This window comes from Felis catus, chromosome D1, assembly GCF_018350175.1.
Source record: "Felis catus isolate Fca126 chromosome D1, F.catus_Fca126_mat1.0, whole genome shotgun sequence".
NCBI lineage: Eukaryota > Metazoa > Chordata > Mammalia > Carnivora > Felidae > Felis > Felis catus.
In genome coordinates, this window is record NC_058377.1 from 106,211,719 (window position 1) to 106,276,180 (window position 64,462).

Here is a 64,462-nt window from a genome sequence, read left to right on the forward strand (position 1 = left end):
TCCTATGCATTCATCAATAGCCCCCAAAATGGCCAGTCTGTCTAGCTTAAGCTTCAGCTCTTCCACTTACTGGCTGTATACTCTTCTTATCCTCCCTATGCCTGCTTCCTCCTTGGGAAATGAGAATGGTAACAGTACAACTACCTCCTAGGGTGTTGTGAAAATTGAAACCAGGGAATATGTTCACTGATCCTAAATGTTGGGATTCACGAGTGAATGGTCAAGAAAGAATTCTTGAGACATCTTCGATGCTAAAAAGGGAACAGGACCTGTGGGCAAAAAGAGCTGCTATTGGTTTGTACGGAGGCGCTGATTATAAACTTTCAGGTTGGGGAGGGGGTTAGGAAGAGCATTAGGTCTCTAAGGAATTTGGAAGAGAGGTTTCTAGGATCTTGAGGGGCTCGCTGTTGTTAGAAAAAGATCATTTACTACAACCTAGTAAACTCTCAGTGTGAGCCCCCTTAAATGTGTATCAGTGGGTCATGTGTTTAGGCAATGATTGCTAACATGTATCTTGGGCAGGTAGAGATAAAGGAAGTTTCCAAAGGAATTTATTACAGGATCCTGGAGGTCCCACTAATGTCACCCTAAGGTTGTCTTTTGCCTCTTGCAACATATTAACATTGAGGCAGCTAAGCTTCCAGAGGAAGGCCACTCTGCTTGTCTCAAGTACTTGTCAATAGGCTATAAGTTGTAAGGAAGTTTATTTTTTTTTCCTTTTGTCTTTGTTCTCCCTATCATATACTACCTACTAGCAAGATCTGTTCTAGAACAATAAATATTTCTGCTCCTAACACTGTCTCCAACTGGGAGCCAATACTTACCATCTGAGAGCCTCAACTTATGATCTGTAAAAGGAGATTTTTGGGGTGCCTGGGTGGCTCAGTCCATTGAGCGTCCAACATCGGCTCAGGTCATGATCTCACGCTTTGTGGGTTCAAGCCCTGCCTTGGGCTCTGTGCTGACAGCTTGCTCAGAGCCTAGAGCCTGCTTTGGATTCTGTGTCTCCTTCTCTCTCTGCCCCTCCCCTGCTCACACCCTGTCTCACTATCTCTCAAAAATAAATAAATGTAAAAAAAAAAAAAATGTAAGGAGACTTTTGAAACATGTAAGTTCTCCAGGAATAAGACTATTATGTGGTCCTTGCTCTTAAGGATTTCATAATCCAAAGGTGCCTGTTTTGGTGTTGGACAGATCTAGATTCATGTCTGCAATTTATCAGCAGTGTAACCCTGAGCAATTGACCCAACTGTTTGAAGCCCATTTCCTTATCTGTAAAATGCGTATGTCTCCTATCTGACGGATTTTTGCAAACATCACTTAAGATCACTTATTAAAGGGCGCCTGGGTGGCTCAGCCAGTTAAGTGTCTGACTTCAGCTCAGGTCACCATCTCACAGCTCCTGAGTTAAAGACCTGCTTCCAGTTCTGTGCTGACAGTTCAGAGCCTGGAGCATGCTTCAGATTCCATGTCTCCCTCTCTCTCTGCCCCTCCCCTGCTCACACTCTGACTCCCTCTGTCAAAAATAAAAAAAGATTGGGGCGCCTGGGTGGCGCAGTTGGTTAAGCGTCCAACTTCAGCCAGGTCACGATCTCGCGGTCCGTGAGTTCGAGCCCCGCATCGGGCTCTGGGCTGATGGCTCAGAGCCTGGAGCCTGTTTCCGATTCTGTGTCTCCCTCTCTCTCTGCCCCTCCCCCGTTCATGCTCTCTCTCTGTCCCAAAAATAAATTAAAAAAACGTTGAAAAAATAAATAAATAAATAAATAAATAAATAAAAATTAAAAAAGATTTAAAATAATTTTTTTAATTAAAAAAAGAAGATGGGGCACCTGGGTGGCTCAGTCAGTTAAGCGTCCAACTTCAGCTCAGGTCATGATCTTGTGGTTCACGAGTTTGAGCCCCTCATGAAGCTCTGTCAGCTCAGAGCCTGGAGTCTGCCTCAGATTCTATGTCTCCCTCCCTCTCTGCCCTTCCCCCACTCAGGCTCTGTCTCCCTCTCTCTCTCTCTCTCTCTCTGTCTCAAAATATTAACAATGTCTTTCCTGAGGCACCTGGCTGGCTCAGTCAGTAGAGTGTGTAACACTTAGTCTCAGGGTCATGAGTTCAAGCCCCATATTGGATGTAGAGCCTACTTCAAAAAAACATAAATTAAAAAAAAAATGTCTTTCCTTCTCCTTCCTATTGCCTCCCCTCCTCTCTTTACTGCATCTGAATACATTTTCAAACAACCGCTTTTCCTTTCTGTGTTCAAACTGGACATAATTCTGTTTCCCTGGAAAATTGGCTGATCCCAGTCTTAGGCCAGGGGAAGCAGCAGGTGAGCTTGGAACAGATCATCATGTCAGAAAACAAGGAAGTGCTCAAATACTGATGGTGTTGTGTCAAAAGGACACAGAGACCACCTTGAAAAGGCTCCTGTTGGCCAAATTTTGGCCATGACTTCAAGCCTGTAAAAGCAATAGTCACAGATTATGACACACTGAGAAACAATCAGAATCCATAGTGATATTTTTATAGAGGAAGGGGTTTTCTTTACAGAATATATCACATGAATAATATCAGTGACTGAAGGCTAAAATTAGAAAATTACCATTTTGTGCAGTAAGTTATTAGGTAAAGATTATCATGGGTGCTAAAATCACGGGGTGAAAGGATTTTGGGGAATAGGGTATTCATGCAATCTCAAAGTAGCAGCCCCAAAGGTTACTTATGAATTACAAAGGGAAAGTATACTTTAACAATGGAGAAATCTGACAGACACCCACTTAACCAAGTTTCTACACTTAGAAGCACTAATCGTGAGACAAATTGATGTAAGCGACGGGAAATGGATTATTCCTAAATAGATAAATAAAATTACACTGGGCTCTTCAAAAATGTCAAGTTTACCTAAAATAGGTAGAAGTGCTGTGGAGTGAGGGGCACCCGGGTGGCTCAATTGTTTGAGCGTCCAACTTCTGCTCAGGTCACGATCTTGTGGTTCATGAGTTCAAGCCCCACATCGGGCTTGCTACTGTCAGTGAAGAGCCTACTTCTGATCCTCTGTCCCCTTTTCTATGCCCCACCCCCACTTGCGCTCTCTCAAAAATAAACATTTAAAAAAAAAGCACTGTTGAATGAGACAAAAGAGATAGGACAATTAAATGAAGTACATGATCCCTGATTAACTCCTGGATTGAGGGGGAAAACAGCTATAAAAATATTATAAAATATAAAAAATAAAAAAATATTTAAAAATATATAAAATTAAAAATATATAAAATATATAAAAATATTATTGGAGGGGCTCCTAGTTGGCTCAGTAGGCTGAGGTCCCACTTTTCATTTCCACTCAGGTTGTAGTCACAGGGTTGTGGGATTGGGCTGTGTTGAGCCTCACTGAGTATGGCGTCCTAGATTCTCTCTCTCTCCCTCTGCCCCTCTCCCCTGCTCACGCTCCCTCTCTCTCAACAACAACAACAACAAAAGGATATTATTGGAACAATTAAGGAAATTCAAATATGAAAAAGTCAGTATTAGCTAATGTTAAGTGTCTTAGGTGTGATAAGAGTATTTTGGCTATATAAAATAATGTTCTGGGCCACCTGGGTGGCTCAGTCAGTTCAGCGGCCAGTTCTTGATTTTGATTTCCTCTCAGGTCACGATCTCACAGTTGGTGAGTTTGAGTCCCAAGTGGGACTCCTTACTGACAGTGCAAAGCCTGCTTGGGATTCTCTCTCTCCTCTCTGCTTCTTCCCCTGCTGGCTCTCTCTCAAAAAAACCACAAAACACAACACTAACACAACACAACACAACAAAAAAACCTTAAAAAAAAAAAAAAAAAGAAGAAGGAATGTTCTCTGGGGTAAAAATCTCATCTGCAGTTGACTTTCCAATGAGTCAACAAAGACACATGCATACATATTTGCAAGTGCATACAGATAAAACAACTGTTGGAAAATGCTAAAAATTGGCAAATTTAAGTAGAGTGCATTTATGAAGGTTCACTGTACAGATTCTTTACTGAATTTGAAATTCAAAATATGTAGTTGGCAGAGGGGTGAGGTGGGATGGGCTGTGGCAGGGAGAAAGGAGGTGCAACGCTGGACCCAAACCCTCCCTCTTCCAAAGAAGCTTACACAGATAAAACAGGACAGAGAGATGTTTTTTCCCCCCTGTTGAACACACCTCCACACAGGCAGCTTTTCACTTTAATTAAACACCCCCAGTCCTCTCATCCGACAGAAGTTCTGAATGTTAAATGGGAAAAATAATGCTCGGTCTTCACTTTATTAAAAATATAATCCTCAGCGGCTGGCTGGCTGAGTCGGTAGAGCACGCAAGTCTTGATCTCAAGGTCATGAGTTCAAGCCCTGCGTAGAACTTACTTTAAAACAAGAATTTATTTTTATTTACTTCAAGCAAATTTTTTTTAATGTTAATTTATTTTTGAGAGGGAGAGAGAGAGGGAGAGACAGAGAGAGAGAGAGAGAACAGGGGAGGGGCCAAGAGAGGTAGACACGGAATCTGAAGCAGGCTCCAGGTTCCGAGATGTCCGCACAGAGCCCACGGGGCTTGAACTCACAAACTGTGAGTCAGATGCTTAACCGACTGAGCCACCCAAGTGCCCCCCCCCCAAAATTTTTTTTAAATAACAGTGGATTTTTTTTTTAAGTTTACTTATTTATTTTGAGAGAGAAAGCACGAGTGATGGAGACAGAGAGAGGGAGAGAGAATTCCAAGCAGGCTCCACACTGTCAGTACAAAGCCCGATGTGGGGCTCAAACTCATAAAGGTGATATCGTGAGCTGGGCTGAAGTCAGATGCTTAACCAACTGAGCTACCTAGGTGCCTCTGACTTTTTTTTTTTTTTTTTTTTAAGTAATCTCTACACCCAATTGGGGTTCGTACTCACAACCTGAGATCTAGAGTCGCATGTTCTACTGACTGAGCCAGCCAGGCACAGAGGCTGGCTTCTCGTTGCCTTTGCTCAAGTAAGCTCCGTGGGTCCTATTTCCTGTCTTGTTTCCCCACTCACAGACCCCGCCCGTTCCTACATTTAATCACACACATCTCAGTGAGAAGTCTAGGGCTTTATTACAAATTGAGCTGACTGTTAAGGACCCCCGTCTCCCAACTTCCTTCTCCACTCTCTTCCTCTCGATGCATTCCTACAGGGCAGCTCCCTAGGCCATTAAGGAAAAGGAATCTGAGAAGAGTGAAAAGGGGCAATGCCTTCTCCAAAGTCCTCCGAAATAACCAGAGTCCTCCTGGCTCCAGCTGAGAATCTTCCAGTGGGAGGCGTGGGGATTTAGCTCTTATCTTCAAGGTCCTCCATGTCTACATCTTGGGGGGCTTTTGTCTTCTTTTGCCGTTTGGGCTGCAGTTCACTAGTCCTGGCTTGCCTCGTGGGGGCTTCCACTGAGCAAAAGGAAAGAGGAAGCATGAAAGACCCCCAGTGAATCCAGGCTGCCCCCTCACCTCGCCTCTTTGCCCCAGCCTCACCTTCCATGGCTGCTTTCTCTTTCTGGGCCAGCCGGATCTGCTGGAGGAGTTTTCTGCGCTTCTTCCCAGAGAGAGTAATGTTGGCACGTGCACTGGACCTGAAGGGTTGGTAAGAGCAAAGATGTCCAGGTTAACCGGAACCACCGCAGGCTGGTTCTGGCTATTGAAAACGCCCTTGGGCGCCTGGGTGGCTCAGTAGGGTAAGCATCTGACTTCGGCTCAGGTCATGATCTCACAGTCTGTGAGTTCCAGCCCCACGTCGGGCTCTGTGCTGACAGCTCAGAGCCTGGAGCCTGCTTCGGATTCTGTGTCTCCCTCTCTCTCTGCCCCTCCCCTGCTCTCTCTCTCTCTGTAAAATAAATAAAACATGAAAAACTAAAAAAAAAAAGAAAAGAAAATGTCTTTGGACTCAAGTAGAAAGACCTTGAAAATCTAGGCTCTGAGTTAAATCTTTCCAACATTTAGCCATTAACATGCTTAACACTACTCCCATACATATATAGAGAGTACTTAACATTAAGTGTTAAAACTTGGTATATAGCAAGAATTTGTAAGGGAAAACTATTTTTCCTTCTATCTTCAATACTTTTTAATTTAATTTTATTTTATTTTAAGTAGTCTCCATGCACAATGTGGGGCTTGAACTCATGAACTGCAAGGATCAAGAATGGCACACCCTACCAAGTGAGCCAGCCAGGCGCCCCTATTTTCAATATTTCTGACACCCAGTTGGTTGAGTGTCTGACTCTTGGTTTTGACTCAGTTCACCATACCAGGATCGTGGGATGGAGCCCTGTGTGGAGCTCTGCGCTGAGCATGGAGCCTGTTTGGGATTCTCTTTCCCTCTGCCCCTCTCCTCCACTCACACTCTCTCTCTCAGAAATAAAAATATTTAGGGGCAGCTGGGTGGCTCAGTTGGTTAAGCTTCCGACTTGGGCTCAGGTCATGATCTCACAGTTCGTGGGTTTGAGCCCCGCATCCGGCTCTGTGCTGACAGCTCAGAGCCTGGAGCCTGCTTCGGATTCTGTGTGTGTCTCTCTCTCTGCCCCTTCCCTGCTCATGCTGTCTCTCAAAAATAAATTTAAAATGTTAAAAAAAATTTTTAATAAAAAAATTTAAGTTTACTTATAAAAATTTATGTGAAGGTACAATGTTATCTGGGGAGGTGGGTGAGTCGACAGTTCTTAGATTCTTAGTCGGGTCCAAGACCCAAAGAGGTTGTGAGCTACCAGTGTTGTCCGCACGCTAGCAGGGTGTAGGCACAAACACAGCTGACAAACGTGCCTTGTATAAAGTCAGTGCACAAGAAAAGCGGAGGTGATACCTGCTGTGGAGATCGACACGGAGGAGAAAGGGGACTCGGGGCGGGAGGGGGCAGGGCAAAGGGAAGAGAGTCTGGCACTCACGCCCGCTTCTTGAGGTGGTGCCGCGTAATCAGGCCTTCGTCCATTACAGCTCCCACCACCCGGTGCTTCAGTCGCCTCTCCCGGTTCAACACCCGCCGTCTCTTGAACAGCTTCTTCTTCAGTTCCTGAAGGGGAGGAAGATGCTAATCAGACGGAAGCCGCGCACCGCGACCCAGGACCCCGCACCCGGCGACTCCGGCCCATAGATCTCATCTCTGGCGAGATTAGAGGGCTCCAAGACGCGTGGGGAAACGAAGTCGGGGCTCCCACACAATCACCGTTCGGGGCCGGTTGATCTTTCCCCCGGGAGCCCCCATGGCTGCGCAACGACTGTGGTTCGCGGCCGGCGTTTTGGCTCTGCGCAGAGTCAGCGTAGGCCCCGCCCCTCGGCCTCCGCGAGCCAATCGCAGCCCAGGGGCGGGTACTGAGGGTATATAAAGCAGCTCGGCGGCGTCCTAGTTCTCTCCCCGGACGGCGAAAAAGTAGGTGCGTAGGTAGGTTTCGGAGCTACGAGGCCCGGCGGGGGTTCTGGGCGGGGCCTGCGCACCCTCCTTTTCTTGGCGGGGGCCGGGTGTAAGGTCCCGGCCCCCGTAATGTACGGAGGCAGAGGGAAAGGGCTCTGGCCCCTCGGCGTCATGTCTTCGGTGCCCGCGGCTTCCGGTCCGCGGGTTCTATCCTCAACCGCCGGGACACCGGCTCCAAGGAGCCCAGCGGAACCGAGGTTCTGCAGGCTCCTCCTTGGGGTGCTCACGACTTCTCCTTTTATTTCAGGTTTGGGGAGCCGCCCCTGGAACCGGAGCTGTCGTGTCCCCCTCCTCTTTTAATTTACCGTTGCCAACAATAAAGGCCTTTCCTGCCGTAGTAAGTGTGTGTCCGCGTTTTTTCCATGGTTGTCATTAGGCTGTTCGCGTTATCCCACAAAGCGGAATTTGCAACCTTTGTCTTGGACCTCAGGCTCCTTCGGGAGTGCGGGCGACATTTCGCAGAAGGTTCTCTGGCCGACCTTGCCGGGATCTCCAGATGGCCGCGCTGCGAGCAACTCTCCACGTGGCGACCCTGGCGGCTGGGGCGCGCCGAGCTTTGTTGGGTAGGGAAGGTAGGCAGAGTGGGAGGGCAAGGCGGGTTCTTAGTGACCCTAATCCCTGAAATTGTGATTCTTCAAACCCCAGGGTATATTGCGCCGGTTTTTTTTTTTTGTTTTGTTTTGTTTTGTTTGTTTGTTTGTTTGTTTTGCAGCAATCTGATGAAACTTGGGCGCTGGGTGACACATGTGCCCCACTCGTGTCCACAGGCTCCCTGGCTGGTAACTGCCTGGCCCACCGTCGCCTCTGGGATAAGCTCCACAGCGGTCCCCGAGTCGGCAGCGTCCCCACGTTCGACTGGTTCTTTGGGTATGAGGAAGCCCAGGGGTTCCTACTGCCGCTGCTGCAGGAGGCACGGGCTGCCTATCCACTGCGGGTGTTGGACGTGGGCTGTGGGACCTCCAGCCTATGTACAGGTCTCTACACCAAGTGTCCAGTTCCCGTGGATGTGCTGGGGGTGGACTTCTCTCCTGTGGCCGTGGCCCACATGAACAGCCTCCTGGAAGGTGGCCAAGACCAAATACCCCTGTACCCTGGGCACCCTGCCTCTCGACTACAGTTCATACAGGCTGATGCCCAGAACCTGGAGCCCGTGGCTCCCTCAGGCTCCTTCCAGCTAGTGCTGGATAAGGGCACCTGGGATGCTGTTGCCCGGGGTGGTCTGCCTGGGGCTTACCAGCTTCTGTCAGAATGCCTAAGGGTCCTAAGCCCCCGGGGGACCCTGATTCAGTTCTCCGATGAGGACCCTGATGTGCGGCTACCCTGCCTGGAGCAAGGGTCCCAAGGCTGGACTGTGACTGTGCAGGAGCTAGGCCCTTTCAGGGGCATCCCCTACTTTGCTTACTTGGTTCAAGTCTCTCATTAAAGACTTTAGTTCTAACTCTCATTTTTCTGTTGGGTGAGGAAAGAGGTGAAGAGAATTTTTTTCTTCTTTGTATGATGGCTGGGAAGTGAGGATCTTAGGGCTGGCCTCCATATTTTCTAGCCGCGTGCACATATTTGAATGTCTCCATGCCCCAGTTTACACCTCGGCAAGGTAGAAATAATAATAGGTGGAGTTGGGATTACATACAATGTCAGGTGAAACATTTAGCACTTAGCAATGCCAGGCACAAGATGAGTGCTAACTAGAGAAGGCTTCTAACCCCTACTAACTGGAATACCTATGGGCACAGATAGAGTTTCTGGGGGTTTTTTGTTTAAAGAGAGGAGTTCTTAATCCAAATCCCAGCACTGACTGACTGATGTGAGCCAGTGGCCCAACCTCTAAGCCTCAGTGTCCTCTACCTGTGAAAAGGGGAAGATTGATAGGACAGCCAGAAGGGCCTCCTAACAAACTTCACTGAAATGTTGAAGGAGAGAGAACAGATACTTACCCTCAAAGCTCCTGGGAGGCAGGAGGTGTGAATATTCCACAAAGCAGCTTCTACACACATGGGAGCCTGTTGCTGGGTTCCAGAGAGGACAGGGGTTGGAGGCTTCCTGATACTCTGTGTCCTCAGGAATCCAGGAGACCTCTTGTTCTACCTGTTCCTGTCCCCAGCTGAGTTCTGGGTTAAAGGTTCTTAAGGGAGATCTGGGGTCCAGTGGGCTCCAAGTCCAGCCTGGGGGAGAGGAGAGTTGAAGAGCCCATTAAAAGTGAAAAGTATTCCTGGGGGCGTTTGGGTGGCTTAGTCGGTTAAGTGTCCTACTTCGCCTCAGGTCATGATATCAGGTCCTTGAGTTTGACCCTCACTTCAGCTCTGTGCTGACAGCTCAGAGCCCGGATCCTGCTTCAGATTGTGTCTCCCTCTCTGCCCCTCCCATGCTCACACTCTGTCTCTCTCTCTAAAAAATAAACATTAAATTAAAAAAAGTGAAAAGTATTCCTGATACATTACTGACTTTTTGAAAGATGAAGCAAATTAGTTTGATGTTTTTTTCTTTTGCTTATAAAAAAGTAATACAGCAATTGTAATTAAGAGCCTAATTTCATGGCCTCAGTTTTCTCATGAGGATAAAAGGGTCTCCCCCACTGAGTTCTGAAAATCATGGGATAAAAGTGTTTAGCACAGTTCCTGGCACACTGTAAGTCCTAATAAATAAGCTTTTATAACAGTATCAGACATGGGGAAAATTCTGGAAGAAAAGGCACCCAAAATACAACTTCCCTCTGGGTAGTCGATTTGGGATGATTTTATTACATTCCACACACACACACAACAAATGACGTAAATATTTTAAAACATTGTTTTAGAATATTTTAAAAACAATGTATTTTAAAATATTAAGTATATTTTAAAAATAATTAAAAGGCATCACCCATCTGACATTACAACTTCCCTCTAACGTTCAACTTTGCCAAACACTTTGACTTTTCTCTCCACCTCTGTTATTCTTCACTACATGAACTAAGCACCTGCTGTGTGCCTGGTACTGCTTAATGCAGGGGACACAACTGAGTTTTCCATCTGGGCCCTGCCCAGAAGAATATCCAGGTCGCAACGGCCCCACTGAAGCAGCCGCCTCCCTCACCTGCCTCTTCACTTTGGTCCTGGAAGAAGACCTCAGCCTCCTCTTCCTCATCAGTGAGCAGCAGCAGCTCCTCTTGTGGCCAACCCAGCTCCCCGCTCTCTTCACTCCCCTCAGAAGCTTCCACCACAATGGAGGGCAGGCGAGTCTTTTGAGAGACCACCTGAATCAGGATAAGCAGGGTGCTTGGACCAAACTGGAAGATGAGTCCGCAGCAAGACACAGGGTAGGGGAGTACTAACCTGAACATCCTGGTGACCTTCAACCCTGCCAATTTCTCCTCTGTCCATCCACAGGGGGCTGGTCAGCCTAGGACTTTCTGGGTGCTGGGAGGAGCCTGGGCTATCTCTAGGCCAAGGCCCATCCTCGCTGCTCCCTGGCACAAGGGCCATGGGTTCTAATTCTTAGAGGGCAGAGTGGTTGAACTCAAAGTGGAGTACCCCTACTCAGACACTCCACAGACTGCTCCTTTAATCCTTGGAGCCTGGCCCCTAATCACTTCTGAGAAGAGAATGACAAGCTAGGAGATTATGGGCCTTCCAGGGGAGGGGAAAATCCCAAGAGATGGGATAGGAGCTTTATGTCTCACTCCCCAGTGTCACTGGGAAAGGCAGGAGGGTAGGAGTCAACAAGGGCATCTGGATTAAAGCCCTGGGAGTGAAGAGCTTTGCAAACAAACTTGGAATTTCCTGATTCCTTTGCTCACTGGGTCTCCCAATTTGACAAGTTTCTTTGTGTCTTAATGAATATTTATAGGGTGTTTACTATTTACCAGTAACTGTTTTTAAATGCTTTATATATCAACTCATTTAATTATCCTAAAACTATGAGAAAGATACGGTCATTAGCCCTATTTTCTGATGCAGAAGCCGAGGCACAAAGAACTTAAATGATTTGCCCAGAGTCACACAACTAAAAGGTGCTTTCTTCTCCAAACTAGAACTCGGTATGTTACTCCAAACCCAGAGTTTTCATGCCAGGGGTGGGGTGGGGGAGCCAAGGGTTTCCCATGATGAAAACAAAACAAAACAAATTTACGTTCAATACGTTAACTTAACGAGTAAAATAAAGAAAAATAATAACATATGTATACCTTTCCCCCCACCCAGTACATTTGGCTTTGAGTTTTTGTTCAGAAGTTGAGATTTGGAGTGGATCAATAGACTGATGTTAAGTATCCGGATGTCCGGTTTGTGCTGTACTACTGAAAAACCACAAGTTATTGTAGGAAACTACAGAGCACAGCCCTAGCCCTGTATCGACCAGGAAATTTCGGAACTGGGCAGCCGTAAAACCCACAGCAACCATGAAGACACGCACTCCGACACGCACGCTCCCTTTAGCAATCCCACTCTGGACTTCATGGCAATGGGTCCGGTGCTCGGCCCTCAAGTCCAACGCTTTTGGACGCGCTCAAGCTTCTCAGTTAAAACCAGGCTTTTAAGACCCAGGTGCTCTAGATTCGAACGTTTCGCTGATCAGGCCCTCTAGCCCGGCCCCATCTCTATGGTTTTCTCCGTGGGCCGCTCTAGCCTGCGCGGGGAGCAGTGAGACGTCGTGGCTCGCCTTCTAGGCTGCGGGAGGCCCCGGAGAGCGCCTCGCCGGTCGCGCGGTCGGCCATGGAGACCTTGCGCAAAGCGCTAATCGTGGGTGCCCTTCTGGGCGCCGGGGCTGGCGTGGGCTCCGCGCTCTTTGTCCTCGTGGCTCCGGGAGAGCAGCGGAAGCAGGAGATGCTGAAGGTGGGGGCGACTGGAAGTCCGACGTGGGGTGGGCGGGCGGAGAGCCCCCGGGCTGGGGGTCAGGACTGCGAACCTCCCTTCCCGCCCGCAGGAGATGCCCGAGCAAGACCCGCGGCGCAGGGAGGAGGCGGTCAGGACCAAAGAGTTAGTGCTAGCCACTCTGCAGGAGGCAGCGGCCACGCAAGAGAACGTGGCCTGGAGGAAGAACTGGATGGGCGGCGGCGGCGGGAAGTCAGCGTGAGCTGGAACTTCCATCGTGGGCACTGGGACCTTGCTCCCGCGCAAGAGTCGGAGGCGGCCTTTCTCCTCCGTACGCCCAGCGGGGAGACCCGATTGAGGATGCCGCGCCCAGGCCTCCCTGAGGCCCTGGGAGCCGCTGCAGGGTGAGCACGTCCCCTATCAAAAGATGCACTGACTGCACTTTAACATCCTACGTCGCGGGCGGGGGCGTCGGATATGGTGAACCCGAAGGAACCAATAAATCACGTTCCTCCGTCCAGTCTGTGAGCCCTGCAGTCTGGCGCCTCTAAATGTCTAGAGTGTTCTGGGGGGCCCGTGCTGGGGAAGCGGATGACTGTGGCTCCCATGTGCCCCGCAGCGACCAAAACACAATGTCATGTGGTTGTTCAAGTGTACTTTTGATAACCAAGTGACATTCTCGAAATCAGAACTAATGCTGGAAAATCCTGTAGCAATTGGTGCCCATGGAGGACACTTTGGGTTTCCTGTCCTGTGAGGTTGGAGAGGGGCTTCTAGCATTTAACATACGCTATGATGCTTTCTGGGGCTATTGAACCTTTGGAGGTCAATCTGCTAGGAGTGAAAGGAGCATGCGTTCAGTAAGACAGATCTTGATGAAAGTCCTGCATGTTACAAAACCTCTTGGAGCCTCAGTCCTGTTACATAAAAGGTGGTAATTATCTTGAGGGTTGTTGGGAAAAAATTAACTTAGAAATGTAAAGTGCAGTGCTTGGCACAGAGCAGCCTTTGATATAGGTAGTGGGGTTTTTCCCCTTCCAGGTTTTCACTGTAGTAGTCTGTAATCCCCGAATCCAGTCATGGGATTTCTTGGGAATCTCTGAAGGAGCGAGATAATTTCCCTGTGGTCTGCCTCACATCCGGTGGTTCCAAAGAAGATAGCAATTGAAGGGGAGGGGGGAAAGCTTGCTTTTATTTATTATTTATGAGAGTGTGTTATTTATTTTTGAGAGAGAGAGATACGGAGTGCAAGTGGGGGAAGGGCAGAGAGAGAGGGAGACACAGAATCCAAAGCAGGCTCCAGGCTCCGAGCTGACGGCACAGAGCCCAATGCAGGGATCAAACCCACGAACTGCGAGATCATGACCTGAGCCGAAGTCAGACACTTAACCAACTGAGTCACCCAGGCTTCCTCAAGAGAGAGAGAATCGTAAGCAGCTTCCACGCTCAGCATGGAGCCCCACACAGGTTTCAAGCCCAAGAACCTGGGATCATGACCTGAGCTGAAATCAAGAGTGGGATGCTCAACGGACTGAGCCACCCAGGTACCCCTGCTTTTATTTAAATAAAGCCAGGACAATAAATAAAGCTTGGTTAACACTGAGGTGTAAACCCAGATGGTGCACTGGTGCTGTTTTCACCCGATGGATGAAGTCCCAAGCCAAATGCACTTGTTATGTGTGATCTTTGGTTTAACCGTGGCCTCTTTCTAGCAGGGGAATGAGAGGGAAAAGGTCAGCAGCTGTTTGAGGGAGTACGAGGATGAGAGCGGCAGTGAGAGGCTACGATGAAGGAACTTGGGAGGTTCAGAGCCTGAGCCCTAGAGTCAAGCTCCTCAGGTGGGTTGGTTTCCGTAAGTCACATGCTTTGGTGTCCCAGTCTCTAAAATGGGATAATTGGGGGCACCTGGCAGGCTTGGCAGGCAGAAAGAGACCACGACATTCAGTCTCAGGGTTGTGAGTTCAAGCCTCACACTGGGTGCAGAGATTAAATAAAAACTTTTATACAAATAAAGATGGCATGACTGTACCAACCCCAGATAACTGCCTTCGTATCTCTGTTAACACATATATTTATTTTGAGAGCGAGCGAGCAAGCACGAGTTGAGGAGATGCAGAGGGGGAGAGAATCCCAAGCAGGTTCCATGCTGTCTGCACAGAGCCTGATGTGGGGCCTGAACCCATGAACCGTGAGATCATGACCTGAGCTGAAGTCAGACGCTTAACTGACTGAGCCACCCAGGTGCCCCCAAAATTACTCTTTAATAGCTAATACTTACTGGGAACTTATTAAGTGCCAGGGAGCTACACTAAAGCACCTGTATCAGCGTTATGTAATACCCATAACAATGAATTAACAGGTACTATCATCCTTATTTTACAGGAAGCAACTAGGCTGGCTTCAAGAAGTCGGGGGAGGGGGGGGTGCCAAAAAAAAAAAAAAAGGCAGGCACACAAGTAAGGATCTCAGGCTTATGCACTACCTTACCCATAGGAGCAAATTGTGCTGCTCGTCGTACTCTACCCCCAACACTTCTCTTAACTTCCCAAAAAGAAAGATCCAGAGATTGTAATCAAGTTTCTGTATGGAAACTGAAGATGAAAAATAAGGTCTGTTTTAAATGCCTTCCCTGTAACTTCTCCCTCTGCCTCAGTTTTGTCCCTCCCAGCCACTCAGGAAGGAGTCAGGCACATACAGAACTCAGAGGGTCTATTTATTAGGAAGGAGATGTCAGTGCTCTATCAAACATGAAGATGTCAGAGAGGGATGGTGGGATAAAGGCCTCTCAGCTGGGACATTTCTTGGCCACAATGAGGACAGCAGAAGGCACAAGTCCTAAAGATGGGAGAAAACAGCTTTGACCTCAAAGATCCTTGCTCTTTGCCCCCCAAAATTTCTGGCTTCATACCATCTCCACAAAGTCTCTTCCCCTGGCATTCCTTCCTTTCTCAGGCATCCCCTCCCCTCCCCCAAGTCCTGTTTCTGATCGCACGTGTCATACCCAGCTCCTGCAGAGGCCGTTCCATGTCAGCCTCTGAGAAGGCCCGCCGGGGGAAGCCACTGAGCAACTGCACGGGGTCCTGGTCCCCTCCAGGCTCTTCTCCACGGTGGAGCTCCACATAGAGCCTCACAGCTGCCAGCTGTTCCCGTGCCCGGAACGTCTGGGTCAGTGAGGTCCCATCTGGCAGCCTGACCTAGAGGGCAAGCGTGAAACACAGTATTGTGAGCGTCAGAACTGAGTGAGGTGCTCAAGTAAGGAAAAGAAGAGTTGCAAAGTTGGCTCCTGCTTCCTGTTAGACTGGACCGGTGTAATTACTCTTCAAAGCACCTCATGAACAACCACTTATGCTGTGGTTTACTAAGCACTGAAGAAAGGCTCCCAGCTTCCTCACATTTTAACAAAGACAAGACCATCCAAAAACCTCTAGATAAACACCACGTCATGCAGGTTGCTGTGTAATAAACGAAATGAAAACACGATCAACTAAAAAGGTAATTGCTGAGTAAGACGGAAGTATGGATTTAAATAAGACTGGAGCAAGTGAAATGCGATATCTTTCCTAAGAGTAGAGGAGGTAGGATTTCAAAAGTCACTTACAAAGAAGGGAGAGGTTTGGCAAAGGGAACATAACTGAAAAAAGCTCTGAGCCAGGTGGACAAAGGGATCCCAGAAGCAAGACAGGAATTAGAATCAGTACCTGTATGCGACACTGGTCATATTCCCGCTTGGTGGGAGGCTCCTGGCTGGGAGAGGAGGGAACAGGGCCTGGCTCTGTTGGTGGTGACGGCCGAGAACCCACGCTACCACCATACTGGAGGACAAAGGAAAACACTGATCAGGCTCACCCACTCTTAAGAGAAACACACTACGCCCATCCTTTTCCTCTGAAGCTACAAAAGGGTTTCTACTAGCCTACCTACTTCATGACCCCAGTGTCTTCCCAATCACCTACCTTCTTGGCTCTCTCTGCTTTGTCTCTTTCAATCTTTTCTCGGACTCTTTGTCTGGAATGCAGACAAGAAGAAAGTAGGTCGGACACTGACAAAGCAAATCTAGATTCCTTTCTCCTCTCGTATCCAATATCCCCATCACCCAGACCTGGCTGCTAACTCTTCAGCCTTTTCCCTCCTCCGCTCTTCAGCAGCCCGCCGCATCTCATCTTCCTGTAGCCGCTGCCGGGCAGCTGATAACTCTTGCCCTTGTTTCCTGCGCTGCCGTTCCCGTTCTAATGCCTCTCGCTCCTCTCTTTCTTCCCGCTCCCGCTGCTTCTGGGCCACCAGCTCCAACATCCTGTGTGGCAGAAAGGAAAGAGCTCAAGAGAAACGGACACAGATTGGGAAGGTGAGTTCATAACGGATTCAAAATGAAATCAGGGAACACGCGTCCCAAAAGAGGTGAGAGAAACAAAGAGGAAGCCGCCAAGTAAGGATGGAGGGAACACGGGAAGTTCCAGGTTCTTTGATCAGACTTGTGCATCATGGAAAAGTGGAAGGTGACCCTCAGAAATGTGACACTGTTCGTGACTATACCTTTTAGTCTGTTCCTGTCTCTCCTCTTCACTCAAAACGGGTTTGCCTTCTCCGGCGTTAGAGCTGGTTCCTACAAACAAGCAATCAGTGTTACTGGCCGTTCATGCTCCTCGAGCTCTCGTGAATAATCACACTGTGTCCCTCAGTCAGGACCTTCAGGGCCGCCTGGCTCCGAGGAGGTGGGTTCCCGTCCCAGGACGTGTCCAAGGGGGGTCGGTAGAGGCTCGTCTACATCGGGGTCGTCTTCGTGCTCCATCAACCTGGCAAGGGAAGTCGGGAGGGACGTTAACAATGAGGCTGCCCCTTCCAGCAGTCCCCAGTCCCCTGCCACCCGGTCTGAGCGCTCACCAGTCCATTGCAGCCTCGATGCCCTGGTTCCCCGTGAGGGCCAGAGCCTTCTCCCTGGGGGCAGAAACACCGTGAATAGCGCCCGCGAGCCATGGTGTGGGTCAGGCTGGGGCGTGGAGCCTGAGACCAGGCTGGGGGAAAGGCGCAGACAGGTCCGCGATCCCCGCGGGCCAGGGTTAGGGGACTCCCTTACGCGCGTCCCCTAGGGAAGCCCATCTCGATGAGACTCTCCAGAGCCGTCAGCTCCGCCATGGCGCCACCACCGCCGCTTCCGCGGGGACCTGGAGGAGGGCGAGAAGGAGGGCGCAGGAAGGTCAGCGCTGGGGCGCCCCCGAGCCGCCGCACGGTGCCGCCCCCCGACGTCCCAGCCGGGCGTTCTCTTACTTACCCGGCTCTAGACCCGCCGCGGACACTGACGAGAAGAAAGCCGAGGGGAAGCGGAAGTGCCCGGATCTGTTTGGGTCACGTGGGGGCGGACGTGGACGGGTGCCGCCGAGAGCCAGAAAACACAGGCCCGGCCCGGCTGCCCGGGCCCCGTGAGGGCGGGGAAGGGCGGCGCATCCGAGGACGCTGACGGGGGAGGCGATACCCCCTCCCCCCCCCAAGACTGGGACGCCGGCAGCGGTGGGGAAGAAGGGTGGTGCGGCTTTGAAACCCAAGGGCGGAATGAGGCAAGCTCTGAGCGCAACCAATTGGAAAGTTACTTGGCTTGTTGATCGGGAGCCATAGACATGTTCCTACTCTTTGACCCACTCATCCTCTCCGGGGAATTGAGCCATCCTCCGCTCGCCTGCCAGAGGGATCTTTTGCAAAACATAACTCCGTGATCCTGTCATCACCTCCCTGCTTAAATGTTCTCCATGACAACTCCAGTCACTTAGAACGAAACAAGTGCTTAGTAGTCTGGCTTCCTCCGTTTTTTGTTCTTGTTGTTGTTTGTTTAGAGGCCTCTGTAAAGTGAGAACAACAACAATAAGCCCTTCCCTTAGGTACCTGGCAGGAGTGCGCTGTGTAAATGTTGGTAGTGCGCAGCGTCATCTCCCACCACTTGCTGGTAATTTGTGCAGATTGCAAAACAGGCCGTCTTGCTTTTCCAGGCGCCTGCACCTACGAGTCCCTCCGCCTGGGATGTCCTGCCTCTTTGGTGGGACTGGTTAATTCCCAATTTTCAGACTGGACCCTAGGTTTGCTTTCTAAGGGAATCCTGCTTTGAGCAACCCCCATCCACCTCCCAGCTCCAGCATTTACCCCCTTAAGCATTTATTCCCCTGTGTAGTCCTCGTTGATTACTTAGCCCTACACCGCTAGGCCCAGGCTGTTAGATCCCTTAAGGTAAACTCACTTTGAATGTTTATAAGGAGGCAGAGTCATACTAAGTTACTAACATTGATAGTATATGCCCTGGACTTTTATAGAATTAATGTATATTTAATCATCACAACAATCTATATGATCATACTACTACTAGTCACAGGGAACACACACAGAAAAAATGTCATAAAGCTGGTAAATAGCTAAGCTAGGATCCAAACCCATGCAGTACGCATTCACTACACCACTATGCTATGTTGCCTCTCCATAGTGGAGGGAACATCAGCTTTGGAGCTGGGCATCCTAACTCCTTACCTGTAGCCTCAAACCGTTTAGAACCTCAAATTTCTCATCTCCTCAAAGGGGACACTGTCTTTTGTAATAATTGCGGTGAAGAGTAAATAAGAATGCTTGCAAAGCACGTCTTGAATAAGGAGAGAGTGGGTCCTCGTTATTTGTAAATGAATAAATGCTGAGGAAATACAGGAAGCAAATTTAAAAAGGGACAAAGTATTCACTACAGTGTGGCAAGTGCATTATAGATAACAAATGTATTCTAAATTTATCCTAGAGGTCCAGTAATTTTTTTTTAATCCATAATTATATAGGACTGTGTTCTTTCATCTACTTCCAGGTCAGTACCCTATAGAAATGCAAACATATGAGGATACACAGAGACATCACAACAAACACTGAAGACAAATGTTCCATTAAAGGGCGACAACTTCTGTCAGTTAAGGAGCATCGTCCTATGGAAAGTTATGCAGCCTTTGACATAACTAAGGAGGTTACAATTTGCCACAAATCATGGAACATTGTGGAACATTATCCGTCATCCCTTTAGTGAATAAAGAAAACATTTGCACTGAACAAAGCACTGCTCTGCTAGGGGGTGATTACCTCCCGAGAAAAAGGGGAACTTTCCTTTATATTCTTCAGTAGTGCTTGAAACTCACAGAAATGTTATTTCTATAATTAAAAGTTATAAGACCAGCAAAAACGAGGATTATACTCTGTAGCCATCCCAGACTTTTCTACATCCAGTTAAGTGAAAGAGAAATTCGAAAATACACACTACTCTGGGGGGAAAAAGGACACACGACGCTGAAAAATAGGTGTGTGGACAGGGAAATGAAAAGGATCATGAAAAATGCAAATGTCTTCCTTTAACATATCCTTTAATGTTGGTACATGGATGTGCAATAAACACAAATTGAGGGGAAGTGGGGGACATCCCTGGGATTTGGGGGTCCCAGACAACAGCTCAGGCAGGTCCCTCTTTCCATCCCGTATCAGCCATTCATTTTCACCCACTTCAGACACAGGTGAATTCTGACCCCGGTGTGCCCATCTTTGATATCTAAACAAAAGGCAACAGCGGGAACAGCCTTGCCCCAAACTCCCATCCTGCAGCAGCTTGTTCTCAAAATCCCATTGAGGCCACCAATGCGCCAGAGCCCTTTTGAGGGTGTATGACAGGGGTTGCGATTGGCTAACTACAGCCAACGGGTCTAATGTGGCTGGGGCCTGATTCCTCAGACCCATGAGCTAAGAATGGTTTCTCCATTTTTACACTGTCGCACGGCTAAGGAAGTACCTATGCAATACCTTTGCTTTGGTCCTCTGGACCTGCAAAGCCTAAATCATTTACTATCTGGTCCTTTAAGTAAAAAGTTCCCAATGCCTTCTGCTCCGTTCCAAACCTCGGCCTGGAGCAGGACAGAAAGTCTGGGACCTGAACAAGCTCTCAGGTTGAGCACTGAGACTCAGCTGGGGCCCGAGTGCCTGGCCACCCTGACTCTGCTGTCCAGGCTGCTCAGGGCAGCAGTGGGAACCGCCTCCTCCCAGGGAGTCCAGGCCGAGCTCTGCTCCCTAAGCCCGGGCTCCGCTGGGCCTGAGAGGCCCCCAGGCTGCTTCAGAGCCCTGCTGTGGGTCGGGAGGCCACCCGGCGGCGGGGGCAGCCCCAGCGCTCTCGCAGCCAGAAATGCCAGACCAGAGCAGAGCAGCTCAGCAGGGCCAGCGCTGTGCCCACCCCGATAGCCACGTGGACCAGGGTAAGCGGTCTGGGGGGCACGGCCAGCCTCCTGCAGGGCCCGAAGGGAGGGCCACCCACCTCCTCGAGGCCCTCCCCCCCTGCCTGCGGCACGCTGCTTTCTCCAGCCCCATTTGCAGCCACCACGCAAACGACGTAAGCGCCCCCGGACTTCAGGCCCTTCAGTTCCGCTCTGCGGACAGTAGAGTTGAGGGGGGGACCCTTCTGGGGAGCCTCGTTGCCCTCCCATAGCAGCAGCCAGTATTGGTGGACCGGAGAGAAGGGGGCGCACCAGTGCACCGCGGCGCTGCCATCCTCGGCCACCACGTGCACCTCTCCCAGGCGCGGAGGGTCAGGCGGCTGCGTGGGGCTGGAGAGCCCAGGGCACAGGCAGGCCGTGGGTCCAGCCCTCTGCAGCTCCTTGCACGGCACCTGCAGGTGACGGCAATGGTCATAGTCACAGGGGACGGCCCGCAAAGGAGGCTGTGGCCGGGGTGTCTCATCTTTGTCCTCTTCCTTAAGGTCTTGAGGGGCCAAGGACTGCGTTCCGGGAACCAAGGAGAGGGTGACAGCCAGGAGCCACAGAAGACAGGGAGAGCCCAGCATGGGGCCTGCAAGGGAAGGAGGTGGATAGGTCAAGACTGCCCAGACGCCATGCCTTCTAGGGCCCTTCCCTCAACAAAATCTCCGGGGACGGGGAACACAGCTGAGGGCCAGGAGGAGACCAAGAGAGAGGAGGAAAGGAGACTGACACTCTTAATTTGTCAACCAACTTCTGAATAGGCGATATGTACTTGGTTTGGGGCAAAAAAAACACAACAAAACAAAAACAAAAACCACCCCAAATGTAGTCTGACACATGGGTGTGTGACCAGCCATGTGTGAAGTACCAGAAACAGTTAATGAATAAGCAAAGTGCTGGAGGGGAAAAGAAGAGGAAATGATTTATTCAGCCTGGGGAAGAAAGGTGGAATATTTCCCAGCTGCCACCCAGAGAAAAGATCTGAGTAAAACAATCATCGGTGGGAGACAGACACAAAAACCCAAAAGGAGACCGAAATGAGAGAGGAGAGGGAACAGAAGGGGAAACCAAGGACCTTGGAACCCTCTCCACCTGTCAAGGGAGTTCCAGTCCCTGCCTGCTCCCCCCCTCCCCACCTCCCACCACTCTTCCCTGGCCCCCAGCAGCCCCTCACCAGTGGGTGGGTCTTGCGGCAGCTCAAATCTTCAAGCAGATGTCTTTGGGTCTGAGGCTGAGCCCCCAGGCGCACAGGCTGCGCAGTCAGGTTTTGTCAGTGTCTTCTCTTCAATTTCAATTCTCTTTTGGCTCGAAGCTTTTATACCCTTCAACTATGATGTCACCACGTAGCCCCCCTCCCCCGGCCCCCCCTCTATCCCCGTGAATGCCAAGAAGCGGGCTGGTCCCTTCAGAGGGCCTGAGTCACGGGGCCAGGGAAGGGGGTGGGGGGGGGGGAGCCACATGCAGCTGTTTCATCTGGAGGCCGGGATGCCTGGGTTCTGAAAGGGGATTGGAATGTGGAAAGCAGCCAGGAGCTGAGAATCAAAAGGCTGAAGTTATGTGGAGGGGTGAGGAGGGGAGCATGAAACAGAGGGCCACCTGGCTGGAATCAGAGAGGAAAACAGCTGTGGGCAGCATGGGGCCTGGGCTACAAAATGCTGTTTCGGTAAAAATCATACCACATCCATGGCAGTCATTTCCTGTCTTCTGCCTCCCAATGGACGGAGAAAGGGAGGGGTGCACAGGCCAGAATGATGTAGCCCAGCTCTCCAGACCCGCCCTACACGATCCCCCTCCCCAGAGGGAGATGAAAGAATCACGTGGATGGAGTGGGCAGGATAGGTTTTCTCTCCTTGGACTTCCTAGGTTTGTGAACGGGAACAGCTGTACCCAAAACAGTCCACGGTCCGGAGGCCTTTCCCACCGGCAGCCCCCAACAAGACAACCTCCTCCAATTCGGGGTGGCAAGGAGGATGCCTGGGGAACACAGCATTTCCAATGGCCTTGAATCCATTTCGAGGAGTCAGAGAAGCAGCTGGCATGAAAATAGTTTATTGGGGGGAAGACACAGGAAAGGGAAGGGAGTCAGGTGGGAAAGGGCTGGAATGTGGGGACTCTGCCTCGTTCTCTTCAGGAACTAGAGCAGGTGGGCCGCTGTCGGAGATTGCCCACAGAGGGTTCAGAGCTGCCCAGAGTCTCCGGGGCAGGGGCAGGGGCAGGGGCAGAGGCAGAGGCAGAGGCAGAGGCAGAGGCAGGGGCAGGCAGGTTGGCCTCCGTCAGCAAAGCTGCATCTTCCCAAGAGCCTGAACCTGGGCCAGGGGAGGGAGAAACAAAGTTAAATCGGAAATTAACCAACCAGGGGCCCTTCTCCCCCAACCAATATAATGTCCCCCCTACCCACATGCCACCCCACTCCGCCTGGGCCCCTGTGCCGAGTGCCCCTCACCATCACTGGCCTCTGGCTCCAGCTCCTCCTCTCCAGTCAAGGGCTGCTGATCGGGTTTCTCCTCCTCCAAGAGCTGACCCTCTGCAGCCACAAGGGGAATGCAGAGGTCAGACTGGAAGAGGCTGAAGGGGACACCTGAGGAGGTGTTAGGAAGGAGGATGGGAGAGCTGCGGCACCATACCTGCCCCTGGGGGGTCTTCGGGGCTCTCACCAACGTCCTCTGTGATGTCTGACAGCTGCGTTGACTCCTCCTGGCCTTGGGGCCCTGTGCCTCCAGAGTGGGGAGAGGGCAGGGGAGGGCTAGGGTGGCTGCACCCAGGCGACGCCTCCTCCAGCCTGTCCTCTGACCCTCAGCCCAGCTGTGGAGGGCCTAAAGCTTCACACTGGATAACACGGGAGTCCCCTCTCACCCAGCTCCCCAACCGTCATGCCCACCTGGAGGGTGGGCAGAGATTCTTCGCTGCACTGCCTTCCGGGAACTGTCTCTTTTCCGGACGTTTGCCTGTGGAGGAGAAATTAGTGAGCAGCAAGGGTGTGCTTCCCACGCAGTGATCTGGGCCCTAACGCCCGAGCCCCATGACACGCCCCAGCCCGTCCCTCAGTTAAAGAAGGATCATGAAGTTGGGGGGCGGGGGAGGGGGGAGAGGAGGTCCTTTGTGACCTGCAGAGACAAGCGGTGGCGGGGCCAGATGCCCCCCCACACCCACTGCATGTAGCTGAAGAGCACGATGACGCTGAGGAACGTGAAGTTGCTGGCGATGCCGATGAAGGCACAGGTCATCGGGAAGTTGTACAGCAAGTACCTGAGGCAGGAAGTGGGCAGCGGTTACTGGAAAGCACCAGCCTCCCCACTTCCCAGAAATCATTTCTGGGGAAGTTCAAGGCAGTTTCCCTTCAAGACAGCCCCCAGGGGAGCTGCGGACGCCCCACTCGAGCGGCTCCTCACCTGAGCCCGGTGAAGTGGGCGTGGATGCGGAGGTAGGCTCCGTACATCTGGACGCGCTTGCTGTGGATCTCGATGATCGCGCCGGTGGTCGGCACATACTGCGGAGGGCGGGGCAGCGAGCGTCAGGCCAGGGTCCTGCTGCTGTCACTCTTCCCAGCCCCATCTGAGCCCCACTTGCAGCGTCTGTGGCCGCCCCTGCTGATGGAGCCCAGAGGCTCCTCAGGTAGCACTCTGAGCTCCTGGGGAGAGCAGTCTCTAGTCTTCCTTCGCCCCCCTTACCGAGTTCTCTCTGTATTCCGGGTAGAGCTCCACCTCCAGGAGCTGCTTCTGCTCTGCAAAGCCAAACAGCAGGAGGCTAGAGAAGACCAGTGTGTCAAGCATCTGGAGCAGGTTTGAGCGGTAATGCAACATCACCTGCCGGAGCCAGGGCGAGGAGGGGAGAGGTTGGGGATGGGTACCCCCAGACTGCCGCCGCCCTACCAACCCCTCAACCTTCCTCGGGTCCCCTGCTCCCTCATTTTCACTTCCTACCATGCCTCCACGCCCCAAACAAGCCTTGGCCCAATCATTCCAACTGCCTAAGTAACATCCCTCCTCTCCTCAATCCACGTCTCCATTCCAGCGCAACAAAGGTCCCTCTTCTAAGAACTTCATGGGTTAAGCCCAACCCTGTCTCTGATCTTTCCCCCACGCAGTTCTACGATCCAGCATAGACCCTAAGTTCCAGCGCTCCAGCTGAAGCATTTTTCCCCGTGTAGACATTCAGAGATACGCTTCATCACGTGGCTCTGTTGACAATTCATGTAAGAATGGAGTCTTGGGGCCTGGGTGGCTCAGTCGGTTAAGCAGCCGACTTCAGCTCAGGTCATGATATCACGGTTCATGAGTTCGAGCCTCGTGTCGGGCTCTGTGCTGACAGCTCAGAGCCTGGAGCCTAATTTGGAGTCTGTGTCTCCCTTTCTCTCTGCCCCTCCCCCACTTGCTCTCTCTCTCTCTCTCAAAACTAAACATTAAAAAAAAAAAAAAAAGAATGGAGTCTAATATTTATTGCATGCCCACCATGTGCTAACAAGCATGGTACATTTCTTTAGCGGACCCTAACTGGTCTCGCTATGGGACCATTACTTTCATACCCAGTTAATAAGGCTTTGTAACCAAGGAGTTAAAGAAGTAGTCTCTCAGCTAGTAGGTTTCTGAGACAGAATGCCAGCAGACATCCGCCGGGCTCTAAAGAAGCCCATTTCGGCTCCCCTCTTCAGGCTTTGCCCCAAAGCTGGACGTGCTCATCAGATACCTGGGGTGTCTGTCTGGCTTGGTAAACTGACTCCTCTTCCCGATCCTGATGTGTCTGTGACCTCCAGAGCTAGGATGTTTTCTCCTGGAACCCTACCCAGATATTCTGCCATCCGTTGTCATCACCACACCCTCCCAGATAGGCCACGGACACTTACGGAGCGTGAAGAAGTGGAGATGATTCGGCCACCTCTGGTGTAGCATGAAATGGTGACTAAGAACATGCCCAAGTCTTGATTCACAGGGGACTCTGGCAGCTCAAGCTCTAAGGTGACGCGGTACGGCTGTCCATACATCAGCACCTGCCCAAGGTAGCCCCCATCTCTCTTCAAAAAAATTTGTTTTTAATTGTACGGTCTCTGTTCCACCTCCCCCCATCCCTCCGAATAGGGCCACAATCTCCCTGGTTAGCAGAGCAGGCCTCTCAGGGCTCTCATCCCAGGAGGGTGCTGCCCCCTTGTGGTGGCCAGGTCCCTCCTACTTCGGAGAGCTTCGGCATCTTATGCTTTGGCTAAACCGCTCTCTGCTGTTCTGAGAAAGGCTGCGTCACACATTTCTTTTCCAAAAGTGAACCATCCTGTTGCCAACTGGGCCATCTGTGACTCAGGCCTCTGTCCCCGTGAGGCCATCCCCCTGGGCCCAGCCCGCCTTCACTTATATTATTAATTAACCAAGCACCAACTCCCGAACCACCTCTCAGTCTCTGTCACTCCAGATCATCTTTGTGTCACTCTGGGTCCTTACCTGGCTTCTTTTGGTAGAACCCTGAGACTCACAGTGGGAAGGCGTCTTCATTGGGATTAACCTCAAAAAGCTAAAGATTTGCCACCAAACATACCCTAGTTTTTCCTGACCATTCCTGTACTCTTCTAACCCTTTATTCAGCTCTCATCTGTAGCATGACCTCAGGGTGCATATACAAGAATCACAGGGGCAAGAGTAAAGTGTCTGTATTTAAGGGAACGGATTTTTTTTTTTTTTTTTGAGAGAGAGAGAGCACGGGGGAGGGGCAGAAAGAGAGAGAGGATCTGAAGCAGGCTCTGTGCTGACAGCAGACAGCCTGATGTGGGGCTTGAACTCACAAACCGTGAGACTATGACCTGAGCCGAAGTCGCACACTTAACCGACTGAGCCATCCAGGGGCCCCCAAAGGGAATGAATTTAAAAAAACCAAAACCAAAACCCAACCCATAGTGAATCACCTCCAAAATCCAGATATGATTGAGGGTGTGTTGAGCACTATCACTAAGGTAAAACGTGGAAAACTACTTCTCAAAGTCCTTTTTTATACAGATTCTGCTTTTCAGAATGAAGTACTATCTGTTGGAAAAAAAAAAATGGATTCCATGACATTCCTAGCCCCCCAGAAGAGGCCTGATGAAGCCAGCTGCTTCACTGAATTCTTTGCAACATTATAGTACGTAGTTCTCAGGGTGGGTTGGAGGGAAATAGAGTGACTCCTAGCTTATGGGTAGGAGTTTCTTTTTGGGGTGATTAAAATGCTCTAAAATTGTGCTGGTTGCTTAAAGTCTGCATACACTAGAAACGATAGAACTATAGATTTTAAATGGGTGAACTGTATAGTATGTGAGTTATACCTCAATAAAGCTGTTTCATATATGTTATTTTTTATTATTTTTTTAAAGCTTATTTATTTTTGAGAGAAAGAGACACACAGAGTGTGAATGGGGGAGGGTCAGAGAGAGAGGGAGACATAGAACCCGAAGCAGGCTCCAGGCTCTGAGCTGTCAGCACAGAGCCCGACGTGGGGCCTGAACTCACAAACGGTGAGATCAGACCCGAGCTGAAGTCAGACGCCTAACCGACTGAGCCACCCAGGAGTCCCATATAGATGTTTTTAAACTAGTAATTCCATCTAAATAAACATCATCTCCTCCAATGGGATCGATCCACGGAATTGAATGTTAGAATCTTGAGAATGACTCCACACCTTTGTTCACATCTGTCTGTCTGATGGGCAGATTCCCCTCCTGTTCCTCCTTTCCCACCCAACATTCACCCTTCCTTAAAAGGTATACTTTGAGCCTCTCCCTCCAATCCTTCACAACTTCTTCTGAAATGCAGAATCTGCATCTTACACTCTGCTACTTTATATAATGAACGAAACGATCAACCCGCTTTAATTACCAGGGACTTACCCTGATTGGAGTCCCTGATATTGACATCCCCTCACCCTTCATCTTTCCCTTCCTTCCTCATCCAGCAGCCTTACACACAATTGTTTTAGGCCGTCTGAGCCACCATGCAGATCTCCACAATGGACAGCCACACAACTGTATGCACCATTTCAGGTGCAGATGTTCTGTGGCTTTGTTTCTAATTCCTTCTCAATGTATTCCATTTATTATTATTTTGAGCCACAAAAGCACACTGAATCAATGCCTTCACAGACGACTCTGTCATGATCTCCAAACTCCTTTCCTGGCAGGATTAAAATGAGAAATCTCTGCCTTGCAATATCCAACATTCTACCTCACTACTTTGAAATCTTCCATTTGGGACCCACTCACCTGGGACCCAAGGTAAGTGTTCTTGATAGTGTATGGCTACCTGGGGGGTTGACTGGAAGGAGGGAAAGGATATGCAATCTCCCAGGTTATTGTATTGTCAAACAAGTCCAGGCTAAACACCAATCTCAGGGGACCCCAGATGCTAATGCTTACACTCCTCCCTTCAGAGTGACCATTTATTTCTATCCTGTGTAAGTCAGTGTCCTCTCAAGAACCACTTTTGAAAGACACTTTCCAGGGGCACCTGGGTGGCTCAGTCAATCAGGCACGCAGTTGATTCTTGATTTTGGCTCAGGTCATGATTTCACGGTTCATGAGATTGAGCCCTGGGTTGGGCTCCGTGCTGAGCGTGGAGCCTGCTTGGGATTCATATTCATTCTTTCTCTTTCTCTCTCTCTCTCTCTCTCTCTCTCTCCGGATTCATATATTCTCTCTCCTCCTCCTCCCTCCCTCCCTCCTTCCCTTTCTGTCCCTCCCTGGCTTGCTCTCTCAAAATAAATAAACATTAAATAAAGTTCTTATTAACTTTGACCACTGATTATTACTAATTATGTTGCTAACGACTCAAAACACTCTGGTCATCAAAAACAATGTTGATGCTCCAAAGGTCCTTTTGAAGTGTTCAGGGATCCTACCCTTTCCAGAGCCTCCACCAGCTTGCCTAATAGAAATAGATGGGCCCCCATTCTGCATTTCCCAGGGATTCTGGGTTTGTTGGAGTCATACTGGCATGTGGCCCATCTCCTGGCACAGTACCCTTTGTAATGGCAGGTTACACATATTTGTCAACAGTTTCATAATCTCACATACAGGCTTTCAAAACGCTTGGGTGGTTTCCATCCCAGTCCAGTGACATAGCTGATTGGTTGATTCACATTCACTGAGGTCTAAAACACCTCTAATAGCTATAGCTTGTCTGAAATAACCTGAGAGAGCATCGCTAACATCTGCAGCAGGAAAATCCACACGCTTCAGATTTTACTTTTTCTTTAACCTCCTTTTCCTTGAGAGCCTTCCTCTTAGTCTCCATTACTCCATCCCTGCTCACCAGGTCTTTCTCAAGCCCTCCGATTTCAAGTCTTCAGAGCTCTAATGAAACCTCTCTTCAGCTCCCATACTCACCCGATCACGTCCACCCTTAGCCAGCGAGACATTGGCAACAGGGAAGGAGCAGAGTAAGGAGGTGGAGGAATCACAGTCAGTCCTAGATGAGAATGGGGATGATACTCTGCTAAGTTAAGAGGGTCTGCCTTACCTGTCTGTACACTTCCTTGGGCCCCTAGGGCTCCCTCTTGTCCCCCATCCCTTCTTCCAGAACAGGCACCCTTCTCTCTGTCAGAGAGAGATGGAGAAGAAATGCAGCCAGGAGATTCAAGACACCCGAATGATTCTTTCATTCGCTTCCTGCCACCTCAGCTCATCTCCTCTCATTGGAGTGGAAATTCTTAAGCAGGACTCCATGGGCACTTCGTTGAATAGTTTCAGACTCAAATGTTTCTAAAGACTCACTTGGCGAGCTTCATAAAAATGCGGATTCCTGGGTCCTAGCCCCAGAGTCTGATTTAGTAGTTCTGGTCTGGGGCCCAGTTTGAGGAAAGTCCTCCCAAGGAATCCACAGATGGTCTTAAAGAGGCTGACACACCTCTCCAACTTGTAAGCAAAATTATACATGGGTGTGCGTATGTATATATACATGTATATACACACACACATATACACATATGTGTATGCGCATATATATATACATATACATACATATATATATATATGTATATATGTATATATATATATACAGATGTCTGTATAAGCTTTAAGTAAGTTCTACACCCAACATGAGGCTTGAATTCGTGACCCTGAGATCAAGGGTCACATGCCCTCCCGACTGAGCCAGACAGATACTCCCTTGCATACATGTTTTCATAGCAGAAAGGGCCATAGCTTTCATGAGATCCATGCCTCCTAAAAGTTTAAGCAGCTCTGACTTAGAAACTGCAGTTCATGATCAGGGACTCAAGACGGGGGAGGGGGAAAATGACTTTGGACCACTGATAACAATGTCCTCGTCAGCATCTCTAGATTAGTCCTATGGCCCGTGTTAAGAGAAGGGGAGAGAATTTGGTTAAGGCCCGTAAAATCAGAAGGAACTGAAGTCCCAGGCAAGAAGCAGGACTCTGGGACTTTAGGTACCTAGTCACTTTGTGTTTGCATAATCTCTACTGTGCAGGATTATCAGGAGTGGGAGGCAGGCAACTTGTTGCTTTCCTAATACGTTCTTTACTGAGGGCTAGCTTAGTTCTGAGATGACTCGAGGGATGCGGTTGGCTAAGAGGTCTAGAGCGGCCCTGAGAGAGGTCTGATCCAACCCAAACAGAACAGACCCACACAGTGACAGCCTAAAAGAGGGATTTTTTTTTTCCCTTCTTTTTAATCAAAGATTTCAGTAACCAGAGGTAGAGCTAGGACCTCAGAGCGCTACCAACCCAGAGCTCCCTCAGCCTTGGCCTGTGGAAGGTAAGAAATCATATAAACACACTGGGCTCCAATGTTCTCCTCTGTAAATGAGGGGGTTGAACTGAATAAGCTCTACGGGCCCTAACAGCAATTCTCTCAAAGGATGACTCCCCTTCAGGAGAAGACCCCTCTCACCTGTAGTAGAAATGCACAGGGCTGAGGTGGCTGACTGTCGGCATGTAGGAATAGTAGAAAGAGCCGTAGAGGAAGACAGACACCCAGAGCAGGAGCAGGATGGTACAGAAGAGCACCCCAAACTGCAGCAGCAGCTTGCGGGCACGACCCGCCAAGACGTGGCCCACCTCCTGGGCCCACAGCAAGGCGGGTACTGGTGGGTCATTGACCATGGCAGGGAGTGCGGAGTGTCTGGCCCCAGGTTCAGGCTTTGAGTTCTTAGCTGCTCGGTCACTTGGACGCCACCCCTGGCCATGGGATGAAGAAGCTGGTGGTTCCTGGAAAAAGACAGAGAGGGGGGAAAAATGGCTCTTTCCCCAGGGATGGTGGAGACAACAAGGACAAGTTTACTGGACTGGCTTTGAGGAACCAGAGATAGCTGGACACAGCATAGACTTTGTTTCATATGGCTTTTCTCCAAATGGCTACGCTTCCCAACCAATCATCCCTTCCCTTTCTTTCACTGTGCTTTCTTCGCCCCCCCCAGTGCCAGAACAACTTCGCTGAATTTGTCCCCTGGACACCTGATTCTGGGACAGGCTACCTTGACACTCATCCATAGCAATATATAATATACATAAAACGAGCACCTTAAAAGGCTTTTACACACGTGATGACACGGAGTCCACACTGCGAGGTGGCTGCACGGAGAGACTGCGCGACTTGCCTAAGGTCGTACAGCCGCACTGAGAGCCAGCTGCCTAAGTGCCGTCAGAACTGTCTCCCGAGTCTCTCCTCTCCCGGGCGCACAACTGCGCTCGCTCCCGGACAGGGCCGCCCTCCACGCCGGGCCGGGAGTCCTGCAGCCAACGGCCGCTCCCCGCCAGCACCCCTTCCGGCTGGCAGTGGGCGCGGCGCCCGGAGCCCCCACCTAACCGCGCCCCCAGGGAAACCAGCCCGTCCGCCGCCGCAGCTCTGCAGACTCACCAGCTCGCCGGCTGCCGGGGCAACGGCGACCAGAGACTTCCGCCTCCCGTGGCAGCCCCGCCCCCTCCCGCTGGCCCCGGGAGGCGGGACCTCACTCAGGGGAGGAGCCCGGCGCAAGGGGCGGGGTCTGCCGGGCGGCGGGTTTCCCACCTCGCGCTCCGCGCGGAGTCCCTCCCTGCGGTCGGTTACCCAAACCAAAGAGGACAAGCGCCTTCCTTCAGGCCTCAAGATTTGCCCCCACGGCATGCTATGAGTCAGCAGCATCCCCCCTCAGGCCGGCCCTCCGCCCACCTTCACCGCCGGCCATTTAAACCCCGCAAAGGGGGAAAGAGGCGTTTATCCAGCTGGCGCTGATTTTTGTCGCCCACAGCTCCTGGCACCTGTAGGCGTCCTAGGCGGAGGGCACTGCCGGCCGGCCCCTATTCACAGCTGTGATAGTATTTCAGCTCCGTGTTTTGTCTCCAGCATTTGGGATCGACCTCCTCTGACCCTAACTAGACTCCCTCAGAGTCCCCACAGCGCACCAATCTCGACTAGATCTTGGCAGACGGTACCTTCTATTTTGTACATGACTCTTCATCCCGAATAACATCCCTCAGAGGGTAAGGTCAGTGTAGGTCTTTGCATTCCACACAGCACCAAGCACAGCTCTGCAGGTCTGGGAAGTATTCTATCAAACCAATTCCCCCCACCCAAAACCCACCCAGGAAGCCCATCTGTTTCAATAAACACCCAATGACTCTCCCCACAATTCCCCCTACCTCTTCTTTGTCCGATTCTTTGATCTGGTATCTGCACACCTCTTTCCCCCCAGCTTCTTGTTCTTTAGGCATCTTCCTGACGTCCCTTGTCGCCCCTGGATCTTCCATTCGAATCACTTGTGGCTAGAATATGAACTGGTTGGTGATCTAGAAGCTGGTTACCTGTAGCTCATCACATTTTCCTGGGCATAGGGAATGGAGGGTCCCTGGGAAAGACAAGAAGATTCAGGTACTACATGCTATGTCAGAGCGGAGGGAGGAGGGAGGAGGGGAGGGCGACTGCCCAGCTGATGTCAGATTTTCAAATGAGCAGGGTCCCCCGCAGCCAGTACTGACTCCACTGCAGGGGATGTCACAGGTCCAGACCACCCCATTTAAAGGGGGGGGGGGGGGGGAAGAGAGTCGGCCTGGGCCTCAGCTCCTTCCAGCTCCTTCGTAGCCCAGACTCAGAATGCCTGCAATGGGGGAAGGGCAGCTAAGAGAGACCGTTAACAGTGGGGGTGTGCGTAGGGGCTGCAGTCAGCAGCCAGGCTCCCCCATTGGCCGGGCAGTTGGTATGCTCCAGTATCCGAGCAGCTCCTTCTAGCATCCTTCATCCTTAAGGTACCAGCGTCTGGGCAGTGCTTGAGCTTCAGGAACTGGGTCCAGCCCTCGACGGACCTCTGCCCTGACCCTCCCCAGTGGCCTTCTTTGTGTCAGCTGCTTCGGCTGCTGCAGCAGATACTTTCAGCGGCAACTCCCTGCAAGGTGGGGCACCCATCTCAGGCAGGTTTTGTGCACCCCACTGACTACTCCCCAGGGCTGCCACACTGCCTGTGGCTTCAGGTGAGTAGGGAGCATCCTGCTTTTCTCCCGTTGGGGCTCAAGGGGGCAGGTGGGGGTTATGTGCCCTCCTCAACAGGGCGGGGCTCTTTCTGGTTGAGGCTTCCAGAGCTGCGAACACATGGCTGGAAGAGCCAAAAAGCCTTAAATCGTTTGTATGTTTAATGATCTGTGGCCCAGGTCGTGTGGGAATTTGGGGGGGTATCTCATCCCACCTTCTCCATTTCCTTAGTCTGGGAAGACAGGGATGGGAAAGGCCCCTGGAGGATGGAGATACGAGAAACAAAATACTGGGCCACATGACCCCAGCCTTGTAAAGACAGATGAAAAATGAACATGGGGGGGGGTGGTCTTCAGATAAGATTAGGCAGCACCCACCCACCTTCATTATGCTCCGAGCTATCCCACTCTTTTCTCCAGGATGAAAGGGGAGACCCCTGTGAACAGCACTATGAGTATTGGGCAAGCCCGCAAGATGGTGGAACAGCTTAAGATTGAAGCCAGCTTGTGCCGGATAAAGGTGGGTGGACCCTGGATCCTATTAGTTGGCCCACTTGTGCTGTAGGTCCCCAAACCTCAGGTTAAGAGATGTTTTCTTTCCTTGACTCCCTGCCATCAGGGGAGGAGTCTCCGGTTCTGTAAGGGCAGCCGTCCCCTGGCCGCTGCCAGGGATGAGGGAAGAGAAGACTGTCTTAAGGAGCCCTAGAGATGGCAAAAGATAACCCATTTGGGGAGGGAGGCTGCAGCCCCTCTCAGGGGATCTGGCTAACCATTCCCCTCCTGGCTGTGTCCCAGGTGTCCAAGGCAGCAGCGGACTTGATGACTTACTGTGATGCCCACGCCTGCGAGGATCCCCTCATCACCCCTGTGCCCACTTCGGAGAACCCCTTCCGGGAGAAGAAGTTCTTCTGTGCCCTCCTCTGAGTCGCCCCGTCCCTCCCCACAAGCTCTTCACCTTTCCTCCTCCTAGGCCCTTCCTTAGGTCAGTAACTGTCGTGAGCCCCTGAGGGTCCCTGCATCCCATCCCTAGCCCTTGTCCAACCCTGTGAGGTTATCTGAAGCACAAGGCTCTCCGTCACCTATCTGTGGACCCCATTTCCTCGCCCACTTCGGCCGACCCCAAGTACCCCCTGACTAGGGGAGCCCCCTTAGCTCCGTCCCCAGAAGGGCCGTCCGACTGCCAGCGTCCTGCCGGCTTCTCTCTGTGATCCGCTCAGACAATGGAGAGAGGGATGGGCCGGGTGCTTGCTCTCAGTCTCACCTGGAGCTATCAGAAGGGTAAAGCCATTTGAAGAATAAAGTCATCCAGAGTCTCAGAGGACAAGCTCCTGTGTTAGCGTTCTTGGGGAGAGGATCATCAATCTGTAGATCTGGGGCTGTGTACGGCAGGTGAGAGGCTTGCCATACCCAAGGAATAGGGTTAGTCAAATCAGTTTAGACACTGTCTAGGATCGGGGACCGCCTGGATTGGGGGGATGGCGGGCGCAAGAGAGCGTCTCGAGTGGAAGGATTTTAGTTGCAACAGACACTCAGGGGGCCACGGAAAGCATTCACACCCCCGCGCGCGCGCGAAAGCACTGAACGCAAGTGAAAATGAAAACAGACCGAACAGGGCGGCTCTTAGGAAGGGATCTTGAGGGCAGTCGCAGACAGCAGGAACTCAGTAACGGAGGGGAGGAGCTCGGCCCCAGTTCCTGCGAAGGGGCAGGTTTTGCTCCTAAGATGGCCGCGCCCACAGTGGGCCCCTTTCCAAGATGGCCACCGCCATGGGATCCGCGCCAATATGGCGGCCCCACGTCACTGAGTTTCACCGTACAGGGCTTCCGAGCTATCCCCATACTTAAAATGGCGGCCCCAGGCATCTAGAGTTCTCAATATGGTCCCTTCTGTGTTCATCTGGTCTCAAAATGGCTGCCCCTGCCCTCGTCAACTCGATGCCCATTCCTACCCACCCCGGAGTCTCGAAGTCGACGTCCCCCCAATCCAGGTGAAGGCACACGGGTGACTATAAGCAAAGATCGTGGGACAAGGGGACCCCGGCAAGCACAGCGTAGCAGGCGCTGGGAGCGTGGATCTTGCGAGGGAATCTCGTTTCTACTGCTTGCCAAGCAGAGGATGTCTTTGGAGTGTAAACAGAAGTGTGAGGTCAATGCCCGGCGCCGTTCCTCTCAGGCGCCCTTCCTTGGTTGCCTCCTGGTGTCCCTAGGAGCTGGATAAGCCCGAAACGGTTTCAGTTTGGGCTTCCTGGTAGAGCTTACTATGTTCCCCTTTCCCTCTCAGACCCATTCGGTCACATCCGCTAGAAACAACGTCCCCGCCCCTCGTGTGCCTACCAGCCTTCGTAGTGGTCCCAGCATGCTGTCTGGCCAGATGCCAAAACTAAGGCTTAAGGTCTCACGAGCGCCTCCCAGATTCAAACTTGGTGGAGGTTTAGAAGCCCAGAATGCTCTTCTAGAAAAAAGCCTTTTCCTTCCAAGGGCGAACATATGGAGGTGGGACCAGGGCCAAGGCAGGTAAGGTAACAGTCCGAGGGTGTCTGCTTCTTATGCACTATCAACATCCCCCAAATTCAGGAATACATCCTAACCGTAGGAAGCCTAGGTCATGTTTCTTGCTGGAATACACTTTCCGGGGGTGGGGTGGGGAGTGCCGAAGGGAGGAGCCACCCTGAAGTAACAGAAGGGTGACCTGTTTTAGGGATAGCCATCACCCCCAGCTTCCCCACACCCCCACTTCCTTCACGCAGTAAGACAGTAAGCTGTACAGGAATGCAGAGAGGAAACCAAGGGAATAAAGGGCATTCTACCGGAACCGAACTGAGTCTCCTACGGGTGTATCCACAGGTCCAGGGGCACCGGATGAACTTGGGGCACCTTCAGGAACAGCAGCTTTCCAGCTGCTGCTGAATTTCTGAGCCCTAACAGGCCCTGGAGGTAATCTAATTCATTACCTCATCCTACAGTGGGGACCCTACCCTCATTCTGTTCAGGAGTCCGCTTTAGTTTCTTCTTGGGTGTTTCATGAAAACTCCTGAAAGGATCAAGTCTATTTTAATCCCTGCATCCTGAAAGAGTCTGGCACATAGCTGGCACTCAAATATTTAATGAGTGATTGTACTATATACGCTTAAGTAGCAAGCAATGCAGAGCAGTCACTAAGAAGAACCTTGCTCTTTTTCTACTGCATCAAAGTGTTGGGCAAACTCCACAAGAGTAAGTGAAAATTTCCACATAAGTTCAGAATTGGTAAAAAGCCAGAAGTGCTCAATAAAGGTAGTCTTGATAGGAGTTGTGTGTGTGTTGTTTTAAGCCTCTGCTTAATTTTTCTGCACAACTTTCATACTCCTCAGATTGGGGGTGATGGCTGTAGCCCTAGCTGGGGAAAAAGGGGGTTTAAGAGGTTACCAGAGACCAGACGTTAACTATAATTAACCACTAAAACTTACTAATTAGCTCGAACACTGAAATCAGTAGGTCCCTGGGGTCTGAACATCTGTCTCGTACAGAGGGAGGAGACAGAGCAGGACCTATATCTATTACAGCACAACCATTTCCAAACTGGGGTTGTGAGCCTGTAGGCATCTCAGCCTTAATGAGTCCTTGAACATGTATTAGAATTACAATTAGGATCAGTTAGTGCTAGTAATGCAGTGGTGCTTTTGTTAATTCAAGTGACATTCTTATTCCCCAAAATAAGCCCTATCTGACATCTTCCATGGTATAGGAAGGCTTTTCCTCCTAAGTGGCAACTAATCATTAATAAACTTACTTGGCTCCCAAACGGAACTGGCTTTACCTTGAACCTTAAGCATTTGAGTGGTTTTAGTACAGGCCAAATGGATCATGATTTATCATGTATTTTCTTCTACTCCAGTGGCCCAGGCGCTCAGAAGCAGGCGCTAAGGAGGCTAACAATCATCAAGTGAATAGTAGAATCAGAAGGGAGTAAGAGCCACGCAAGAGGAAAGCCAGCCTTGGTTGGACCCAGTACGACTTGAGGAAGCAGCACCAGAAATTGGTCAATCCACCCCCCCCCCCCATGACACACTCCACCCCAGTCAGTGCAGCCACAGGAGATAGGGTGAATTCAATCCAAATGGTTATTTATTCTAAAACTGGAAGCTACGGTGCCTACATTTTTGCCAGGATGTAATGAGAACAGGGGAGGAAAAAGTTACAGATGTAAACAATGACACAGTTACATTTTTTTTTAAACGGTAAAACCCTTTTTTACTGGCCACTTCCAAGAATGCTTTACAGGTTGTGCAAAAACATTTACAGGCTCCATGTGGTGTTTGTTTTTCTCACAAGCATTTCCATCTACAACAACTACAAAAGACGTCTGATAAAACACTAAACAAGTCTTCTAAGGAAAACAAGGCTAGGGATCCCTCTTGGTAAATCCACATTTTCCCCGTAACATTTTTTTTTTTTTTTTTTTCACAATAAAAAGACAGAAACAAAACCCAGACATCTACAGTTGCTGCAAGGGATCTCTTGGGCTAAACCAACAAGGATGTGGCAGTTTCACTCTCCATCCATCAGAAAAACAGCGTTTTTGTTTTTTTTTTTTTAAAGGTGACTTTCTGGTGTCAAAAATTAACAGCAAGTACCTTCCCCTGACTCCCCCAACCCCCCCAATCGGCTTAAGCTCTTTGCCCCCCACCCCGGCCCTGAGGGCCTAGCACCCCCAAACCATGTGACTCTAAAAAGATACTATTCGCTGGAGGACTGAACATTTGAAAAGGGATGGCAACTTCTGCCTCAAAATTCAACTTACTGTTGTGATATAATCTGGCCCTAAGGGAATTTCTTTGGGCTCCAGTTTTTGCCTCCTTGCCTTGACACTACGAGCAAAGCTCTCTCAAACTCCCTTAACGATAAAAAGTGAGCGGGTTACAGAAAGGTTCAGGCAATCACTTCACTCACTGCCTCACACAGATCCATGATGGCACCACAAGGAAGCAGGCGCCAAGAGAAAGGACATTGTTAGGAGCAAGCAAACTTCCTTCGTGCCAGCACCCCTCTTCCAGCCTCAGGGTCAGAGGTACTTGTAGGGCAGAAGGGTGTATCGGGCAGGGGGTGACCAGAGGACCAGATGTGGGCCTGCCTGCCTAGGGAAGGGCTGCATGGAGGTATCAGTGGAGGGAGGGAAAGGTCAAATCTCAGCACAGAATTTTCGGCAGAGAACTGCCCAGGGGAGGAAATGGACACATCGTCTGGTAAGTAACACAACGCTACCCTGGGTCTTCCCTCACTAGCAAGTGCTGCAATACATGGTGTGTGCAGAGTAAGTTCTAGGCTGACAGAATGCTGAGCAGGAAGATGAATGAAAACTGAAGCTGAATGTCGAAAGAGCATTCTCATGTCCCACCCATATTCTCGAGCCCAGCAACCCGAAGCTGTTCATCAAGAACTGGGAGGGGGTTGGTAAAGTTACAAACAAACACTATCCCAATAGAAGTCTCTCGGCGAGAGGCCTCTGTGGGGACATGCAGGGACAGCACCCCCAGACAAATCCTGTTTCAAGATGCTGGGAGGGGGCGCTCCCTCTCATGCACACATTACACGCACTCACATTCTCGCTCTTCCCCAAGTTCAGCAGCCCCACTCCGAGCTGCCTCCCCCCCCCCCGCCCCGCCCCCCTCCCTCCCCTTTCCTATTCACTCTCTACCTGTGTATCAAAAAAACCAGTAGGGCTCATGCCCTCCACACTGTATAAAATAGTTGCTATTCTCAGCACCTGGGCCTGGTAGCCCACACCACAGGATTCACCTATATACATCTCCTGCTGCAGTGAAAAGAATCCTGCTTCGTTTCTGTGTGAGCTGAAACCCTGAGAAACGCTCCTTCTCTTGCACTATAAGAGGACAGATGCTCTAACAGAGATGATTTCAGGGACTTCCCGCCTGTCTCAAGTTTGGAAGACAGAGTAGAGACTGGCAAGTCACAATCTTCAGGCTGAGGGCTTCGATGCCCTTCTCCCCCAGGAGTCTATGGAAACTCATTAACGGGTACATGGAGAGCGCCGGCTATTCTGCCCTGCAATCACGAACGGTCCCCGTGCCTCCTTGGCCTGGGAAGCCTCCAGAACGGAGCCGCCCGACGGGTGGTCTTCCAAGCCTCAGCCAAACAGCACAAGGCACGGGAAAGGGGAGACAGGGACGCTTTGGCCTCCCAGCCCACCAGACCGGATATCCCAAGAGGGAAAGGTCAGTAAAGAAAATACAAACGGTTAGTTGGTGCAAGTGATTGAGAAGAGCCAATCGTTTATTTTCACTGCCCCGGTCACAAGTGCTCCCTCTGTCCCCACTCCTGCCTGCTCCGGGGAGAGCGCCCTCATGGGCGTCCCCGCCCTCTCCGCACCACCTCCTCCGCTCTCCCTTCCTTGGCTGCCAGTCCAGCTGCCTTAGAATGTCAGAAGGGTGACATTTTTAGTTCTTTTCCTGTCCAACCGCAGGATACAGGACAGGCAGCCCTAAGTGCCGCTTTCTGCACAAATGTTTTTTGATTACAAATATCTAACTAGGTTTGAAATGTTTTATAGAATAAGACAATATTCTTTTCAACAAACTTTTAAAAAAAATGTACAGTTTTGTCGTTTCCACCTCCCCCCTCCCCTGCCCCTGCTTGCGCACCCTCCCCCCCACCGCCCCTCCCCGGCAGCTCAGCCCCACCCGAACAGCCCCTGTTTTCCTTGGTTGTGTTTTGGGGGGGTGCCTGGCACCCCTAGAGATTCAGCTTCATGGCTGACAGGCGAGCATGACAGGGGCTTCACCGATACCCTTGGTAACCGTAGTAGTTCCTGTAGTATCGGTCTCTGTCCTGGGGGTGGTAGTAGTAATTCTGCCACTAGAAGAGAGGGGAAACCCCATCACTCAGAGCCACAGCTGGCCAAGCACGGAGAGGCAGGACACTCATTCCTCTAGTCCTGCCGCCCCCGCCCCCATCCCCAGAGGATACTCACATCCCGATTGTACTGTCTGTAATAGTCTCTGTATCTGTTGTACTCATAATCCCGCCCGTAGAATCGATCATAGTCTCCCCTGTATCGATCGTAGAAATTACGGTAACCCTGAGAAAGGAGAAGTGAAGACTGGTGGGCTTTGGGCGTCAGGATCCACTGCCATCCCGTTTTGAGTGAGACACACATCAGAGCTTGACATTATCAACAGGCTTAATCTTCCCAGAATAAATTCTTCCAGAGGAACACATTAAATGGGCAAAACCCTAAGCCCTGAGAAAACAGCCCAAACCACTCTGCTCCCCCAAGCCAGTAGGAATGGCCATCACAACCCAGAGGGAGGAGCAGAAGGAGAGCTGCACTCACCCCTCTGTTTCCAGACTGCCCCCAGTACTGCTGCCCGTAGGCCCGGTTGTCGTAGCCTCGGCGCTGCCCGCCCACTGGAAGAGAAATGGAGAGCGCGCTCACACAGCTGGCATGGGGTCCTGGCTCCACGTCTGAGTGGAAATCAAAAAGTCGGAGCCAAAGGCAATTCTGGGGGAATAGGAAGCCTGTTTCTGTCAGGCTCACACGGTGGTAATTAAGGCACCAGCCAGGAGCTTTTTAAAGAATCTGAAGGGGGGGGGGGTGGGCAGAGAAATAGAGACACAAGAAAACCAAGCCACCTTGCTTTGGAACCTGCCCAATTCCTGCAAAACATTTAAGATGGCAAAAGGATACATGGCAGAGTTAGAAACAGGAGTAAAAACTGCCATTCGTAGAATCACGGACTTTCAGTCTTGGAAGGGACCCCAGCTATCCTGTACCCCAGACCCGTTATTTTATGCGAATGAAAAACAAAGTCTAAATAACAAGCTCCTTAGGGCAGAAACCTGGTATTCCCAGTGCCTGGCACACGGCAGACACTCAGAAGCTTTGTTGACTTACACACACACACACACACACACACACACACACACACATTTTTAAGGTCAAGTGAATGCACACTGTGGGGTTAACTGACAAACTAGATAGACATGCAGGAGAGAAGTGAATTCTACTACTAGCTTAACTTACTTTGGAACCCCCCCAAATTACTGAATAATGCATTCACTTTCTGGTCTGCACAGCGGGCTTGATCCAACAGACAAAAGCAGCAAGAAAATTCAGGTTGGGAACCTAACCTCACTGCGTGAGTCCTGAGGACATACTGGAAAAGCGAAGCATGAGGTAAAGTGTGGGGCTCGTATTTAAGAATGAAAAAACACCTGCACGGGAAGCTTGCGCAAACGCTTTTCGAGGACACAAACATTTTTGTTGAAAAGTAACTCCCTTTTGCTGAAGGATTATGGAAGAAGTGCAAGAAGGTGGTTGGTGGGGGGGGGGGGGGAAGGACACAGGAAGCATATGCTCCTATAATATAGAAGGTACTTCCTCATTGTCTGGGACTGGACTTGGTTTCCTTAGCCTTTCCTTGTGGCTCCTGCCGTGCGCAGCACAAAGAACAGACTGAGGCAGGGGGCTGGCAGGTCCCCGGGACTCACCATAGCCTTGGCCTCGGCTTCGGTTCTGCCGGTTGCGCTTGTTTCGGTTGTTTCGGCGGTTTGTCCGCTTCTCGGAGGGGGGCAGCAGCTTCCTTGCCTCCTCCTTGTACTTAGTGACAATGGGCTGAGCTTCCTCCTTCTCCAGCTCCCCGTAGGTCACCTCATCCATATAGTCGCATTTTTCAGGCAGAGAGAAGTTGGCTGCAAGAGGAAGGGAGAAGCTTGTGGGAGCTGAAAAGCGCATACACATGCAAGATCTCACCCCGAAAACCGAAAACCCCGCTGTAGGAAGAATGGGATTTTCTATGCACATGAAGGTGCTGGGTTCATACCCACTGGCTTATCAGAAGTTTCCCCTGAACTGTAACAGTCCCAAGCAAAGGGCTACTTGCAAATTAGATTTACCAGTTCTCAAGTGATCCATAATAAATTAACAGTGAATTGGGTGAAAGTTTCTTATCAGGACAGATGAAGATAGCTAGAGGCTAAAAATAACCGAGGAAATTTTGGTGTCGGTTAGATAACATGCTAAGAGAGACTCCATGAGAAGTGACCCAAACCAAAAAGCATTTACTCATCTATATGAGGAGAGCACAGGAGACAAGAGTACAAGCGGCCTCATTTACTACTTGTGCATGACGGGCCAGCACATTAGCCAGTCTCTAGACATCAAGTTCTGAGGGTGAGTCTCAGTGGAATTCAGCTCTATGGGGCTCTCTTGACCCTTAGATGAATCCAGTCAGCCCTCAGTTTTATAAAACTGAACTAAATTCCTCCAAGGACCTGAATTAGTTATGGACTGGCATGGTTCATCCTGAGTCAACTTGGAGAATCCAGCTCTTAGATGTGTAACTAGCTCCCATGCCTGGGCATTATCAGAAGTTAAAGAGCCAGTAGCCGAGCAGACAGGTGGGATGACAGAAGCTAAAGGCAGCAAAGGGGGAAAAAAATCACACTCTAGAGGGAACAAGGGAACAGCAGGAAGTGGGATCAATCAAGATGGTTAATTCTGCCTCATGGAAATGCTGCTATAAGGCTTTGTATTATATTAAAAACTTCAGGCACACACCAAAAACCGAAACAAACAAGCCTAACGTGGTATTAGAAATCAAGACATATTGGTAAGATTGTTCACTCCAAACCCCCCCCCCCCCTTAAGATATAAATTCAATGAAGACAAAGCTTCATTTAATTCACTATTCCCCTATGCCTAAAAGAGTACTGGACAAACAGTGAACACCCTTGAAACTTTTACTAAATGAATAATGGAATCAACAAAGCCTCAGCTTTGAGTTTTAATCACCCTGTGGTCAGTCCCTACCTCACTTTTTGTATCTTCTCTGGAATGAATCAAGGAGTTACTGCTGGGGCGCCTGGGTGGCTCAGTCGGTTGAGTGTCCGACTTCGGCTCAGGTCATGATCTCACAGCTCATGAGTTCGAGCCCCGTGTCAGGCTCTGTACTAATAGCTCAGAGCCTGGAGACTGCTTCTGCATCTCCCTCTCTCTCTGCCCCTAACCCACTCGCATTCTGTCTCTGTCAAAAATAAATAAACATTAAAAAAAAAAATTAAAAAAAAAAGAGTTACTGCTTCTCCAGTTACTCTCCTCATTCATTTACCTACAAATGCTTCCTTGATTTACTCTTAATTTACCATTAGTTTACTCTTTGGATTACACTTTTATTTTTCAGGTAAGCCCTATGTCCCACACGGAACTCGAACTCGTGACCCTGAGATCAAGAGATGCATGCTCTACCGACTGAGCCAGGTAGGTGCCGCCAGATTTACACTTTAGATGGGGAGAATCGCTCCAAGTGCTAAGAGGCCTTGGAAAGGTGTGCACTGACCAAGGACAGGCTCCCTAACTTGTGTAACATTAGCCCACCTTTCATCTCCAGCATTATAGACTCAGGCACATCATCTCCCTCCACTTCCTTCCTCAACTCCAGCCTCTTCTTCCAATCTTCCTCATTAGGAACAACCACCACCACTTTTCGACAGAAAGTCTTGAACAGCAACAGCTTCCGCCGTTGGCCAGAGTTGTACACGTTACACTAGGGACAGAAAGAACAACAGATGTTTCAGGAATAAAAATTACCACTCATATTCACTTACTGAGCATCTTTTACAAGTGAAGCAAGAAATTAGGGGTCTTATAGACACAATTTCCTCTAATTCTTCAAACTCTTTATGACAGGTACTACTCCGTTTTGCACATCAAAAAAACTGAGACTCAGAGACCAAGACTCGTCAAAGGCCACAAACCTAGTTAAGTGGTGGAGCCAGGAATCCACACAAGCTCCACCTCTGTTCCCATTGCCTCTATTATGTGTTTTATAGTCTGGTCCATATACTCTCTGGTAAAAACACAAATAAAAAGGTATCCCTGAATTCCAAAAACATTATGACTCAGTCATATAACACAACCACTTGGTCATACTTAGGGAACCTGTTTCTGATCCTTAATTCTGTCTCCCTCTACATACGCACCCCGCTTGGACTGTAAGCCGTTTTATCAGATTAAATAGATGCCAAATCTTTCATCTTTGGACCGTCTGTAAAATCAGGTTTCTTGTCAATGTTTTCAACGATACCTGATCAAGAATGAAGTTCCTCTTTGTCCGGGAAGCAATCTGGACCAGCTTACTAAGGCACTGGGAGGCTTGCTGAACTAAAAGGTCTCTGCTTTTGGGGTCCATCTCTGGCTCCTCAAGCCCCTTCATCTGATGAGTTCGAGAGGAAGTGAAGAGAAACACAAGAAGTTAAGCAGCAAGTTAAAACCCAAGAGTCACTGGTAAATGCCACCTCTTTTAATGCGATCAAAGCTATCATAGCTATTCATAGCATATCATTCCTATTCCTCAATGCTGTGAACGCATGCTGTCCACTAAGAGTCATTTCCATCTTGATCTGGATATGTTCCAGGTTTTATCTGCTTTGAGAAATCTGACAACACAGCAAAAAAAAAAAAAAAAAAAAAAAAGCCCTAAACATATATTAAGACCAACTCCACCAGGAAAGGGTTATAGGCATTTACTTGGAACCTCCAGAGCAAATACCACAGCTCACCTCTCCCAGCAACTCACCCTCATTTGACTGATCACAGTCTCAGCTCCCAGGACATTGTATCTTTTCTCAGGGTTTTCTTTTGCGTATTTTAGTGCCCACTGGGTCTTTCCAGATCCAGGCAGTCCAACCATCAGAATCACCTACAAGTAAACAGAACCAGGAATGCCATGAAAACTAAGTGAGGGTCAGGTTCATAAAGCCCAATTTAAGAACATCATCACCTGCCCAGTCAGGTGAAGCTTTAAGAAAAGTCTTCAAGCCAACCATTCCAAAGCATAAGTTTTGCACACCGTTTGGCATACCTCACACTGATCTATTGTCTTGGGAGGGACTGCAGTGCGCACACGCTCCTCGACAGGCACAGCATGGATGAACACAAACTCTTCCGGTGGTGGGAAGAAGGGCTCCTCCTTCTGACCAAAGTTTAATTCTACAACACAATTTTTGCAGAGGACATGGGGTAGGAGGGCCCGTTCTGCCAGGGATTCCTTGTTGATCCGGAATGCCACACCTAGGTCTTCTCCATTCTTGGAAAAGGAAAGTTCTACTTCTTCAGCCTCAAAATTCTACAGTGACAACAAACAAGAGCATTCAAGACGTTACAGGAGTTGAGACTGATTAAATCTTGCAATTTAACCTTTAAAAAAAAAGACAACAAAACTCAGACTGCTAAACACAACTAAGCAAACAATACATCAAATGCATAGAAGAGTGGGGTGCCTGGGTGGCTCAGTCGGTTAAGCGTCTGACTTCGGCTCAGGTCATGATCTCGCGGTTTGTGAGTTCGAGCCCCACATCGGGCTCTGTGCTGACAGCTCAGAGCCTGGAGCGTGCTTCAGATTCTGTCTCTCTCCATCTCTCAGCCCCTCCCCTGCTCATGCTCTGTGTTTAACGTTAAGTAAACGTTAAAAAAAAAGTTTTTTTTTAAATGCATAGAAGACAGCAGCTGTTAGGAAGCAAGTTGAATTCCCAGTGCCCTCTACTCACTTCTCGCTAAGAATCCACAACTTTTAGGAGCACTTACAGCAAAGCAGCCAATGACGTCATTCTCCCCAAAACTCTGGCCAAATTCCTCAAATTGCCCATTCTCTGCCTTGAGTCCTCGTCCATCGAAACCATAAGAGAATTCATCCTCACCTAGAACAGACAGCAAATTAGTTACCTATACCCAAATTTCCCACGGAATAAACGACACGGCAGCAAACACTAACGATTCAGTTAAAAAGAACGTTACCAAGCTGTGGACGGGAAAAATCAACAGACCATCCAACTCGAAGCAGAGAAACCTCTGTGCAGCCTTCTTTCATTGGGAGATTCTGGGTTACCTGGCCAAGTCAGAAAAGGAACTCTCAGATACTCTGACCAACTCAGGAGCAAAGTCTGAGCTGGAAAGACAAGACTTTTGTATCAACTGAAAACAACTGTCACAACTCAACATCAGAATACCAGCTATCAGTGAACTTAAACCAAAGCCACGGGGGTCAATTTGTCGGTTGCCAAAGCTAAGGTTATCATTCAAGTGTGGTGCCTTTTCTGCATTAATAAAATACTGGGGGGCAGGAACGAGTACGTAGCAGTCTAATAAATAATTTAATAAACAAATGGTCTTAATGAGCTGTATACACTACCTTGGCCTCAAAGCAGACTTTCCCCTTTGTCACACCATAAGTACTCCTTGCCCCAGACCAAAGGGTGGGGAACTTCTCTGAGAAAAGCGGCTGCCCTCCATAGCGGTCTTTGCTCACTTGAAAATGGAGATCCGAGGTATCTGTTAGAAAGAAACAATCTGTTTATTCCAAAGCCCAACACTTGAAAATCATCAACAGAACGCAAATCTACCCAGGTGTCAAGAACGGATACAAAGTCTCCTATTGCTAAATCTCTTAAAAATTGCAGGCCATGAAGTTTTAATCTCCAAAATCACTTTGGGTTGGTTGAAAACCCCAACCTGTCTGCCTTATACATACACGTGTCCAGGTTCACAAGAGTTTGATCCTCCTCCTCATCTTTTGCCTCTTCTTCAGGGGGTGGTGGAGACTTTGAGCTATAGGTATGAGAGAAAAGCAAATACGGTGTATCCAAAGCCCTCTTCTTTGAGGGGTGTCTGTATCAAGTCTTAAACTATCAGTGAATATAAAATTCCAGCAGACAGCTTCTATCAGCAAATGAGAAAAGAGCAACAGGAGCTTTCAGAGTGGATTCAATCTGAAACTTACGCCTAGAAAAACCTATTGCATTTTTAAGCCACCCCTCTTTCCATACTCTCCAATCAACATCAGGTAGATAACAAATCAGAGCAGACACCCCTTTCAATGAAGGGGACCGTTTCCCTCACCGGCTGTGGTAAGCCTCCTCTCGGAATTCATAGTAAGCTCGGCCATGTTCATCCTTCTCATCCCGCTGTCTCTTTACCCCCCGCCGCTCACCATCTGAGCCTGCTGGTTTTGACTTTTCACTATCTTGGTCATCTCCTACAAAAAGGAGGGAAAGAAAATCAGTTTTCATCTTGGAGCGTAGAATAAGCTCAGAACCAATAGAAACTAAAGGGGCTGAGTAGCTGTCTAATCAGAATAGCCAGGTTCTTCCCACTGCATCCACAGAATGTTTTATTTCCAAAGATCATCTTCCTGTCACTGGCTGATTATTTCATAAGAAAGAAAAGAAAAGAAAAGAAAAGAAAAGAAAAGAAAAGAAAAGAAAAGAAAAGAAAAAAAAAAAAAAGAAAAGAAAAGAAAAGAAAAGAAAGAAAAGAAAAGAAAAGAAAAGAAAAGAAAGAAAAGGAAAGAAAAGAAAAGAAAAGAAAAGAATGAACATTATGGGCTAATTACAGTCAAGCAGTAGATAAAAATTGGACAATTTTTGCATTCTAAATTTATCTGCTTAAATCAGGTCAAACTTGCAGATTTTCCCACCAATACGACGTTTCAAAAAATCCTCTAAGTCTTTACAGAATTTCATAGGTTAATTTAATTTTGACTCTTGATTGTCAGGTTTGGATGTAAACTAGGCACTTAATACACATTTTCCAACATTTTCCCACAGCTTCATGATACAGAAGCCTGAGCGTATGTGTCTTTTTTTAAAGAGTTTGCCTTTCCAGCTTTACAATGCACAGCCATCCACAGCTTTTACTTGTACAGCAAACAGACTCAGGTGCATATTCACAGCTGTATTTCTATCATGGAATTTTTTTTTTTTTTTAACTGAAGGTTGCCAAGAGCAAACCATTAAGTCACAAGAGACCCATAAATAATACTGCATCTTTACTGCACATAATTTGGAGTAGAAAGGTGTTGTCGTATATTTAGCAACATTCTCTGCAAGAGGGAAAAAAAACTGGAATTTTTCTTCAAGCTTTTGTAGTTTGCAACATTCAGGTTCTTAACAATAATTTCCTTAAAGCAGTCCTTTATCCCTCAACCTTTTTTATCTTCTATTTGGGATACACACGAAGTCAAAGGTTATGTAATGGGATTTTTGTTCCAGGACACAGAACAAACAATCTGCAACTTGCATGTGACTGTCTTAGAAAGGGTTCCAATTATACCATGATTACTAATAGCAGCCTAAAAAAATGTATTGGAAGAATTAAGGCACCCCACTACACAGCAAGACTTGGAAGCACCTCTAGTTTTCCTGCCTACTCTGACAGATAATTACGGATTTGGTCTAACCATCCAATCACTTCAAAAGAAGAGAGAGAAAGGTCACTAACTCCCTGGGCAACTCTACACACTCTTCCGCGAGGTTATTCCGTGAACCCACCAACACCTCAATAGTTCCAATTCAGGAAGTCAGGGACCTAGAACTTAAAAATGCTTTAAGTGCACAGCCAATCCACAAATTTGTCCATCGGCAGACTCAGTGGAAAAATTCAAACTTAATCATATGAATTCAAGCAAGGTAAAACATCTAGCCAACTGGTGTTAACTAACTTACTCTAAACGCACTAGATTAAGACTTTCCCTTCACTAGTTAACTATTAAACTCCACACCCTCAAACCACAGGCTGCTAAAGCAGGAGCAAGGTTAGATTTTCAGATTCACTGTGTGGCTCAAGCGCCAGTAATGTGATGGAGCGGACTTTGGCGAACTTAGCCTATTGCTTAATATTTTTAAGGCGGAAATACCAATAGGTAACCCAAAGGCCAAAGCCTCCAACAGTCCTGTCTGGCTGTCCCTGCAATAGCCAATTTCTCATCGCATTCCCGCTTTAGGAAAAGAGAACCAATACGGCGGGAGACTGCTCCACAGGTAGCTCACAAGCAGTTCGCATGCAAAATCGCTCACTTCCATCCACCACCACCAAGGAACCAAGTTAGGCAGGAAGCTCCCTCTTGCAGAGAGGGGGCCCGCCAGAGGCAGTCAAACCCTCCAGAAAGGTGGGTAGAGAATGAAAGCCACCTCCCCTGGGGAGAGAGTCCCACCAAAAGGCGATGGGAATCTTGCGCTTTCGGGCAAGCGAGAACAAGGAAACGGACCCCGCGGTGCATGGCTGACTGCTGGGTCGGGGCAGTTTGGAGCCGGGCTCCGCTACCAGCTCCTCACCCTGTTCCTCTGCGGCCTTGTCACCCGGAGCTTCGGATCCTGGTGTCTCGTCCCCGCTCCGCTCCTCCGGCTCGTCTTCCTCCCCCTTGCCGGTGCCCTGCTCTTCGCCACCATTTACCCCACCTGACCCGGCCGTGGCCTCCTCTGCCGGCTTCTCGGAAGCATCGGGCTCGGCCGCGGCCTCCATGGCTGCCGCCTCCGGGGGCTCCGGCGGCGGCTGCGCGGCCTGGCCCGAGGCCTGGGCAGGAGGTGGCTCTTCGTCCTCGTCCTCAAGCAGCGCCTCCTCGTCCTCCTCCTCCTCTTCTTCGTCCTCCTCCTCGTCCCCGCCCGGGCCACCGCCCGACGCGGCCACAGGCCGAGGCTCCGCCTTGCAGGCCCCGCCGGGCCCGGCCCCGCCACCGCCGGCCTCGTCCTCGAGCATCTCGGCGTCCAGCGCCTCCTGCAGCCGCTGCGCCAGATCCACCTTGAGGCCGCGCGAGTCCAGGCCCCGCCGCTGCAGCTCAGACCGCAGCTCGGTCACTTTCAGCCGCTTCACCTCCATCGCCACCGCCGCCTCCTCCGCCTCCCGCCGCCTCCTCCCCTGCGAACCGTCGACCGAGCCCGACCGCGCAGGCGCCGCCGCCGCCCGCCTCCGCCTCACGCGCCAGCACTGAGCCCGCGCGAGCGAGCGCACGCACGTACGCACGCAGGCACGAAGGCCGCGCGCAGCCTCCGCTACGTAGTGTTTGTTTCTCCCTCTCCTCCCCTCCCCCTTTCGGCTCACTGAGCCCAAAACAACGCAGCGGGGAACAGCTTTCCTTCCTGCCCCCTCGGTTCCCCTGCCGCGGGCGGGCGCGCGCCGAGGACGACCGATTTCCCTCCCCTTACCTCCCGCCCCCTCTCACCCCTGGGCCAATCGCCGCCAGTGATTCCACCGCGCAGCCGCACCGGAGCCGGAGACGGGAAGGACTGGCTACGGCTCAAGTGCCTCGTAGCACGGCGGCGTGTGCGCGCCCGCCTTCCGTACTTCCAGCCATGGGCTCTGCGCAGACGCCCGAAGCTCCCTTTCTACACGCCCCTCCCACCCCGTCACCACCCTTACTCCCGTCTGGCTTCCGATCGAGCTGTCGTCTAAAGTCTTGCTTGCTAGTCTTTCTTCCCTACTGCCTATACGTCCCCCAGCTTCTTGAGAGTTAAAAAAAAAAAAAAAAAAGCCCAGGAGGGATGTTGTGGAGACTTGAAAGCCGCCTAGCAATTGTCTGTTTAGTAAACAAAGGGCTTCCTCGAACTAAGGAATACAGTGACACCCTCCCCCCCACCCCGGCCCTCTTCTCTGAATCCTTTAACTTATCTACCCAGCAACAGACGCCCGGACCTCGCCTTTTAGCTTTCTTATTGGCCAACTTGAATCGTCATCTGCAATTCTGATTGGTCATCCGTGATCGGCCGGATTCTTCCAATTGGCGAAGCTGACGGGAGATTTCCCCGCCGCCCCCCCCCCCCCCCCCGCCGCGGGTTGATCTGCAGGGGGCTGTAGAGGCGGGGTCGCTTCTGCGGGATTATTTTTCCAGGGCCGCTTTTGATTGGACGGTGTGGCGCATTGCGCGCGACCCTTCAGATACCAAACTGCCGAGACATCGGTCCCGGTCGTCTAAGTGCTTCCGCCCGTAAACCGAAGCCGAGGGGGAGACTTCCGTGCTTGGGTATTTGCAGAGGGCGAGGGGTTGGCCGCGGAGCTTGGTGTGCTTGTAACTGAGCTGCTCTGCGGCCGCGCCAGCTTAAGCCTGTGAGTTGGTTGCACAAACCACATTCAGCTCGGTCCCCAGCTTCTGATGCCGACATAAACAAATGTTTATTTAATACGCGCAAAAAAAGACCAGGAGTGGTGGCAAGCCCCGTAGACCTCTTTTAGCAGTTGTCCCCGCCTATTCCCTTCCACTTCCGGGTCAAGAAGGTGTGTCCAAGAGAAAGGAGGAAGCAAATTCCGCCGGCATTCCCACGCCTGCCACAGTTCCTTAGTCCGGCCCTTCCTTTTTCGGGAGGGTCTGTTCACCCCGGAGTCTCCTCTTTATGAAATCACTTAATCTCTGGCTTTGCTGTACCCACATCCTCTCCCTGATTAGTCCTGTACGTTTAAAGATTGAAAATTACTACAGAGAAGAGACAAGTAAAACTCATTCCCGGGGGGCGTGCTGGAGAAGGCTAATTTCCTGCCTTCTTAAATCGGCTATCTAAATCAGTTGTTTTGTTCCCATCTCCAGAGCTCCAATTGCTCTTTCGCGTCCCAATTCCACAAGAGCTCTGGGCGACAAAGAGTTATGGAGAAGCGCCTGCAGGAGGCTCAACTGTACAAGGAGAAAGGGAACCAACGTTACCGAGAAGGGAAGTACCGAGATGCTGTAAGTAGGTACCATCGAGCTCTGCTTCAGCTGCGGGGTCTGGATCCAAGTCTGCCCTCCCCGATACCTAATCTAGGACCTCAGGGCCCGGCCCTCACACCTGAACAAGAGAACATACTGCACACCACCCAGACAGACTGCTACAACAATCTAGCTGGTAAGAACAGGGCTGAAGGGTGGGTAGAGTATCAGGGCAGGCACATGAAAATCTGTGAACATTAGGGAAAAGCACGGGTGTGCTTTTCTGCTGTCATGTACTTATTCTGCCATGAATCGAAATACATTTCCACCCTGTGGGCCTCTAAATGAGTTTCTATAGAGCCATGCTTCTCAAACTTAACCTGGAGAGTCGGTTAACTCAGCCCCACCCCTAGAGATTCCGATTCAATGGAGCTGAGTGGGAGAGGCACTACCGATTTGCATTTCTAACAAATTTCCAGGTGATGCTGATAGGTTTAGGGAATTTTGCACGCTCTAGAAAAAACACTGAACTTATGTTTAGGGCATTGTTTCTTTAATATTTATAATAGAGGAAAGAAGGCATTTGCTCCAGCGGGTGGTGTGAGACATTATTAGATGTTTGGACAGCTTTTCTTCTTTTTTCTCCTTCCTTTAAATCAGTTCTTGGATAACTAGGATCTCCCATCTCCATATGAACTTGGGTGAAGAGATGGATGCCAGAATCTGTATCACTAGGATTGATCTACTAAAAGAAAGGAGACTTCGCATAGGTCTGTTCTATGGCAGGCAAAATAATCATGGAGCTAATTAAATTATTTTGGAGTATATTAAAGCGTTCTAATGACCCCAGCTGAGGCTATGGAAATGATTAGGGTTAGTTTTTATACTTCGTAATGGTTGTTTAAAAGTGATTTTTTTTTTTTTTTTTTTTTTTTTTTTTTTACTACAGTAGTTTTCCGCTATGGTTTGGTGAAAATCTAGCTTTTTTACAGTGTGAGTCCAGTGCTACTCTCAGATTCAGGTAACAAAAGTAATTATGGTAGCTAATGTTTCAATTCATTAAGTTCAATTACTTATTGGGTACTAAGGATATAGGAGTATAATAAGGTAAAGAGTGCTGCTCTCTTGAACATATATTCAAGTAAGAGAGATGGACAATTAACAAAGGTAACATACATATTATATCGGAAGATGGCAAGTGCTGTGGAAAGGAATAAAGCAGATGGGCACAGTGAGTGCCACAGGCATGGGAATGTTCCCTTTTAAAGAGAGTGATCAGCCAGTGTCTTCACTCTCCAGGTGGACCTGAAGTCAAAGCCTATGGCTTAGCCATCCACAGAGCGTCCACTTGGGAGTGCTTGGGAGATGCTCCATAAAGAACTTACTGGATTAGCCATTTTCACTTATTGAGTGCCTGTAACACGTGGGGCAGTTTATGTACAATATCTCTCATCTTCAAATTCTACAAGATACTTGTGATTATCCCCATTTTACCGATAAGGTAATGAGATGGGCTTGCTGCCGAAAATCCTCCAATGGCATTTCATTAGACTTAGGGAAAAAACCCAAACTCTGACCCTCACCTTCAGGGCCTGACATGGTCTGGCTCCTCCAATACACGGAATTTGCAAAACACATTTCTACCTTCCAGCTTTATAGAATTTCTTCTTTCTCAGCTAGAAGGCCCCGTCCCTTGAATGACCCTTGTCATTCAGATCTTGGGTCAAAAGTCACTTTCTTCAAGAGGCTTCTGTAATCAAGCGTGACTCTGGCTTCATTCACTTCATCCCAATACAGTTCTGTTTTTTTGTTTTTTGGGTTTTTTTTTTTTTTTTTCAAAGCAATTTAGAAAATCCATTTGTTTATTGTGTACTCCTTCTACTTGGGGACTAGGATTCGAGTGGTGTTTACTCATCAAGAAGTCTGTCTTGTTCCTCTTACCCATTGCTCCTAGCTCTCCCTAGCCTGTGGTCGGTGCTGCAGAACCAGTTGTCAGATAATGAATGAAGCTACAGTAATGGGTTAGCTGAGTATAAACCATATGACCACTTGGTGGGGATGTTGTAGAAGGGATGCAGACATAAGCCCAGGCCCTTTAATGTCCTCGGAAGCCCTGATTCTCCTTTCTTCTCAGCACCGTGATTAAATAATACTGTGTTTAATTCCTACAGTCATGAAATAGGGAGCACGTTTCCCTTCTTAATTATAGAAAGGCTGAGCATTGTCTCCTAAACAGATTTGGATTTCAAAGTCCCATTATGTAATCCAAGGGAATAGTGAAGTAATATATTATCATTTTTAATGATGGGGACGCCTAGGTGGCTCAGTCGGTTGGGCGTCTGACTTCGGCTCAGGTCATGATCTTGCAGTCTGTGGGTTCGCGCCCTGCGTTAGGCTCTGTGCTGACAGCTCAGAGCCTGGAGCCTGCTTCGGATTCTGTGTCTCCCTCTCTCTCTGCCCCTCCCCTGCTCATGCTCTGTCTCTCTCTGTCTCAAAAGTAAATAAAAACATTTAAAAATTTTTTTTAAAAATGACGATTTGGGAATTAGAGAGTCCTTGGTTCAAATTTCTTATTCCACCCAGAAGCTGTAGGATCTTCGACAAGTTCCTTTACGTCTCTGAGCCTTGATTTCTTTGTCCACTAAATGGAGATAGTAACACTTAACCAATTTCGTAACGTGGATGAGAAGATTAAATGAGATAAAGCACAAAGCACCGTGTGCTATTTCCTCACACAATTGATGGCAGCCATTGTTGTTTGTAAAGCTGCAGTGTGATAATTGTGGTTAGATGGAGGGCTCAAGATGGAGAGCCTTGGGTAGAAGAGAAACAGAGAAGAAGAATTTTAAATACATTTTAAAGTATGTTCCTGTCAGTTTTATAGCTGGGCCTAACCCACCAGTAGGCACATAATAAGCGTTCAGTAGATATTAAAGTTGATTAGAAGGCATGTAAAGCTTTTGTCCACTGTTGCATCCCCAGTGCCTAGAAGAAAGTCTGGCACATGGTAGACCTTTGGATGTATTAGTTGGGTGAGTGAATGTTGTTGGTATCGTCCTCTGTTTGATGCAGCCTTGAGTTGGCCACTAGAACTTCATGTAATAAGTCCCTCTTTGCTCTTCTGTCTTCTTTTCATTTGGCCTGTTAGCCTGTCTCCTTCAGATGGAGCCAGTAAACTACGAACGAGTGAAAGAATACAGTCAGAAAGTGCTGGAACGACAGCCTGATAATGCCAAGGCCTTGTATCGGGCTGGAGTGGCCTTTTTTCATCTGCAGGACTATGACCAGGCTCAGCACTACCTCCTGGCTGCTGTCAACAGGCAGCCAAAAGGTGAGAGAGAAGGGGACCGAAGTGGTAAGGACAAAGGAAATTGTCTTGCTGGGGTGGTGTCGGTGGAAGGGGGGATTTATTTTACTTTTTTCAATTTACTGAATTTTTAAAAAGTTTATTTATTTTGCGAGAGAGCGAGCGAGCACATGCATGCACACGAACAGGGTACAGGGCAGAGAGAGGGGGAAGGAGAAGGAGAATCCCAAGCGGGCTCCACGCTGTTAGCGCAGAGCTCGATGCAGGGCTCTATCTCATGAACTGTGAGATGATGGCCTGAGCCAAAATCAAGAGCCGGGTGCTTAACTGACTGAGCCACCCAGGCGCCCCTTGAAATTTTTTCGACTAGGTAATAATATATTCATATAGTTCAAAATTCAAAAAGTCTGAAGAGGTGTTTGAGAAACTGGCCTTCTTCTATTCCTGTATTCTTGCCTCCACAAGAACGCAATATTATACACCCTCCAGAAGTATTATGCTTCAACAGGCATACACACCATCTCCCTTCCTTCCCCCGGTGAAAGAGATTGTAAAGCATTGTTTTTCAAGTTTCTGTTCCGAGATTGTAACTGAAATAGGATCTGTATTCCAATCAATATACTTGTTGATCCTCCTTTCTGCCAGTTCCCCAGCTGGGTCTGGCCTTTGCTTTAGCTATGATTTTATTCTTTTAGCTCCGCTAAGCCCAGGTATGACCCAGAAAAGGGGCAGGCCTACCTAGAGAGAATTTGAGACTTGCTACTTGTTTCCAAGGCAGAGATACCACGAAGCGGATAACAGACTCACTCCTGTGTTGGTGGTTCAGCACTGAAAATGATCTCCCATTTTGCATTCTGGCTCAGAGTGGCTACTAGATGCTAGAGGTAGAGGGTCCCCCAGGGTTACGATGCAGCAAAAATTCTCTAAATGATTGGGAGAGGGGGAGACACCTGGCTAGCTCAGTCGGTGGAGCAGGTGACTCTTGATCTCAGGGATGTGGGTTTCGAGCCCCCATGGTGGGTGTAGAGATTACTTAAAAATAAAACCTTTAAAATCTTTAAAATCAAACTGAAACGAATGAATGGGAAAGCCGCTGTGAATTAATAAAGACATAAAACATGAGGCATTTGTTCGTGTCTCTTACCTTCAAGTACATAGATGAACTGCACCCATGTAGAGTATTTTAGAGGCTCTGCTGTAACAATAACTGTTTCTTCAAGCTCTTTTTCATTATCAGATTAAGAACCAGCCAGCCCTGACTGTACAGAGATTTTTCTCCCTGGTCAGAGATTTTTTTTTTTTTATTCAAAGTGGTATTAATGAGTGAGATTGACTGTTGCAAAGAATAGTTGTGATCTATTCAGATCTTAGAAAGATTTTTAAAATCAGAAGTATGTGTGGGGTTGGGGAGATGGCAGCAGGGTAGGACGACCCTAGGCTCGCCTCGTCCCACGAATGCAGCTAGAGAACTATCAAATCATCCTTAATACCCCAGAAATCAACCTGAGGCCTGGCAGAACAAACCCCGCAACTAAAGATAGAGAAGAGGTCACATCAAAGAAGGGCCAAAATAGCATTTAAAGTCATATACCCATGCTTATGTGTATTTCTTCACAGGAAGATTCCCGGACTTTGGAGAGTAAACAATACTCTGCATGTTTTATAGATAGGAACAAACTTATTTTCCCAGAGAATATATTTATTCTGATACTTACAGAATCAGTAATAAGTAAGCTCAAATGATTCCAGATTCAGTAATCTGGTTCTCCTCAAACCCACTTTCTATAGGAAGTCCTTCGAAAGATTGGAGTCTTGATTCAAAATAATAGTGCTGGTTTTTATCGTTTATTTGGAATGTCCTTTGCGGTTATCTCTGATCTATTTTTGTAAAATAACCTCATCCCTAAAGTGGGGGGTAAAAATGCTAACTTGCTTAAACCAGTGACAATAACTTGGTATTTTCCCTAAGTATTCATAATCAGTATGTTTGTTTTGAACGTTTTAAAGGGACTTGTTTATTATTTTTATCCACGCCTAAAAAATATCTGACTCTCTAAAAGTCAGAAGTTGTGGCGGGGAAAGAAGTGTGTGAACAATCCTTTCCTACCACAAGGTGTGATCATGTTCTAACTGTGTCTCTAATTGCCTCCTTTGCCCTATTCTAAGACGCCAATGTCCGGCGGTACCTCCAGCTAACTCAGTCGGAACTCAGTAGCTACCATCAGAAGGAGAAGCAGCTGTACCTGGGCATGTTTGGTTAACAAAGAAGAAAGACGCTCCTCTACTTGAACTTAGGTGAACCATTAAAGACCCATCGAGGGGAAACCTGAGCCTCAGCAAGAGAAATTAACCCCATACCTCTGACCCACGTGGATTTCTGTTTTCTTTCTAGCTCTGCACAAACTCTCTGGCACTTAAGCAGGCTGTGTCTTTTTTTTTTTTGCCTGTCCATCTACGTATTTGTATAGCTTTCCATACGTGATATTCTTGGAGATGTTTGCTTTGAGAAATACAATCAGCTATATGTGAAATAATCCTGTCTATGGCATAGATTTTAACGATAGATGTTGTTAGATGTGTCCATATACAGAGGAAAAAGCTCATAAGGATGAAATCATGATCACAAAGTTTTTTCTTTGGTTCCTCAGCTTCCCAAAGCCAAAGTTACATAGGCCACAATCCGGGAAATATATTTTTTTGTGAAAATAGACAATTACAAGTTGGACCCACATGACTTAAACGACTTGAAATTAACCATTTTGATTAAATCAAATTCCTTATGTACATTCAGACCTTCCCCCCCACAAAAGTATCTGGTTCCTATTTTTTCTGGTGATAATTTCTAGTCCCTGGTATTGTTCATACTCAGATCATTCATACAATATGCTTATTTATTTTTTTCATTAAACTCTTCTATCTTAAAACCTTGAGTCAAGCATTTAAGTATTTAATAATTCTTCAGCCTCGTGCCAAAAAACCCCCCAAAACCTAAGTAAGCATTTTCTTTTTTAACAGGTGCATATCTATAGTATGCTCATTTCTCTAAAAAAAAGGGTGGGGCGGAATGGACAGGTTGCTGTGTCTTCTTGAAACAATACCATGAAAGAGCAGGATAAAAACATCAGTCTGTTCTTTCCCCGTCACCTTGTATTATGCAAAAGCTCAGTTCCTTACAGAGGAGGGAAATGAGGAAGAGTTCTCCTTCCCTAGTGCTTAAGCTCCCCATGGAACTTTCTGGAAGTTTTGTCAGTGCAGGCTGTGGACCTGGTACAGTCATGTCTCCGTAGGAGGTTCCATCAACCAGGAGATCCTTTGCCATTTTGTGTGCTTGTTGTGAATAACGTTCACAATGTATACTGCCTCTACCTTTATGACTAGAGGTAGTAAGCATGTGTCACTAGCCATTACATAAGGACAGATTTCAGAAAGAACAATAAAAACAATCCCAAGTCCTCTGTATTGCCAAGTGTGCATGAGTTTTCCATTTATCAGTAATGCCCCCTCCCAATGAGCCAGGCTCCGCTGTGTCTCCCATACCCCTTAAATAATACAACTTACAATAAAAAGCTTTTCTACCAAATAATCTTGTGAGTCTAAGGACAGAACTAACAAAAATAGAATATTTCATTCCTTTCCCAAGCTGCTTACATTTCTAAGCCTAGGTTGACAAAATTATGTCATGGTTGCATGTTTGCTTTGGGCAAGTTTTGCTGATTTTCTTCTCTTTGTTTTTTTTCCCCCCCAAAGACTAAGCTATCTTCTGCATCAATGAGGAAAAAATAAAACTGATAATTCAAAAATTGTATTTTAGATCAGGCAGTATTCCTTCATTTGTATGTAGATAATGGACTGACCTATATTTTATTTCCTGAGTTTAAGCCTACTCCCTTGCAATTAAAAAAAAAACAAGCATTTAAAAATTAAAAAAAAAATAACAAAATAAAAACATATTTTAGGAATGTATTGCACTGATCCTTTTATTAGCACTGTTAAGAGACAAAGTGGTCAGGTTGCATTTCATTCTTCATTTTGAAGGCCAGCTTCCAATGGAGATGTTAATGAACAGGAAAGTGGACAAAGATAGGCAGCCAGATGTGGGTGCGGAGGAGGTCTGGCAAGCCCACATCCTGAAGGAAACAGCCAGAGGGCACCTAAATGTCAGTACTCAGAAGTTTCTGGAAGAGGAGGGTGCTCACCTTACCAGTCCTTAATGGATTCCATGCAGAATTTCAGGGTGTGATTGAAGAGAAAGCATTGTAGATGTGAAGGTCCATACTTTGGCACATAACGGACAGTTGAGAGCAGTGTCTCCCGAACTCCTACCCACTACCTTTACAATTTTGCCAAAACCACATACTACCTATACTATTGTTTTCAATATTTTATTTAAATATATATTTTTAAAAGAAAACTTGGGACAGAAGAACATGTTAATGATACCAAGGGGGTTTACTCAGCAAACTGTAGACTGTGAAACTGGGAAGACAAGTAACCCAGTTCCTTCAGTAAATAAATTACAGGGAAAAGGAGAGAGGCACTTACAGATTAAAAGAGGCTTTGGGGTACCTGGTTGAGTGTCTGACTCTTGATTGTGTATCAGCTCATGATCCCAGGGTCATGAGATCAAGCCCCATGTCAGCCTCTGTACTAAGCATGGAGCCTGCTTAACATTCTCACTCCTGGGGTGCCTGGGAGGCTCAGTCGGTTGAATGTGGGACTCTTGATTTCAGCTCAGGTCATTCTCAGTTTCTGGGATCGAGTCCCATGTAGGGCTCTGCCACTAACAGCATGCAGCCTGCTTGAGATTCTCCCACTCTCTCTGCCCCTCCCCTGCTCATGTGCACATTCTTACACTCTCAAAATAAATAAACTTAAAAAAAAAAAAATTTTCTGTCTCACTGTCCCTCTCCCCCCACTACCGCTCCTGTGCGCACTTACTCTCTCTAAAATTAAAAACCAAAACAAGGCTTAAGGGGCATCTGGCTGGCTCAGTCAGAAAGGCATGTGACTCTTGATCTTGGGGTCGTGAGTTCAAGCCCCACGTTAGGTGTAGAAATTACTTAAAAATGAAAATCTTAGGTGCCTGGGTGGCTCAGTTGGTTAAGCATCCAAGTCGATTTTGGCTCAAGTCATGATTTCATGGTTCATGAGCTGGAGCCCTGAGTCAGGCTCCGCACTGAGTATGGAGCCTGCTTGGAATTCCCTCATTCCTCTGCCCCTCACACACACACACGTTTTATTCCTCTCAAAATAAACTGAATAAACTTAAAAAAACAAAAACAAAAAAGAAAAACCTTTAAAAAGAATATTGAAATACATTTTTTAAAAAAGGCTTAAGAGACATCAAATAAATGTGACTCTACTTTGGATTGTGGTTTGAAAACAAAACAAAGTTTATGAGATGGGGCGCCTGACTGGCTCAGTTGTTGGAGTGTATGACTCTAGATCTCAGGGTTGTGGGTTTGAGCCCCATGTTGGGTGTAGAGATGACCTGAAGTCTTTAAATAAGTAAGTGAATAAATAAAAGGTTATGAGACAATCAGAGAAATTTGAATAAAAATTGTTGGGAGTGAGGGGTGCCTGGTCAGCTCAGTTGGTGGAATGTGTGACTCTTGATCTCGGGCTCATGAGTTCAAGCCCCATGTTGGGCATAGAGCTTACTGGGGGAAAGAAAAGAATTATTGTCAGGGAGAGGAAAAAAAAAAAGAATTATTGTCAGTTTTGTTGAATATGATTAATGGTATTTGGTCTTTTTTTTTTTTTCAAGGGTTCTTATAGAGATGCACACTGAAATTGCTTACTAATAATTGGGGAGGGGACTTAGGAACACTTGCTATCATTTGCCAAAGGAAGAAAACCCCACAAAAGTAAATATATTTTACAGTAAAAATAGTACATGACCAGGTAAATCATCTTTGGAAACATTGGCTTTGGAGAAATTAAAACTGAAATCCAGGGGCACTTGGCTGGTTCGGTCGGTAGATCCTGTGACTCTTGATCTCAGCGTTGAGTTTGAGCTCCACATTGAGCATAGAGTTTACTTAAAAACAAATAAAGTCGGGACACCTGGGTGGCTCAGTTGGTTAAGCGTCCGACTTCAGCTCAGGTCATGATCTCACAGTCTGTGAGTTCCAGCCCCGCGTCGGGCTCTGTGCTGACAGCTCAGAGCCTGGAGCCTGCTTCGGATTCTGTGTCTCCCTCTCTCTCTGCCCCTCCCCTGCTCATGCTCTGTCTCTCTCTGTCTCAAAAATAAATAAAAATATTAAAAAAACAAACAAACAAAGTCAAAATCCAATGCAAAGGACTGAAATGGTGACTTCTGTGAAGCTAAGCTTGGCCAAAAATGTCCAGTGATTGAAGAGGCAATAGACGGCAAGTGAAACCATACACTTATAAAATTGCCAGTCAAGAAAAGAATTGAAATCCTAAATTAGAAATATATATCTCTAAAGCTGGAGAGCAAAGGGTGGTTGAAAACTTAAGTCAGCTTATAGCTCAAAAACAAAGAACTCCTCAGGGTGAAACTTTTAATAGGTGGGGCCTGGCCCATACCCTCCTCAAATGAGGCTGATTTGGGCTCAGTAGAAGGCAGCCTTATCCAACAACTAGGGCTGTCCGATAATAGACTAGGTTTCCTTTGGGGATGGCAAGTTCTTTTTAAAGGTTATTTAAGTAATCTCTACACCCAAGGTGGGCCTTGAACTCACGACCCAGAGATCAAGAGTCACAAGCTCTACCGATTGAGCCAGACAGGTGCCCCGAGCTCTTTTTCAAGCAGGGGTGTCACAACCGGCAAAAGGAGGATCCATTGTTGGACCAGAGGTTAGATGAGCTCACCTGTGGTTCCTTGAATCCGTGGTCGAGACCATGGAGAGGAGTGGAAATGAGAAAATTCTCTATTGGTCCCACCTCTACAGACCGGCAGAAACTGTTCCTGGCGTCCAGCAGATAAAGTGAGACAAAAGACAACCGTGGCCTTTTGTGTTGGCTGCTGCTTTGAACGTCTTGCAGATTCCTAATTGCCATCGCCAATGAAAAATGCATCTCATGCTGGGAACTGAAAGCAAATACTCCCTCTTGAGGAGAATCTCACCAAGTAACAGATCCTTTTTTAGTTAGGTAGAACACATGGCTGAGATAGTAACAATGGTTTATGTTCTCAAGACTGTCTGGAGAAGGTCTGTACATTACATACACATGCAGACACAGATATTATGCCTTGCTTTTAGGAAATGATGTTCTGAGACAGCTGATTTTTTTCTCTATGTCTCTCCATATATAATCATATATGTATAATTTTTATATAATTCACATGCCATAAAAGGTACCCTTTTGGGGCGCCTGGGTGGCGCAGTCGGTTAAGCGTCCGACTGCAGCCAGGTCACGATCTCGCGGTCCGGGAGTTCGAGCCCCGCGTCGGGCTCTGGGCTGATGGCTCAGAGCCTGGAGCCTGTTTCCGATTCTGTGTCTCCCTCTCTCTCTGCCCCTCCCCCGTTCATGCTCTGTCTCTCTCTGTCCCAAAAATAAATAAACGTTGAAAAAAAAAAATTAAAAAAAAAAATAAATAAATAAAAGGTACCCTTTTAAAGGCAACTCATTGTTTTCAGGCATTTTGATTTGATACTGTTTTAGGAAAGACTTTGGAAAAGGTGCTCCACTTAGAGTAACTTACGGGGTGTGCATGTAGATCTTGCATTGTTACAACAAGGAGCCAAGGTAGGAATGTATTTGCACAAATAAAATTAGCCCCCTGGAAGACAAACTAAGAAGTTATTCCAACACAAGGAAAGTGAAAGGCATAGAATTCATCCAGCCATGAAAACATTAAGCATCAACATTTGCGTCCCTGAATGCCCCAGAGAAGGAGCTTTTCTTTGGCCAAACCTCCTTCTTCTAACTCAAAAACAGTAGCTTGCTCGCAAGAGCAAGTGCTGGATATGACAGACAAATCCAAAAAGAAAAGAAATTCAGAAAATTTATTCATTTTCATCTTCTCCTAAATTTTCCTTCCTGCTTTTTTGCATTCAGTTGCTTATGTGCAGAAGAGAGGAGGGTTTTTCGGGAGCCCTCTTACCCCATGGCCCTACTCTTCATACACACCGGGGTAGGCCCTTCTCTTACATTCCCAGAACTCCCAGAACCCACATCAACACCCCAGGCTCCTTATTTCTTTGCTGTCTTTACTGCCAGTAACAAACTGCCTGTGTGACCCCAGCTGAGTAATCTGACATCTCTAGGCTGTCCTCGTGCTTTCTAGGGGAGGGAGTTGGACCAGAGGAATGATAAGATTCTCTCTCCGGAGTATCTTGCTTTTAGTTTTTCCCAAGTGCCCATCCTGTCCATACCACAGGCCCTCCACCTGCCCCACAAGCCCACCACCCTGGAGCTTCGTGCTTTCTGCCTTTCAGTTCCCCATCTTCAGAGACCTCAATTCATATTATGACACACAGGCAAGAATTTCAAGTAATGGATACAGTACTTGTTGTTGAAACAGTCAGCCAAAGACTTTCTATGTTGGAAGTAGAGGTAAAGTGGTAAGGGAGCAAAGCCAAACACTTAAGAGGACAAAAGAGAAAACTAGCTCTTGGTTAACTGTCTTCAACCATGTTCTAACTCAGCGCCGTGTGCATGGCATTTGAAGCCATGACTCAAATTCTGCTTGCCCCTTAACTTGCCCTGTGACCTTGAACAAGTTAACTTTGATTTTTGAGTCTCAAGTCAGGGCGCCTGGGTGGCTCAGTCAATTAAGCGTCCAACTTCTGCTCAGGGCATGATCTCGTGGTCCATGAGTTCGAGCCCCACATTGGGCTCCGTGCTGACAGTTCTGAGCCTAGAGCCTGCTTCAGATTTGTGTCTCCCTCTCTCTCTGTCCCTCCCCCCCCCAAAAAATAGACAAATATTGAGTCCCAAGTGTCCTTGTCTGTGGAAGAAGGGAGGCGGGGGAGGGGGTGCTAACACCTCGTAAAATTGTTGACAACTGAGTATTTTTATGAAGTCCTCAATACAGCCCAGGACACAGGAGCTCAACTACAATAACCCATCATCCTGTAAGAGTCCCTAATTAGCACACTTCTCCTAAGTCAAGTCTATGTTGTCCTTTGCGCATCTCACTTTTTCCCCCATAAGCATCCTGACTCCTACCCCAGGTACAGATATCAGATTCCTAAAAGATCCACAGGAAAGTTACGAAAGAATCAGGAGGCATGCGGGTTTGGGGAATAAACCAGCCAACACCAGTTCAAAGAGATACTTTCACTGCTAGCTTTATGGTCCGGGATGCAGGGTGAGAAGTGATTACCTCAGCAAAATTCCCAGTGCCCTTGGAGAAGGGCTCATTGAGTCGCAATGCCCCATAAAGTCCTGCTGCCTGGCTGGGGAAAGGAAAAGTGGGAGGAATCCTAAGCCCAGGGCACAACGTTCCTTCTGCTCCCTGCACAACCCACCCCTCGCAGGGGAAATGAGAGGCTTCCAACCTGTGCTGTCCCCTGATGATGGCAAGAGCAGGCCTAGCCTCAGCTCCTGCCGATGTCAGTTTTTGGGGCCAAGTACAAAATCTTTGGGTGGCCCTCCACCACCGCCGTCCTGTCTGTCTTCTGTGGGGGAGCCATGCAGGGGCTGCACCCCCAGAAGGGGGCCAGCCTCTGGATCCGGTTTGCTGCGTTTGGCCAGGTCCTCATTGTGAGCCTTGCGGATGTGGCGGTATAGGTCCCCTGACTGTGTGTAGCTGCGCAGGCAGTAGCGGCACTCATAGGGTCGCTCGCGTGTGTGCACGGTGGCGTGGCGCCGGAGTGTGTAAGAACAAGAGAAGGTCTTCCCACATGTCTTGCAAGTGGGCACATCCTCCGTGAAAACTCCAAAACT

General features: G+C 48.6%; 10 protein-coding genes and 1 non-coding gene across 38 annotated transcripts in view; 5 read left to right on the forward strand and 6 right to left on the reverse strand.

The window, feature by feature from the left end:
* Window positions 1–5,053: 5,053 nt before the first annotated feature.
* On the reverse strand, window positions 5,054–10,944 carry LBHD1 (LBH domain containing 1). Of its 2 annotated transcripts, none has more exons than XM_003993521.5 (6): window positions 10,726–10,944; window positions 10,487–10,646; window positions 9,349–9,576; window positions 6,891–7,015; window positions 5,485–5,582; window positions 5,054–5,400 (listed from the first exon to the last, which is right to left on the reverse strand). In XM_003993521.5, exons 1-6 carry the CDS (start codon window positions 10,873–10,875, stop codon window positions 5,370–5,372), a joined length of 792 nt encoding a protein of 263 aa, XP_003993570.2. In that variant the 5' UTR covers window positions 10,876–10,944; the 3' UTR covers window positions 5,054–5,369. The 2 variants fall into 2 exon arrangements, with proteins under 2 accessions (XP_003993570.2, XP_019668118.2); XM_019812559.3 differs by having other exon boundaries at window positions 10,487–10,631; window positions 10,726–10,943.
* On the forward strand, window positions 7,335–8,858 carry CSKMT (citrate synthase lysine methyltransferase). 7 transcript variants are annotated; one of them, XM_006937416.5, is made up of 4 exons: window positions 7,335–7,384; window positions 7,662–7,751; window positions 7,845–7,986; window positions 8,182–8,858. In XM_006937416.5, exons 3-4 carry the CDS (start codon window positions 7,911–7,913, stop codon window positions 8,835–8,837), a joined length of 732 nt encoding a protein of 243 aa, XP_006937478.2. In that variant the 5' UTR covers window positions 7,335–7,384; window positions 7,662–7,751; window positions 7,845–7,910; the 3' UTR covers window positions 8,838–8,858. The 7 variants fall into 7 exon arrangements, with proteins under 7 accessions (XP_006937478.2, XP_006937476.2, XP_006937481.2 ...); XM_006937419.5 differs by having other exon boundaries at window positions 7,338–7,384; window positions 7,845–7,977; XM_006937414.4 differs by having other exon boundaries at window positions 7,337–7,384; window positions 7,662–7,986; window positions 8,127–8,858.
* LOC111556835 lies at window positions 7,438–7,585 on the forward strand. Its single transcript, XR_002736551.2, has one exon. It is a non-coding gene; the product is annotated as a small nucleolar RNA SNORA57 (small nucleolar RNA).
* A 1,059-nt stretch (window positions 10,945–12,003) lies between the features above and the next one.
* Window positions 12,004–12,721, forward strand: UQCC3 (ubiquinol-cytochrome c reductase complex assembly factor 3). The gene is made up of 2 exons (XM_003993600.5): window positions 12,004–12,222; window positions 12,314–12,721. Exons 1-2 carry the CDS (start codon window positions 12,103–12,105, stop codon window positions 12,461–12,463), a joined length of 270 nt encoding a protein of 89 aa, XP_003993649.1. The 5' UTR covers window positions 12,004–12,102; the 3' UTR covers window positions 12,464–12,721.
* Window positions 12,722–14,893: 2,172 nt separating this feature from the next.
* Window positions 14,894–17,590, reverse strand: UBXN1 (UBX domain protein 1). The gene is made up of 10 exons (XM_006937420.4): window positions 17,468–17,590; window positions 17,273–17,360; window positions 17,080–17,133; window positions 16,885–16,991; window positions 16,732–16,801; window positions 16,301–16,492; window positions 16,155–16,206; window positions 15,900–16,013; window positions 15,203–15,395; window positions 14,894–15,036 (listed from the first exon to the last, which is right to left on the reverse strand). The coding sequence occupies exons 2-10, from the start codon at window positions 17,329–17,331 to the stop codon at window positions 14,987–14,989; spliced, it is 891 nt and encodes a 296-aa protein (XP_006937482.1). The 5' UTR covers window positions 17,332–17,360; window positions 17,468–17,590; the 3' UTR covers window positions 14,894–14,986.
* Window positions 17,591–19,551: 1,961 nt separating this feature from the next.
* On the reverse strand, window positions 19,552–21,784 carry LRRN4CL (LRRN4 C-terminal like). The gene is made up of 2 exons (XM_003993601.6): window positions 21,619–21,784; window positions 19,552–21,033 (listed from the first exon to the last, which is right to left on the reverse strand). Exon 2 carries the CDS (start codon window positions 21,026–21,028, stop codon window positions 20,306–20,308), a length of 723 nt encoding a protein of 240 aa, XP_003993650.2. The 5' UTR covers window positions 21,029–21,033; window positions 21,619–21,784; the 3' UTR covers window positions 19,552–20,305.
* A 693-nt stretch (window positions 21,785–22,477) lies between these two features.
* BSCL2 (BSCL2 lipid droplet biogenesis associated, seipin) lies at window positions 22,478–35,203 on the reverse strand. 13 transcript variants are annotated; one of them, XM_045039454.1, is made up of 12 exons: window positions 35,186–35,203; window positions 32,031–32,236; window positions 30,304–30,620; window positions 28,780–28,861; window positions 25,285–25,452; window positions 24,113–24,247; window positions 23,834–23,931; window positions 23,549–23,690; window positions 23,323–23,389; window positions 23,069–23,161; window positions 22,888–22,968; window positions 22,478–22,750 (listed from the first exon to the last, which is right to left on the reverse strand). In XM_045039454.1, the coding sequence occupies exons 2-12, from the start codon at window positions 32,136–32,138 to the stop codon at window positions 22,572–22,574; spliced, it is 1,470 nt and encodes a 489-aa protein (XP_044895389.1). In that variant the 5' UTR covers window positions 32,139–32,236; window positions 35,186–35,203; the 3' UTR covers window positions 22,478–22,571. The 13 variants fall into 13 exon arrangements, with proteins under 13 accessions (XP_044895389.1, XP_044895387.1, XP_044895388.1 ...); XM_045039452.1 differs by lacking the exon at window positions 35,186–35,203 and adding an exon at window positions 34,458–34,614; XM_045039453.1 differs by lacking the exon at window positions 35,186–35,203 and adding an exon at window positions 34,114–34,254.
* On the forward strand, window positions 31,526–34,170 carry GNG3 (G protein subunit gamma 3). 2 transcript variants are annotated; one of them, XM_045039461.1, is made up of 4 exons: window positions 31,526–31,819; window positions 32,634–32,855; window positions 33,273–33,372; window positions 33,648–34,170. In XM_045039461.1, exons 3-4 carry the CDS (start codon window positions 33,274–33,276, stop codon window positions 33,774–33,776), a joined length of 228 nt encoding a protein of 75 aa, XP_044895396.1. In that variant the 5' UTR covers window positions 31,526–31,819; window positions 32,634–32,855; window position 33,273; the 3' UTR covers window positions 33,777–34,170. The 2 variants fall into 2 exon arrangements, with proteins under 2 accessions (XP_044895396.1, XP_003993574.1); XM_003993525.6 differs by lacking the exon at window positions 31,526–31,819 and adding an exon at window positions 32,119–32,259.
* Window positions 35,204–36,937: 1,734 nt separating the features above from the next.
* Window positions 36,938–49,525, reverse strand: HNRNPUL2 (heterogeneous nuclear ribonucleoprotein U like 2). Of its 2 annotated transcripts, XM_023239952.2 has the most exons (14): window positions 48,956–49,521; window positions 46,743–46,878; window positions 46,375–46,451; window positions 46,036–46,175; window positions 45,642–45,732; window positions 45,432–45,544; window positions 44,710–44,973; window positions 44,425–44,547; window positions 43,933–44,061; window positions 43,224–43,392; window positions 41,339–41,539; window positions 40,182–40,255; window positions 39,819–39,926; window positions 36,938–39,703 (listed from the first exon to the last, which is right to left on the reverse strand). In XM_023239952.2, exons 1-14 carry the CDS (start codon window positions 49,494–49,496, stop codon window positions 39,626–39,628), a joined length of 2,244 nt encoding a protein of 747 aa, XP_023095720.1. In that variant the 5' UTR covers window positions 49,497–49,521; the 3' UTR covers window positions 36,938–39,625. The 2 variants fall into 2 exon arrangements, with proteins under 2 accessions (XP_023095720.1, XP_023095721.1); XM_023239953.2 differs by lacking the exons at window positions 36,938–39,703; window positions 40,182–40,255 and having other exon boundaries at window positions 39,852–39,926; window positions 48,956–49,525.
* A 961-nt stretch (window positions 49,526–50,486) lies between these two features.
* TTC9C (tetratricopeptide repeat domain 9C) lies at window positions 50,487–57,531 on the forward strand. Of its 5 annotated transcripts, none has more exons than XM_006937430.5 (4): window positions 50,487–50,637; window positions 51,196–51,490; window positions 54,443–54,625; window positions 56,768–57,531. In XM_006937430.5, the coding sequence occupies exons 2-4, from the start codon at window positions 51,253–51,255 to the stop codon at window positions 56,860–56,862; spliced, it is 516 nt and encodes a 171-aa protein (XP_006937492.2). In that variant the 5' UTR covers window positions 50,487–50,637; window positions 51,196–51,252; the 3' UTR covers window positions 56,863–57,531. The 5 variants fall into 5 exon arrangements, with proteins under 5 accessions (XP_006937492.2, XP_006937491.2, XP_006937490.2 ...); XM_006937429.4 differs by having other exon boundaries at window positions 50,562–50,720; XM_006937428.5 differs by lacking the exon at window positions 50,487–50,637 and adding an exon at window positions 50,895–51,101.
* A 6,317-nt stretch (window positions 57,532–63,848) lies between these two features.
* ZBTB3 (zinc finger and BTB domain containing 3) overlaps window positions 63,849–64,462 on the reverse strand; it is a 2,459-nt gene continuing 1,845 nt past the window's right edge. For all 3 annotated transcript variants that reach the window (XM_006937433.5, XM_006937432.5, XM_045039462.1), the window contains exon 2: window positions 63,849–64,462. This exon is cut by the window's right edge and continues 1,266 nt beyond it. In XM_006937433.5, the coding sequence (XP_006937495.1) occupies window positions 64,130–64,462 (333 nt within the window). In that variant the 3' untranslated portion in view covers window positions 63,849–64,129.

Excerpts from the sequence above, each read along its gene's own strand:
- CSKMT (XM_006937414.4), top strand. The coding sequence starts at position 7,777 with ATGGTTGTCATTAGGCTGTTCGCGTTATCCCACAAAGCGGAATTTGCA. Across the intron at positions 7,987-8,126 it reads AGCTTTGTTGGGTAGGGAAG|CAATCTGATGAAACTTGGGC; the intron begins GTAGGCAGAGTG and ends TTTGTTTTGCAG.
- LBHD1 (XM_003993521.5), bottom strand. The coding sequence starts at position 10,875 with ATGGCCCTTGTGCCAGGGAGCAGCGAGGATGGGCCTTGGCCTAGAGAT. Across the intron at positions 10,647-10,725 it reads AAGGTCACCAGGATGTTCAG|GTGGTCTCTCAAAAGACTCG; the intron begins GTTAGTACTCCC and ends ATCCTGATTCAG. Across the intron at positions 7,016-9,348 it reads GCCTCCCAGGAGCTTTGAGG|GAACTGAAGAAGAAGCTGTT; the intron begins GTAAGTATCTGT and ends CCTCCCCTTCAG.
- UQCC3 (XM_003993600.5), top strand. The coding sequence starts at position 12,103 with ATGGAGACCTTGCGCAAAGCGCTAATCGTGGGTGCCCTTCTGGGCGCC. Across the intron at positions 12,223-12,313 it reads GGAAGCAGGAGATGCTGAAG|GAGATGCCCGAGCAAGACCC; the intron begins GTGGGGGCGACT and ends TCCCGCCCGCAG.
- UBXN1 (XM_006937420.4), bottom strand. The coding sequence starts at position 17,331 with ATGGCGGAGCTGACGGCTCTGGAGAGTCTCATCGAGATGGGCTTCCCT. Across the intron at positions 16,207-16,300 it reads GCTGAAGAGTTAGCAGCCAG|ACAAAGAGTCCGAGAAAAGA; the intron begins GTCTGGGTGATG and ends TCTGCATTCCAG. Across the intron at positions 15,396-15,899 it reads ATGACCAGTGTCGCATACAG|GTCAGGCTGCCAGATGGGAC; the intron begins GTACTGATTCTA and ends CTTGCCCTCTAG.
- LRRN4CL (XM_003993601.6), bottom strand. The coding sequence starts at position 21,028 with ATGCTGGGCTCTCCCTGTCTTCTGTGGCTCCTGGCTGTCACCCTCTCC.
- BSCL2 (XM_045039454.1), bottom strand. The coding sequence starts at position 32,138 with ATGGAAGATCCAGGGGCGACAAGGGACGTCAGGAAGATGCCTAAAGAA. Across the intron at positions 25,453-28,779 it reads CTAAGGGTGGACGTGATCGG|AGAGATGGGGGCTACCTTGG; the intron begins GTGAGTATGGGA and ends ATTTTTTTGAAG. Across the intron at positions 23,691-23,833 it reads GCCCACTTCACCGGGCTCAG|GTACTTGCTGTACAACTTCC; the intron begins GTGAGGAGCCGC and ends TTCCTGCCTCAG.
- GNG3 (XM_045039461.1), top strand. The coding sequence starts at position 33,274 with ATGAAAGGGGAGACCCCTGTGAACAGCACTATGAGTATTGGGCAAGCC. Across the intron at positions 33,373-33,647 it reads CCAGCTTGTGCCGGATAAAG|GTGTCCAAGGCAGCAGCGGA; the intron begins GTGGGTGGACCC and ends GCTGTGTCCCAG.
- HNRNPUL2 (XM_023239952.2), bottom strand. The coding sequence starts at position 49,496 with ATGGAGGTGAAGCGGCTGAAAGTGACCGAGCTGCGGTCTGAGCTGCAG. Across the intron at positions 46,879-48,955 it reads CAAGGCCGCAGAGGAACAGG|GAGATGACCAAGATAGTGAA; the intron begins GTGAGGAGCTGG and ends TCCTTTTTGTAG. Across the intron at positions 41,540-43,223 it reads TATAATGCTGGAGATGAAAG|CCAACTTCTCTCTGCCTGAA; the intron begins GTGGGCTAATGT and ends TTCCTCTTGCAG.
- TTC9C (XM_006937427.4), top strand. The coding sequence starts at position 51,005 with ATGAAATCACTTAATCTCTGGCTTTGCTGTACCCACATCCTCTCCCTG. Across the intron at positions 51,491-54,442 it reads CTGCTACAACAATCTAGCTG|CCTGTCTCCTTCAGATGGAG; the intron begins GTAAGAACAGGG and ends TTGGCCTGTTAG. Across the intron at positions 54,626-56,767 it reads TGTCAACAGGCAGCCAAAAG|ACGCCAATGTCCGGCGGTAC; the intron begins GTGAGAGAGAAG and ends CCCTATTCTAAG.